At 37.4% G+C, this 72089-nt stretch overlaps 1 protein-coding gene and 3 non-coding genes across 4 annotated transcripts; 3 read left to right on the plus strand and 1 right to left on the minus strand.

The window, feature by feature from the left end:
• Positions 1–8076: 8076 nt before the first annotated feature.
• LOC112738884 (small nucleolar RNA R71) lies at positions 8077–8184 on the plus strand. Its single transcript, XR_003169836.1, has one exon. It is a non-coding gene; the product is annotated as a small nucleolar RNA R71 (small nucleolar RNA).
• Positions 8185–16874: 8690 nt separating this feature from the next.
• On the plus strand, positions 16875–16982 carry LOC112738521 (small nucleolar RNA R71). Its single transcript, XR_003169477.1, has one exon. It is a non-coding gene; the product is annotated as a small nucleolar RNA R71 (small nucleolar RNA).
• A 7913-nt stretch (positions 16983–24895) lies between these two features.
• LOC112732278 (uncharacterized) lies at positions 24896–28599 on the minus strand. The gene is made up of 4 exons (XM_025780937.3): positions 28289–28599; positions 26638–27216; positions 25707–25746; positions 24896–25579 (listed from the first exon to the last, which is right to left on the minus strand). The coding sequence occupies exons 1-4, from the start codon at positions 28344–28346 to the stop codon at positions 25321–25323; spliced, it is 936 nt and encodes a 311-aa protein (XP_025636722.1). The 5' UTR covers positions 28347–28599; the 3' UTR covers positions 24896–25320.
• A 14924-nt stretch (positions 28600–43523) lies between these two features.
• On the plus strand, positions 43524–43631 carry LOC112739137 (small nucleolar RNA R71). The gene has a single exon (XR_003170076.1). It is a non-coding gene; the product is annotated as a small nucleolar RNA R71 (small nucleolar RNA).
• The last annotated feature ends 28458 nt before the right edge of the window (positions 43632–72089 follow it).

The following is a 72089-nucleotide window of genomic DNA, read 5'->3' on the forward strand; positions in this document are numbered from 1 at the left end:
TTCAGGAATAAACCTCATGCCCCTCTCTGTAATAGAGAAACTGGGAATCTATGGGGTGCAAGCTGCTAAAATCTCATTAGAGATGGCAGACAGCTCTAGAAAACAGGCTTATGGACAAGTAGAGGACGTATTAGTAAAGGTTGAAGGCCTTTACATCCCTACTGATTTCATAGTCCTGGATACTGGAAAGGAAGAGGATGAATCCATCATCCTAGGAAGACCTTTCCTGGCCACAGCAAGAGCTGTGATTAATGTTGACAGAGGTGAAATAATCCTTCAATGGAATGAGGACTCCCTTGTGTTTAAAACTCAAGGATCTCCCTCTGCAACCATGGAGAGGAAGCAGAAAAAGCTTCTCTCAAGGCAGAGTCAACCAGAGCCCCCACAGTCAAACTCTAAGTTTGGTGTTGGGAGGCCACAACCAAACTCTAAGTTTGGTGTTGGAGAGTCTCAACAAAGCTCTGCACATCTGTGAGGCTCTATGACAGCCCACTGTCAAGCTATTGACATTAAAGAAGCGCTTGTTGGGAGGCAACCCAATGTTTATCTAACAGCAGAAGAAAAATCACACCCTGGAGGAGCATCTGTCTGGCGTTCAAACGCCAGAACAGAGCATAGTTCTGGCGCTGAACGCCCAGAATGGGAGCATCCTGGCGCTGAACGCCCAGAACAAGCATGGTTCTGGCGTTCAACGCCAGAAATGGCAGCAAAGGGGCGTTGAACGCCCAAAATGGGCACCAACCTGGCGCTGAACGCCCAGAGTTGTGTGCAAGGGCATTTTGCATGCCTAAATTGGTGCAGGGATGTAAATGCCTTGACACCTCAAGATCTGGGACCTCACAGGATCACCTCAGGATCTGTGGACCCCACAGGATCCCCACCTACCTCCACTCACTCTCTTCTCTCTTCTCAATCATCCTCTATTCCCAATAAACACTCTTCCTTATTAACCCTTTACCACTCACATCCAAACACCACTACCTTCAAAATTCAACATCTCTTTCCCACCCAATCCCACCCATATGGCCGAATACGCACCTCCATCCATCTCCTCCATATCCTCTTCTTCTTCTTCTATTCTTTCTTCTTTTGCTCGAGGGCGAGCAACATTCTAAGTTTGGTGTGGTAAAAGCATAGCTTTTTTGTTTTTTCCATAACCATTGATGGCACCTAAGGCCAGAGAAACCTCTAGAAAGAGGAAAGGGAAGACAAAAGCTTCCATCAAGGGTCTATAGCTCAGTGGTAGAACATTTGACTGCAAATCAAGAGATCCCTGAGATACCTCAGGGGATACATTTTCTTCCACACAATTATTGGAAGCAACTAAGGGTGGAACATCAAGAGCACTCCATCATCCTTCATGAAATCAGAGAAGATCTAAAAGCAATGAAGGAGGAGCAGCCAAGGCAAGGAAGAGACATAGAAGAGCTCAAGGACATCACTAAGGTGGACTCATTCCTTGTTCTTACTTTCTCTGTTTTTCGTTTTCTATGTTATGTGCTTATCTATGTTTGTGTCTTCATTACATGATCATTAGTAGTTAGTAACTTTGTCTTAAAGTTATGAATGTCCTATGAATCCATCACCTCTCTTAAAATAAAAATTGTTTTAATTCAAAAGAACAAGAAGTACATGAGTTTTGAATTTATCCTTGAACTTAGTTTAATTATATTGATGTGGTGATAATGCTTCTTGTTTTCTGAATGTATGCTTGAACAGTGCATATGTCTTTTGAAGTTGTTGTTTAAGAATGTTAAATATGTTGGCTCTTGAAAGAATGATGACTAGGAGACATGTTATTTGATAATCTGAAAAATCATAAAAAAATGATTCTTGAAGCAAGAAAAAGCAGCAAAGAACAAAGCTTGCAGAAAAAAAAAATAGGCGAAAAAAAAATAGAAAGAAAAAGCAAGCAGAAAAAGCCAAAAGCTCTTAAAACCAAGAGGCAAGAGCAAAAAGCCAATAACCCTTAAAACCAAAAGGCAAGGGCAAATAAAAAGGATCCCAAGGCTTTGAGCATCAGTGGATAGGAGGGCCTAAAGGAATAAAATCCTGGTCTAAGCGGCTAAACCAAGCTGTCCCTAACCATGTGCTTGTGGCGTGTAGGTGTCAAGTGAAAACTTGAGACTGAGCGGTTAAAGTCAAGGTCCAAAGCAAAAAAAAAAAAGAGTGTGCTTAAGAACCCTGGACACCTCTAATTGGGGACTTTAGCAAAGCTGAGTCACAATCTGAAAAGGTTCACCGAATTATGTGTCTGTGGCATTTATGTATCCGGTGGTAATACTGGAAAACAAAATGCTTAGGGCCACGGCCAAGACTCATAAAGAAGCTGTGTTCAAGAATCATCATACTGAACTAAGAGAGTCAATAACACTATTCGAAATCTGAAGTTCCTATAGATGCCAATCATTCTGAACCTCAATGGATAAAGTGAGATGCCAAAACTATTCAAGAGGCAAAAAGCTATAAGTCCCGCTCATATGATTGAAGCTCTGTTTCATTGATAGTTTGGAATTTATAGTATATTCTATTCTTTTTATCCTATTTTGATTTTCAGTTGCTTGGGGACAAGCAACAATTTAAGTTTGGTGTTGTGATGAGCGGATAATTTATACGCTTTTTGACATTGTTTTTAGTATGTTTTTAGTAGGATCTAGTTACTTTTAGGGATGTTTTTAATAGATTTTGTGTTAAATTCACATTTCTGGACTTTACTATGAGTTTGTGTGTTTTTCTGTGATTTCAGGTATTTTCTGGCTGAAATTGAGGGACTTGAGCAGAAATCAGATTCAGAGGTTGAAAAAGGACTGCTGATGCTGTTGGATTCTGACCTCCCTGCACTCAAAATGGATTTAACAGCATCAGCAGTCCTTCTTCAACCTCTGAATCTGATTTTTGCTCAAGTCCCTCAATTTCAGCCAGAAAATACCTGAAATCATAGAGAAATACACAAACTCATAGTAAAGTCCAGAAATGTAAATTTAACATAAAAACTAATGAAAACAACCCTAAAAGTAACCAGATTCTACTAAAAACATACTAAAAACAGTGCCAAAAAGCATATAAATTATCCGCTCATCACAACACCAAACTTAAATTGTTGCTTGTCCCCAAGTAACTGAAAATCAAATAGGATAAAAAGATGAGAATATACTATAAATTTCAAACTATCAATGAAACATAGCTCCAATTAAATGAGCGGGACTTGTAGCTTTTTGCCTCTTGAATAGTTTTGGCATCTCATTTTATCCATTGAAGTTCAGAATGATTGGCATCTATAGGAACTCAGAGTTCAGATAGTGTTATTGATTCTCCTAGTTTAGTATGATGATTCTTGAACACAGCTATTTTATGAGTCTTGGCTGTGGCCCTAAGCACTTTGTTTTCCAGTATTACCACCGGATACATAAATGCCACAGACACATAATTGGGTGAACCTTTTCAGATTATGACTCAGCTTTGCTAAAGTCCCCAATTAGAGGTGTCCAGGGTTCTTAAGCACACTCTTCTTTTGCTTTGGACCTTGACTTTAACCGCTTAGTCTCAAGTTTTCACTTGACACCTTCACGCCACAAGCACATGGTTAGGGACAGCTTGGTTTAGCCGCTTAGGCCAGGATTTTATTCCTTTAGGCCCTCCTATCCACTGATGCTCAAAGCCTTGGGATCCTTTTTATTTACCCTTGCCTTTTGGTTTTAAGGGTTATTGGCTTTTTGCTCTTGCCTCTTGGTTTTAAGAGCTTTTGGCTTTTTCTGCTTGCTTTTTCTTTTTATTTTTTTTTTTGCCTATATTTTTTTCCTTTTTTTTCTGCAAGCTTTGTTCTTTGCTGCTTTTTCTTGCTTCAAGAATCATTTTTATGATTTTTCAGATTATCAAATAACATGTCTCCTTATCATTATTCTTTCAAGAGCCAACATATTTAACATTCTTAAACAACAACTTCAAAAGACATATGCACTGTTCAAGCATTCATTCAGAAAACAAGAAGCATTGTCACCACATCAATATAATTAAACTAAGTTCAAGGATAAATTCGAAACTCATGTACTTCTTGTTCTTTTGAATTAAAACAGTTTTCATTTAAGAGAGGTGATGGATTCATAGGACATTCATAACTTTAAGACAAAGTTACTAAATACTAATGATCATGTAATGAAGACACAAACATGGATAAGCACTTAACATAGAGAAAACGAAAAACAGAGAATGTAAGAACAAGGAATGAGTCCACCTTAGTGATGGTGGCGTTTCCTTCTTGAGGAACCAATGATGTCCTTGAGCTCTTCTATGTCTCTTCCTTGTCTTTGTTGCTCCTCCCTCATTGCTTTTTGATCTTCTCTTATTTCATGAAGGATGATGGAGTGCTCTTGATGTTCCACCCTTAATTGTCCCATGTTGGAACTTAATTCTCCTAGGGAGGTGTTGATTTGCTCCCAATAGTTTTGTGGAGGAAAATGAATTTGAGGCATCTCCGGGATCTCATGGTGATGAGCTTCATGTGTCTCTTGAGATCCATGAATGGGCTCTCTTGCTTGCTCCATCCTTTTCTTAGTGATGGGCTTCTCTTCCTCAATAGGAATGTCTCATTCTATGGAAGCTCCAGCTGAGTAACATAGATGGCAAATAAGATGAGGAAAAGCTAGCCTTGCCCCAGGAGAGGGCTTTTCGGCTATTTTGTAGAATTCAAGGGAGATGACTTCATGAACTTCTACCTCCTCTCCAATCATGATGCTATGAATCATGATGGCCCGATCCACAGTAACTTCAGATCGGTTGCTAGTGGAGATGATGGAGCGTTGGATGAACTCCAACCATCCTCTAGCCACAGGCTGGAGGTCCAGTCTTCTTAACTGAACCGGCTTGCCTTTGGAGTCAATCTTCCATTGAGCTCCTTCCACACATATGTCCATGAGGACTTGGTCCAACCTTTGATTAAAGTTGACCCTTCTAGTGTAGAGGCGTGCATCTCCTTGCATGATAGGCAAGTTAAACGCCAACCTCATATTTTCTGGACTAAAATCTAAGTATTTCCCCCGAACCATTGTAATATAATTCTTTGGGTTTGGGTTCTTACTTTGATCATGGTTCCTAGTGATCCATGCATTGGCATAGAACTCTTGAACCATTAGGATGCCGACTTGTTGGATGGGGTTTGTTAGAACTTCCCAACCTCTTCTTTGGATTTCATGTCGGATCTCTGGATAATCATTCTTCTTGAGCTTGAAAGGGACCTCAGGGATCACCTTCTTCTTGACCACAACATCATAGAAGTGGTCTTGATGAGCTTTGGAGATGAATCTTTCCATCTCCCATGACTCAGAGGTAGAAGCTTTTGTCTTCCCTTTCCCTTTTCTAGAGGATTCTCCGGTCTTAGGTTCCATCAATAGTAATGGAAAAACAAAAAGCTTATGATTTTACCACACCAAACTTAGAATTTTGCTCGCCCTCGAGCAAGAGAAGAAAGAATAGATGAAGAAGAAGAAGAAATGGAGAAGAGGGAGAGAGAGATGTGTTTCGGCCAAGGAGGGGAAGAGAGGGTTGTTTTGTGTGAAAATGAAGAAGAATGGAGGGCTTTATATAGTGAAGGGATGGGGGTAAGGTTCGGCCATAAGGGTGGGTTTTGGGTGGGAAAGTGATTTTGAATTTTGAAGGTAGGTGGAGTTTATGAGGTAGGTTTATGGGGAAGAGTGGATGGATGTGAGTGGTGAAGTGGTGATTGGGAAGAGAGATTGAGGTGATTGGAGAAGAGTTTTGGGAAAGAGTGTTTATGGGATTGTGTGAAAGAGGGGTGAGAAGAAGTGAGTGGAGGTAGGTAGGGATCCTGTGGGGTCCACAGATCCTGAGGTGATCCTGTGGGGTCCACAGATCCTGAGGTGTTCAAGGATTTACAACCTTGCACCAAATTAGGCATGCAAAATGCCCTTGCACACAATTCTGGGCGTTCAGCGCCAGATTGGTGCTTGTTCTGGGCGTTGAACACCCATTTGTTGCATATTTCTGGCGTTGAACGCCAGAACCATGCTTGTTCTGGGCGTTCAGCGCCAGCTCTTCTCCAGGGTGCAATTCTGGCGTTCAAACGCCCAGATGCTGCCCATTTTGGGCGTTCAGCGCCAGAACCATGCTCTGTTCTGGCGTTGAACGCCAGCCAGATGCTTCTTACTGGCGTTTAAACGCCAGTAAGGTCTTCCTCCAGGGTGTGATTTTTCTTCTGCTGTTTTTGATTCCGTTTTCAATTTTTATATTTATTTTGTGACTCCACATGATCATGAACCTAATAAAACATGAAAGAACAAGAAAAATAAAATTAGATAAATAAAAATTGGGTTGCCTCCTAACAAGCGCTTCTTTAATGTCAATAGCTTGACAGTGGGCTCTCATGGAGCCTCACAGATGTTCAGAGCATTGTTGAGACTTCCCAACACCAAACTTAGAGTTTGGATATGGGAGTTTAACACCAAACTTAGAGTTTGGTTGTGGCCTCCCAACACCAAACTTAGAGTTTGACTGTGGGGGCTCTGGTTGACTCTGTTTTGAGAGAAGCTTACTGTGCCTCTTTTCCATGTTTACATAAGGGTAACCTTGAGTTGTAAACACAAGGGAGTCCTCATTCAATTGAAGGACTAATTCACCTCTGTCAACATTAATCACAGCTCTTGCTGTGGCTAGGAAAGGTCTTCCAAGGATGATGGATTCATCCTCATCCTTCCCAGTATCAAGGATTATGAAATCAGCAGGGATGTAAAGGCCTTCAACCTTTACTAACACATCCTCTACTTGTCCATAAACCTGTTTTCTTGAATTGTTTGCCATCTCTAATGAGATTTTAGCAGCTTGCACCCCATAGATTCCCAGTTTCTCTATTACAGAGAGGGGCATGAGGTTTATCCCTGAACCAAGGTCACACAGAGCCTTTTCAAAGATCATGTTGCCTTTGGTACAAGGTATTACGAACTTTCCAGGATCCTGTTTCTTCTGAGGCAATGTCAGTTGATCTAGATCACTTAGTTCATTGGTGAACAAGGGAGGTTCATCTTTCCAAGTCTAAATACCAAATAGTTTGGCATTCAGCTTCATGATTGCACCAAGGTACTTGGTAACTTGCTCTTCAGTAACATCCTCATTCTCTTCAAAAGAGGAATACTCATCAGAGCTCATGAATGGCATAAGGAGGTTCAATGGAATCTCTATGTTCTCTAGATGAGTCTCAGATTCCTTTGGTTCCTCAAAGGAAAACTCCTTATTGATCACTGGATGTCCCAAGAGGTCTTCCTCACTGGGATTTACGCCCTCCCCTTCCTCTCCAGGTTCGGCCATGGTGGTTATGGCAATGGCCTTGCACTCTCCTTTTGGATTTTCTTCTGTATTGCCTGGGAGAGTACTAGGAGGGATTTCAGTGATCCTTTTACTCAGCTGGCCCACTTGTGCCTCCAAATTTCTAATGGAGGACCTTGTTTCATTCATGAAACTTACAGTGGCCTTAGATAGATCAGAGACTAAGTTTGCTAACTTAGAGGTATTTTGTTCAGAGTTCTCTGTCTGTTGCTGAGTGGATGATGGAAAAGGTTTACTATTGTTGAACCTATTTCTTCCACCATTATTAAAGCCTTGTTGAGGCTTTTGTTGATCCTTCCATGAGAGATTTGGGTGATTTCTCCATGAGGGGTTATAGGTGTTTCCATAAGGTTCACCCATGTAATTCACCTCTGCTATTGCAGGGTTTTCAGGATCATAAGCTTCTTCTTCAGAAGATGCCTCTTGAGTACTGTTGGATGCAGCTTGCATTCCATTCAGACTCTGAGAAATCATATTGACTTGCTGAGTCAATATTTTATTCTGAGCCAATATGGCATTCAGAGTATCAGTTTCGAGAACTCCCTTCTTCATAGGTGTCCCATTACTCACAGGATTCCTCTCAGAAGTGTACATGAACTGGTTATTAGCAACCATGTCAATGAGTTCTTGAGCTTCTGCAGGCGTTTTCTTTAGGTGAATGGATCCACCTGCAGAAGTATCCAATGACATTTTAGCCAATTCAGATAGACCATCATAGAATATATCCAGGATGGTCCATTCTGAAAGCATGTCAGAAGGACACTTTTTGGTCAGTTCTTTGTATCTCTCCCAAGCTTCATAGAGGGATTCACCTTCTTTCTATCTGAAGGTCTGAACATCCACTCTAAGCTTACTCAGCTTTTGAGGAGGAAAGAACTTGGCTAAGAAAGCCTTGACCAGCTTATCCCAAGAGTTCAGGCTATCTTTGGATTGAGAGTCCAACCATATTCTAGCTCTATCTCTCACAGCAAAAGGGAAAAGCATGAGCCTGTAAACTTCAGGATCTACTCCATTAGTCTTAACAGTATCACATATCTGCAAGAATTCAGTTAAGAACTGAAAAGGATCTTCATATGGAAGTCCATGAAACTTGCAGTTCTGCTGCATCAGAGAAACTAATTGAGGTTTAAGCTCAAAATTGTTTGCTCCAATGGCAGGAATGGAGATGCTTCTTCCATGTAAATTGGAATTAGGTGCAGTAAAGTCACCAAGCATCCTCCTTGCATTATTATTATTTTCGGCTGCCATCTCCTCTTCCTGTTCGAAAATTTCTGAGAGGTGCTTGCTGGATTGTTGTAATTTAGCTTCTCTTAGTTTCCTCTTCAGAGTCTTTTCAGGTTCTGGATCTGCTTCAACAAGAATGTTCTTGTCCTTGCTCCTGCTCATATGAAAAAGAGGGACAGAAAAATAATAATAATAGGGATCCTTTTTACCACAGTATAGAGGTCCCTGTGTGAGTAGAAGAAAAGAAGAAAAAAAAAAATTCGAACACAGATGGAAGAGGGGGTTCGAATTTGGGTGAGATGAAGTGTTAGTAGATGAATAAATAAATAGAAGGAGATAAGAGAGGGAGAGAATTTTCGAAAATAATTTTTGAAAAAGAGTTAGTGATTTTCGAAAATAGTTTTTGAAAAAGGTTAGTAATTTTTCGAAAATTAAAATCAAAAAATTAAAATAATTAGTTAATTAAAAAGAAATTTTGAAAAAGAGGGAAGATATTTTCGAAAATTAAAGAGAGAGAGTTAGTTAGGTAGTTTTGAAAAAGATAAGAAACAAACAAAAAGTTAGTTAGTTAGTTGAAACAAATTTGAAAATCAATTTTGAAAAGATAAGAAGATAAGAAGTTAGAAAGGATATTTTAAAATCAAATTTTGAAAAAGATAAGATAAAGAGATATTTTTGAAAAGATATGATTGAAATTAGTTTTGAAAAAGATTTGATTTTTAAAATCACAATTAATGACTTAATTCACAAAAAATCACAAGATATGATTCTAGAACTCAAAGTTTGAATCTTTCTTAACAAGTAAGTAACAAACTTGAAATTTTTGAATCAAAACATTAATTGATGATGTTATTTTCGAAAATTAGGAGATAAAGATAAGAAAAATATTTTTGAAAAATATTTTTAAAATTTTCGAAAATAACTAAGAAAAATGAAAAAAATTTGATTTTTGAAAAAGATTTTGAAAAAGATAAGATTTTTAAATTGAAAATTTGATTTGACTCATAAGAAACAACTAGATCTTAAAAATTTTTGAAAAAGTCCAATCTAATTTTCGAATTTTTAAGAGAGAAAAAGGGGAAGACATTTTTTTGATTTTTGAAATTTTAATGATGAGAGAGAAAAACATGCAAAATGATGCAATGCATGAAAGTTATGGATCAAAGCAAGGAATGCATGCAAGAATGCTATGAATGTCAAGATGAACACCAAGAACACTTTGAAGATCATGATGAACATCAAGAACATATTTTTGAAAATTTTATATGCAAAGAAAACATGCAAGACGCCAAACTTAGAAATCTTTCATGTTTAGACACTATGAATGCAAAAATGCACATGAAAAACAAGAAAAGATGCAAAACAAGAAAACATCAAGATCAAACAAGAAGACTTACCAAGAACAACTTGAAGATCATGAAAAACACCATGAATGCATGAATTTTTCGAAAAATGCAAGATGAACATGCAATTGACACCAAACTTTAAATCTGACTCAAGACTCAAACAAGAAATACAAAATATTTTTTTGTTTTTATGATTTTATGATTTTTTTTGTATTTTTTTTAATTTTTTTCGAAAATCATTTTGAAAAAGAAAAATAAGGATTCCAAAATTTTTAATATGAATTCCAGGAATCTTATGCTCTTTAGTCTAAAGCTCCAATCAAAGGGTCAGGCATGGCTTAATAGCCAACCAAGCTTTAGTATGTAACTCAGACATGACACGCCTGACATTCCCTATCCAGAAGAATTAGACATGGCTTTACAGCCAGCCAGGCTTCAACATGCTTCATGAAACATGGTGTACGAAATTGTGATGTCCAGGCTCAAACAATCCCTGGCAACGTGAGCAACTTGGTGCGCTGATCTCATACATAATTGTCACAACTTCGATACAACTAACCAGCAAGTGCACTGGGTCGTCCAAGTAATACCTTACGTGAGTAAGGGTCGAATCCCACGGAGATTGTTGGTATGAAGCAAGCTATGGTCACCTTGTAGATCTCAGTCAGGCGGATATAAAGTGATAATGGTGTTTTCGAATATGATATAATAAAAGAGGGATAGAGATACTTATGTAATTCGTTGGAAGGAATTTCAGATAAGCGAATGGAGGTGCTTTCGTTCCTCTGGACCTCTGCTTTCCTGCTATCTTCATCCAATCAGTCTTACTCCTTTCCATGGCTGGCTTTATGCAAGGGCATCACCGTTGTCAGTGGCTACATCCCCTCCTCTCAGTGAAAGATATGCTCACATGCTCTGTCACAGCACGGCCATTCATCTGTCGGTTCTCGATCAGCTGGAATAGGATTCACCCTCCTTTTGCGTCTGTCACTAACGCCCAGCACTCGCGAGTTTGAAGCTCGTCACAGTCATTCAATCATTGAATCCTACTCGGAATACCACAGACAAGGTTTAGACTTTCCGGATTCTCTTGAATGCCGCCATCATTCTAGCTTACGCCACGAAGATTCTGGTTAGGAGATCTAAGAGATACTCATTCTAGCTTAATTCATGTAGAACAGAAGTGTTTGTCAGGCACGCGTTCATAAGGGAGAAGGATGATGAGCGTCACACATAATCATCACCTTCATCACGTTCTTCGGTACGAATGGATATCTTAGAAGCAATATAAGATGAATTGAATAGAAAACAGTAGTACTTTGCATTAATCTTTGAGGAACAGCAGAGCTCCACACCTTAATCTATGGAGTGTAGAAACTCTACCGTTGAAAATACATAAGTGAAAGGTCCAGGCATGGCCGAGATGGCCAGCCCCCTAAATGAGATCAATAGTCTCCTAAGATGAACAATGGAATAAAACTGAGACCAAAGATACCTAATACAATAGTAAGAGGTCCTATTTATAATAAACTAGCTACTAGGGTTTACATGAGTAAGTAATTGATGCATAAATCCACTTCCTGGGCCCACTTGGTGTGTGTTTGGGCTGAGCCTAAGTGTTGCACGTTCAGAGGCCATTTGTGGAGTTGAACGCCAGTTTCTGTGCCAGTTTGGGCGTTCAACTCTGGTTTTGGATCCTTTTCTGGCGCTGGATGCCAGATTTGGGCAGAAGGCTGGCGTTGAAAGCCAGTTTACGTCATCAATTCTTGGCCAAAGTATGGACTATTATATATTGCTGGAAAGCGCTGGATGTCTACTTTCCAACGCAATTGGAAGCGCGCCATTTCGAGTTATGTAGCTCCAGAAAATCCACTTTGAGTGCAGAAAGGTCAGAATCCAACAGCATCAGCAGTCCTTTTTCAACCTCTGAATCTGATTTCTGCTCAAGTCCCTCAATTTCAGCTAGAAAATACCTGAAATCACAGAAAAACACACAAACTCATAGTAAAGTCCAGAAATGTGAATTTAACACAAAATCTATTAAAAACATTCCTAAAAGTAACTAGATCCTACTAAAAACAATGTCAAAAAGCGTATAAATTATCCGCTCATCACAACACCAAACTTAAATTGTTGCTTGTCCCCAAGCAACTGAAAATCAAATAGGATAAAAAGAAGAGAATATACTATAAATTCCAAACTATCAATGAAACATAGCTCCAATCATATGAGCGGGACTTATAGCTTTTTGCCTCTTAAATAGTTTTGGCATCTCACTTTATCCATTGAGGTTCAGAATGATTGGCATCTATAGGAACTCAGAGTTCAGATAGTGTTATTGATTCTCCTAGTTCAGTATGATGATTCTTGAACACAGCTTCCTTATGAGTCTTGGCCGTGGCCCTAAGCACTTTGTTTTCCAGTATTACCACCGGATACATAAATGCCACAGACACATAATTGGGTGAACCTTTTCAGATTGTGACTCAGCTTTGCTAAAGTCCCCAATTAGAGGTGTCCAGGGTTCTTAAGCACACTCTTTTTTTTGCTTTGGACCTTGACTTTAACCGCTCAGTCTCAAGTTTTCACTTGACACCTACACGCCACAAGCACATGGTTAGGGACAGCTTGGTTTAGCCGCTTATACTAGGATTTTATTCCTTTAGGCCCTCCTATCCACTGATGCTCAAAGCCTTGGGATCCTTTTTATTTGCCCTTGCCTTTTGGTTTTAAGGGTTATTGGCTTTTTCTGCTTGCTTTTTCTTTTTCTTTCTATTTTTTTCGCCTATTTTTTTTCTCTTTTTTTTTTTTCTGCAAGCTTTGTTTTTTTGCTGCTTTTTCTTGCTTCAAGAATCATTTTTATGATTTTTCAGATTATCAAATAACATGTCTCCTAGTCATCATTCTTTCAAGAGCCAACATATTTAACATTCTTAAACAACAACTTCAAAAGACATATGCACTGTTCAAGCATACATTCAGAAAACAAGAAGCATTATCACCACATCAATATAATTAAGCTAAGTTCAAGGATAAATTCGAAACTCATGTACTTCTTGTTCTTTTGAATTAAAACATTTTTCATTTAAGAGAGGTGATGGATTCATAGGACATTCATATCTTTAAGACAAAGTTACTAACTACTAATGATCATGTAATGAAGACACAAACATAGATCAGCACATAACATAGAAAACGAAAAACAGAGGAAATAAGAACAAGGAATGAATCCACCTTAGTGATGGTGGCGTTTCCTTCTTGAGGAACCAATGATGTCCTTGAGTTCTTCTATGTCTCTTCCTTGTCTTTGTTGCTCCTCCCTCATTGCTTTTTGATCTTCTCTTATTTCATGGAGCATGATGGAGTGCTCTTGATGTTCCACCCTTAGTTGTCCCATATTGGAACTCAGTTCTTCTAGGGAGGTGTTGATGTGCTCCCAATAGTTTTGTGGAGGAAAGTGCATTTGAGGCATTTCCGGAATCTCATGGTGATGAGCTTCTTGCGCCTCTTGAGCTCCATGACTGGGCTCTCTTGCTTGCTCCATCTTTTTCTTAGTGATGGGCTTTTCCTCTTTAATGAGGATATCTCCCTCTATGTCAATCCCGGCTGAATTGCATAGGTGGCAAATGAGGTGAGGAAAGGCTAACTTTGCCATAGTGGAGGACTTGTCAGCCACCTTGTAGAGTTCTTGAGGTATAATTTCATGAACTTCCACCTCTTCTCCAATCATGATGCTATGGATCATGATGGCCCGGTCTATAGTAACTTCAGACCGGTTGCTAGTGGGAATGATTGAGCATTGAATAAACTCCAACCATCCTCTAGCTATAGGCTTGAGGTCCAATCTTCTTAGTTGAACCGGCTTGCCTTTGGAGTCAATCTTCCGTTGAGCTCCTTCTACACATATGTCCATAAGGACTTGGTCCAACCTTTGATCAAAGTTGACTCTCCTTGTGTAGGGGCGTGCGTTCTCTTCCATGTATGGCAAGTTGAACGCCAACCTCACATTCTCCGGACTAAAATCTAAGTATTTCCCCCGAACCATTGTAACATAGTTCTTTGGATCCGGGTTCATACTTTGATCATGGTTCTTGGTGATCCATGCATTGGCATAGAACTCTTGAACCATTAGGATGCCGACTTGTTGGATGGGATTTGTTAGAACTTCCCAACCTCTTCTTTGAATTTCATGTCGGATCTCCGGATACTCATTTCTTTTGAGTTTAAAAGGGACCTCAGGGATCACCTTCTTCTTGGCCATAACATCATAGAAGTGGTCTTGATGGGCTTTAGAGATGAACCTTTCCATCTCCCATGACTCGGATGTGGAAGCTTTTGTCTTCCCTTTCCCTCTTCTAGAGGATTCTCCGGTCTTAGATGCCATCAATGGTAATGGAAAAACAAAAAAGCTATGCTTTTACCATACCAAACTTAGAATATTGCTCGCCCTCGAGCAATAAACAAAAGAATAAAAGAAGAAGAAGAAGAAATATGGAGAGGGAGAGGGAGATGTGGTTTCGGCCAAGAGGAGTGTAGAGGGGTGTGTTGTGTGAATTTGGTGAAGAATGGAGGTCTTTATATAGGGAATGGAGGGGGGGATAAGGTTCGGCCATATGGGTGGGTTTGGGTGGGAAATTGGTTTTGAATTTTGAAGGTAGGTGGAGTTTATGAGGTAGGTTTATAGGGAAGAGGAGATGGATGTGAGTGGTGAAGGTTTAGTGGGGAAGAGAGATTGAGGTGATTGGTGAGGGGTTTGTAGGGAAGAGTGTTTATGGGGTTGTGTGAAAGAGAGTGGTGAGAAGAAGTGAGTAGAGGTAGGTGGGGATCCTGTGGGGTCCACAGATCCTGAGGTGTTCAAGGAATTACATCCCTGCACCCATTAGGCATGTAAAAATGCCTTTGTACCCAACTCTGGGCGTTCAGCGCCAGGTTGGTGGCCATTTTGGGCGTTCAACGCCCATTTGTATGCCATTTCTGGCGTTGAACGCCAGAACCATGCCTGTTCTGGTGTTCAGCGCCCAGAAGCTGCCCATTTTGGGCGTTCAGCGCCAGAACCATGCTCTGTTCTGGCGCTGAACGCCAGACAGATGCTCCTCCAGGGTGTGATTTTTCTTCTGCTGTTTTTGATTCCGTTTTCAATTTTTATATTTATTTTGTGACTCCACATGATCATGAACCTAAGAAAACATGAAAAATAATAAAACTAAGAATTAGATAAACATTGGGTTGCCTCCCAACAAGCGCTTCTTTAATGTCAATAGCTTGACAGTGGGCTCTCATGGAGCCTCACAGATGTGCAGAGCTTTGTTGAGACTCTCCAACACCAAACTTAGAGTTTGGATATGGGAGTTCAACACCAAACTTAGAGTTTGGTTGTGGCCTCCCAACACCAAACTTAGAGTTTGACTGTGGGGGCTCTGGTTGACTCTGCTTGGAGAGAAGCTTTTCCTGCTTCCTCTCCATGGTTGCAGAGGGAGATCCTTGAGTTTTAAACACAAGGGAGTTTTCATTCCATTGGAGGACTATTTCACCTCTGTCAACATCAATCACAGCTCTTGCTGTGGCCAGGAAAGGTCTTCCTAAGATGATGGATTCATCCTCTTCCTTTCCAGTATCCAGGACTATGAAATCAGCAGGGATGTAAAGGCCTTCAACCTTTACTAACACGTCCTGTACTTGTCCATAAGCCTGTTTTCTTGAGCTGTCTGCCATCTCTAATGAGATTTTAGCAGCTTGCACCCCATAGATTCCCAGTTTCTCTATTACAAAGAGGGGCATGAGGTTTATTCCTGAACCAAGGTCACACAGAGCCTTAAAGATCATGGTGCCTATGGTACAAGGGATTATGAACTTTCCAGGATCCTGTCTCTTCTGAGGCAATTTCAGTTGATCCAGAACACTTAGTTCATTGATGAACAAGGGAGGTTCAACTTCCCAAGCATCAATGCCAAATAATTTGGCATTCAGCTTCATGATTGCACCAAGAAACTTGGCAGTTTGCTCTTCAGTGACATCCTCATTCTCTTCAGAAGAGGAATACTCATCAGAGCTCATGAAGGGCATAAGGAGGTTCAATGGAATCTCTATGGTCTCTAGATGAGCCTCAGAGTCCTTTGGTTTCTCAGAGGGAAGCTCCTTATTGATCATTGGACGTCCCAGGAGGTCTTCCTCCTTGGGATTCACGTCCTCTCCTCTCCTTACAGGTTCGGCCATGGCGCTTATGTCAATGGCCTTGAACTCTCCTTTTGGGTTCTCTTCTGTATTGCTTGGGAGAGTACTAGGAGGGATTTCAGTGATCCTTTTACTCAGCTGGCCCACTTGTGCTTCCAAATTTCTAATGGAAGACCTTGTTTCATTCATGAAACTTACAGTGGCTTTAGATAGATCAGAGACTAGATTTGCTAAATTAGAAGCATTTTGTTCAGAGTTCTCTGTCTGTTGCTGAGTTGATGATGGAAAAGGTTTATTATTGTTAAACCTGTTTCTTCCACCATTATTAAAGCCTTGTTGGGGCTTTTGATCCTTCCATGAGAAATTTGGATGATTTCTCCATGTTGAGTTATAGGTGTTTCCATAAGGTTCACCTAAGTAATTTACCTTTGCTATTGCGGGGTTCTCAGGATCATAGGCTTCTTCTTCAGAAGATGCCTCTTGAGTACTGTTGGATGCAGCTTGCATTCCATGCAGACTCTGAGAGATCATATTGACTTGCTGAGTCAATATTTTGTTCTGAGCCAATATGGCATTCAGAGTGTCAACTTCAAGAACTCCCTTCTTCATAGGCGTCCCATTATTCACAGGATTCCTTTCAGAAGTGTACATGAACTGGTTATTAGCAACCATGTCAATGAGTTCTTGAGCTTCTGCAGGCGTTTTCTTTAGGTGAATGGATCCACCTGCAGAAGTGTCCAGTGACATCTTTGATAGCTCAGATAAACCATCATAGAATATATCCAGGATGGTCCATTCTGAAAGCATGTCAGAAGGACACTTTTTGGTCAACTGTTTGTATCTTTCCCAAGCTTCATAGAGGGATTCACCTTCTTTCTGTCTAAAGGTTTGAACATCAGCTCTAAGCTTGCTCATCTTTTGAGGAGGAAAGTACTTGGCTAAGAAAGCCGTGACCAGCTTATCCCAAGAGTTCAGGCTGTCTTTGGGTTGAGAATCCAACCATAATCTAGCTCTGTCTCTTACAGCAAAAGGAAAAAGCAGGAGCCTGTAGACTTTAGGATCTACTCCATTAGTCTTAACAGTATCACATATCTGCAAGAATTCAGTTAAGAACTGAAAAGGATCTTCAGATGGAAGTCCATGAAACTTGCAGTTCTGCTGCATCAGAGAAACTAACTGAGGTTTCAGCTCAAAGTTGTTTGCTCCAATGGCAGGAATGGAGATGCTTCTTCCATGTAAATTGGAATTAGGTGCAGTAAAGTCACCAAGCATTCTCCTTGCATTGTTGTTGGGTTCGGCTGCCATCTCCTTTACTTGTTGGAAATTTTCAATTAAGTTGTCTCTGGATTGTTGTATTTTAGCTTCTCTTAATTTTCTCTTCAGAGTCCTTTCAGGTTCTGGATCAGCTTCAATAAGAATGCCTTTTTCTCTGTCCCTGCTCATAAGAAAGAGGAGAGAAAAAGAGAAGAAGAGGAATCCTCTATGTCACAGTAAAGAGGATCCTTATTGTTAGTAGAAGAAAAGAGGAAGAAATTCGAACACAGATAGAAGAGGGGGGTTCGAATTTGGTGATGATGTGAGGAAGAGATGTTAGTTAATGAATGAATAAATAGAATAGGATGAGAGAGAGAGAGGGAATTTTCGAAAATTATTTTTGAAAAGGAGTTAGTGATTTTTGAAATTTGGTTTTTGAAAATGTGTTAGTAATTTTCGAAAATTAAGATTTAAAAAAATAAAATAATTAATAAATTAAAAAAGAAATTTTGAAAAAGGGGGAAGATATTTTCGAAAATGAGAGAGAGAGAGTTAGTTAGGTGGTTTTGAAAAAGTTAAGAAACAAACAAAAAGTTAGTTAGTTAGTTGAAACAAATTTTGAAAAGATAGGAAGTTAGGAAGTTAGAGAAGATATTTTGAAATCAAATTTTTGAAAAAGATAAGATAAGAAGATATTTTGGAAATTAATTTTGAAAAAGATTTGATTTTTAAAATCTCAATTAATGACTTGATTCATAAGAAATCACAAGATATGATTCTAGAACTTAAAGTTTGAATCTTTCTTAACAAGCAAGTAACAAACTTCAAATTTTTGAATCAAAACATTAATTGATTATGTTATTTTCGAAAATTTGGTATAAAAATAAGAAAAAGATTTTTGAAAATTATTTTTGGAATTTCCGAAAATAACTAAGAATTTTGAAAAAGATTTGATTTTTGAAAAAGATTTTGAAAAAGATAAGATTTTCAAATTGAAAATTTGATTTGACTCATAAGAAACAACTTGATTTTAAAAATTTTTGATAAAGTCAACTCAAATTTTCGAATTTGATGAGAGAAAAAGGGAAAGATATTTTTTTTATTTTTGAATTTTTATGATGCAAGAGAAAAACACTAAAAGGATGCAATGCATGAAATTTTTAGATCAAAACAATGAATGCATGCAAGAATGCTATGAATGTCAAGATGAACACCAAGAACACTATGAATGTCAAGATGAACATCATAGACACAATTTTGAAAAATTTTTAATGCAAAGAAAACATGCAAGACACCAAACTTAGAATTCTTTAATGCTTAGACACTAAGAATTCAAGAATGCATATGATAAACATGAAAAGACACAAAACAAAAAATCATCAAGATCAAACAAGAAGACTTACCAAGAACAACTTGAAGATCATGAAGAACACTATGAATGCATGATATTTTCGAAAAATGCAAGATGCATATGCAAGTGACACCAAACTTATGATACGACTCAAGACTCAAACAAGAAACAGAAAATATTTTTGATTTTTATGATTTTCTAATTTTTTTGGATTTTTCTTTTATATTTTTCGCATATTAACAGGAAAAATAAGGATTCCAAAAATTTTTAATATGAATTCCTGGAATCTTGCCATGTTAGTCTAAAGCTTCAGTCCAGGAATTAGACATGGCTCACTAGCCAGCCAAGCTTTCAAAGAAAGCTCCAGTCCAAAACACTAGACATGGCCAATGGCCAGCCAAGCTTCAGCAGGTGATCATGGATCAGCAGCAGGTGGATGAGCAACAACTAATTTGCTCTTGATAACAAATTGCAAGCCTCAGTCCAAATGAATTTAGACATGGCTTTACAGCCAGCCAGGCTTCACATGCTTCATGAAACACTAGAATTCATTCTTAAAAATTTTGAATAAATTTTTTTGAAAATATTTTTATTTTTTTCGAAAACAGATGAAAAAATTTTTTTGAAAATATTTTTTTTTGAAAAATTTTTGAAAACAAAACGAAAAGAAAATTACCTAATCTGAGCAACAAGATGAACCGTCAGTTGTCCAAACTCGAACAATCCCCGGCAACGGCGCCAAAAACTTGGTGCACGAAATTGTGATGTCCAGGCTCAAACAATCCCTGACAATGTGAGCAACTTGGTGCGCTGATCTCAATACATAATTGTCACAACTTCGATACAACTAACCAGCAAGTGCACTGGGTCGTCCAAGTAATACCTTACGTGAGTAAGGGTCGAATCCCACGGAGATTGTTGGTATGAAGCAAGCTATGGTCACCTTGTAGATCTCAGTCAGGCGGATATAAAGTGATAATAGTGTTTTCGAATATGATATAATAAAAGAGGGATAGAGATACTTATGTAATTCATTGGTAGGAATTTCAGATAAGCGAATGGAGGTGCTTTCGTTCCTCTGGACCTCTGCTTTCCTGCTATCTTCATCCAATCAGTCTTACTCCTTTCCATGGCTGGCTTTATGAAAGGGCATCACCGTTGTCAGTGGCTACATCCCCTCCTCTCAGTGAAAGATATGCTCACATGCTCTGTCACAGCACGGCCATTCATCTGTCGGTTCTCGATCATGCTGGAATAGGATTCACCCTCCTTTTGCGTCTGTCACTAACGCCCAGCACTCGCGAGTTTGAAGCTCGTCACAGTCATTCAATCATTGAATCCTACTCGGAATACCACGGACAAGGTTTAGACTTTCTGGATTCTCTTGAATGCCGCCATCATTCTAGCTTACGCCACGAAGATTCTGGTTAGGAGATCTAAGAGATACTCATTCTAGCTTAATTCATGTAGAACAGAAGTGTTTGTCAGGCACGCGTTCATAAGGGAGAAGGATGATGAGCGTCACACATAATCATCACCTTCATCACGTTCTTGGGTACGAATGGATATCTTAGAAGCGAAATAAGATGAATTGAATAGAAAACAGTAGTACTTTGCATTAATCTTTGAGGAACAGCAGAGCTCCACACCTTAATCTATGGAGTGTAGAAACTCTACCGTTGAAAATACATAAGTGAAAGGTCCAGGCATGGCCGAGATGGCCAGCCCCCTAAACGAGATCAATAGTCTCCTAAGATGAACAATGGAATAAAACTGAGACCAAAGATACCTAATACAATAGTAAGAGGTCCTATTTATAATAAACTAGCTACTAGGATTTACATGAGTAAGTAATTGATGCATAAATCCACTTCCTGGGCCCACTTGGTGTGTGTTTGGGCTGAGCCTGAGTGTTGCACATGCAAAGGCCATTTGTGGAGTTGAACGCCAGTTTCTGTGCCAGTTTGGGCGTTCAACTCTGGTTTTGGATCCTTTTCTGGTGCTGGACGCCAGATTTGGGCAGAAGGCTGGCGTTGAACGCCAGTTTACGTCGTCAATTCTTGGCCAAAGTATGGACTATTATATATTGCTGGAAAGCTCTGGATGTCTACTTTCCAACGCAATTGGAAGCGCGCCATTTCGAGTTCTGTAGCTCCAGAAAATCCACTTTGAGTGCAGGGAGGTCAGAATCCAACAGCATCAGCAGTCCTTTTTCAACCTCTGAATCTGATTTCTGCTCAAGTCCCTCAATTTCAGCCAGAAAATACCTGAGATCACAGAAAAATACACAAACTCATAGTAAAGTCCAGAAATGTGAATTTAACACAAAATCTATTAAAAACATCCCTAAAAGTAACTAGATCCTACTAAAAACATACTAAAAACAATGTCAAAAAGCGTATAAATTATCCGCTCATCAAAACAATAGAATTCATTCTTAAAAATTCAGAAGAAAAATATATTTTTGAAAACATTTTTATTTTAAAATTTTTTTTTCAAAAACAAAGGAGAAATTTTTGAAAGATTTTTGAAATTTTTTTTTTGAAAATAAAACAAAAAGAAAATTACCTAATCTGAGCAACAAGATGAACCGTCAGTTGTTCAAACTCGAACAATCCCCGACAACGGCGCCAAAAACTTGGTGCACGAAATTGTGATCTCAGGCAACGGCGCCAGAAACTCTGTACGCACGTCTTAATAAATCGTTTTTCATTCACAACTTCGATACAACTAACCAGCAAGTGCACTAGGTCGTCCAAGTAATAAACCTTATGTGAGTAAGGATCGATCCCACGGAGATTGTTGGTATGAAGCAAGCTATGGTCACCTTGTAAATCTCAGTCAGGCAGATATCAAAAGGTTATGGAGTTTTCGAAATTAAATAATAAGTAAACATAAAATAAGGATAGAAACACTTATGTATATCATTGGTGAGATTTTCAGATAAGCGAATAGAGATGCTTTCGTTCCTCTGAATCTCTGCTTTCCCGCTGTCTTCATCCAATCAGTCTTACTCCTTTCCATGGCTGGCTTTATATAAGGACATCACCGTTGTCAATGGCTACTTTTAATCCTCTCTGGAAAATGGTCCGATGCGCTGTCACTGCATGGCTAATCGTCTGGAGGCATCACCCTTGCCAATGGCTGCATCCTATCCTCTTGTGAAAATGGTCCAAATGCTCTATCACAGCACGGCTAATCATCTGAGGTTCTCGATCATACTGGAATAGGATTCACCCTCCTTTTGCGTCTGTCACTACGCCCAGCACTCGCGAGTTTGAAGTTCATCATAGTCATTCAATCCTAGAGTCCTACTCGGAATACCACAGACAAGGTTTAGACTTTCCGGACTCTCATGAATGCCGCCATCAATCTAGCTTATACCACAAAGATTCTGATTAAGAGATCCAAGAGATACTCATTCAATCTAAGGTAGAACGGAAGTGGTTGTCAGGCACGCGTTCATAGGGGATGATGATGATTGTCACGTTCATCACATTCAGGTTGAAGTGCGAATAAATATCTTAGAAGCGGAATAAGTTGAATTGAATAGAAAAACAGTAGTACTTTGCATTAATCTTTGAGGAATAGCAGAGCTCCACACCTTAATCTATGGAGTGTAGAAACTCTACCGTTGAAAATACATAAGTTAAAGGTTCAGGCATGGCCGAATGGCCAGCCTCCAAAACGTGATCAAAGATGATCTGAAGATCATAAGATGTCTAATACAATAGTAAAAAGTCTTATTTATACTAAACTAGTTACTAGGGTTTACAGAAGTAAGTAATTGATGCATAAATCCACTTTCGGGGCCCACTTGGTGTGTGCTTGGACTGAGCTTGAATGTTACACGTGTAGAGGTCATTCTTGGAGTTGAACGCCAGTTTGTAACATATTTCTGGCGTTCAACTCTAGCTTGTGACGTGTTTCTGGCGTTTAACTCCAGACAGCAGCGTAGAACTGGCGTTCAACGCCCTTTTATGTCATCTAAACTTGGCCAAAGTATGAACTATTATATATTTCTGGAAAGCCCTAGATGTCTACTTTCCAACGAAATTGGAAGCGCGCCATTTTGAGTTCTATATCTCCAAAAAATCCACTTTGAGTGCAGGGAGATCAGAATCCAACAGCATCAGTAGTCCTTCTTCAACCTCTGAATCTGATTTTTGCTCAAGTCCCTCAATTTCAGCCAGAAAATACCTGAAATCACAGAAAAACACACAAACTCATAGTAAAGTCCAGAAATATGAATTTAACATAAAAACTAATGAAAACAACCCTAAAAGTAACCAGATTCTACTAAAAACATACTAAAAACAGTGCCAAAAAGCGTATAAATTATCCGCTCATCATTTACTGTCGGAATTTTTTGACGAAAAATATGACGCTAATAAAATTAACTTTGACGCCTCTATTTACCGTCGGATTCAGGTGCAGAATTTTAAGTATGATGGTAACTTATTCAAGTTATAAATTTCGACTCGTAATCGTTAGAAAATCCATCGGTAATGTCTGTCGCTAAATTCAATGGTATTTAGCATTTTTGTAGTGGATATTTTTCTCTATTTTGCTTCTGCTTCGTTGGTCTTTGTTGTTCTTCTCTGTTGGGTTGTGTGGATTACTATGGTTATGTTGTGTTAAATCTGCTTTTGCTTGCTACTGTATTGATTATGGTAGAGGGAGATGGTGGCGGCTGAAGAACATGTGGGTAGCAATAGTTGGAGGAGAAGGAGACGATGCTGTCCAGAGAATGGTGGATGGTGGCTTTGGGAGTGGTATAATTGAAATTTAAAAAAGTTGAATAAGGGTGTTTTTAGAAAAAATGTTATTAAAGTTTTAGTCCCATCTCCAAAAACTTCAGTCCTTTGTGTTCTCACTTTTTGGCAGTACTGAAAGGACTGAAATTTTAGAAACAGAGAATAAAATTTTAGTTTCAGTCTCTGGCCACTAAATACAATACTGAGTTCTAATCCCCTAGTCTCAGTCTCAGTACTCATTGCTAAACGCTATTTTAATGGTTATTATTCAATGTGTCAAGCAGATATGTGTTAAGGATGTCAACTTAAAGACATTTAACACTCTCAATATCAATTGGTGCAATTTGACACTATCAACTTAAAGACTCTTGATACTCTTAATGTTAATTAACACTGTCAACTTAAAATCACTTGACACTATCAATTAAAATGTCAATTGACATTCATAATTCAATGTGTCAAAAGTTAAGATAAATATTAATTAACACCCTTAATTTGTCGAAGTTAAGATAAAAGTTAATTAGAGCATTCAATAAATAATTAAATTTTCAGACTTTCAATCTTTATATGTCTTCAAATGAAAAATCTTAGGGGTATCATGTTACACAAAAAATAATATTACTTAAGAAAAAATAGTTGTTTAAGCAAAAGAATATTAGATAATGTTATTTTCAGTTTATGTTGTATTATTTTTAAGAAGTTAGTTTCAATACATTAAGAAAATTTTCAATTGACACTAGCAAAAGAGTCGTTTGAATCAAAATTTGAACTATACTAGAATTATAGGTATGCTATGTTAAAGATGTAACTGTCAATAATAACAATAGAGCACCAAAATAGAAAATACGGGAACATTTATCAATAATAGTAATAGAGTGTCAAGAAGCAACAAGTGCGGGAGCAGTTATTAATTGAAGTTTGAAAACTGACGAAAATATTCTAGGAATAATTATCAATTGACATTAGGTTAGTCTGTAAATAAACTTTTGGGCAAACGGTATAATCAGTTCAGTTTTTCTTGAAAAACAATTAAAAACTCAAAAATATTGTCAACCCCTCTAGCATCACAAAATAAAAATAAAAATCTTAAATAATTTTTCTGAAGTTTGAATTTAAACTTGTACTTTATTTTCTATTCTTCATTAAAGTTCTTTAATTTTATTTATTCTTTCTTTCTCGTTTAATTTCTGCATTTTATTTTACTTTTAGCATCTTGTATTTTTTGACCTTTAAATATTACTTCCGAAACTATAATTGAGATGCTAAAACAGCCACAAAAAGAATCGCTTCTTAAACTAAGATTGTCAAACAAAACTGAAAAATTATTAATTTATTTGTTGTTAATAATGGAATAAAAAATCGAGTAAAAGCGTCTCAATTTGCATTCTTGATAATATTAATTTAAGGGTTTTGTACAGAAGACTCAATAATAATAATAATAATAATAATAATAATAATAATAATAATAATAATAATAATAATTTATTTTTCTGTGTGTAAAACCTGTCTACAACAACCTATAAACCTTTCCTATCTCTATCACCTCTCCTAGCCTTTATAATCAAACTATAAGGATGTGCAAAGATGCTAATATTACTAGCAAGTCTTTCAGATATTAGAGCACAGAGGCTGCTGGCTGGAAATGATCTTAAGTGAATTTCCACAGTTTTTTTCTCTTTTTTTTTTTTTTTTTTGGAATGAATTTCCACAGCTTTTTTTTTTTTTTTTTTTTTGGCCTTTAATTTCCACAGCTTATACCGTCATTCGCATGAAGAAGAAGATGATGAGCAATACTAATAGACCCCCTTGGTGTTTCTTTTTTTTTTTTTTGTTTTCTGCTCATTGAGCCTCTTGCTTTGAATCCAGCTAGGTGCATGAATAATCCCTACATGAGGTGAATAGCGCATTGGCTGCCATACACGGTAACAAAGAGAAGCATGAAGGATTGAGAAAGAGGTGTGGCTTTGTTTGGGCTTCCAGTTGGGCCATAAACCGACGCTCCATCAGGAATTGTCATGCTTGGTGTTGATGGGGTCATTGTGGTGCCTCCTGGTGCAGTTGGGGTCATGGTGCTTCCTCCTGCTGTTGTTGGACTCATCATTCCATTTGGTGGGCTTTCATATGTTGATGTTGGTGGACTCATGCTGCATGATTGCATAAGGTGAATTAGATTTAATTGTCGGATTGAATTGGATAAACTGTTTTTATGTTTTATATACCAAAAAAGTGATTGATTTAATAGTTAAATTTTCTGGAGGGAGGTTTTCCCACCTTGATGATTTGGACGACGAATAGTGGCAGTTCCCATTACCTGAAATCGTCTCAAATTTTTAGAGAAGCAAATAATCTAATATGCAAGTACATATTCATCATGGATTAGTACAAAGATCAAAGCCACAAATCTAATAATTTAGTACGTTCACATACTTAATACAGATAGACAGACGTATAAGCATAATATAAGTTTACAATTCTAATAAATAAATAAATAAATATGCACACACTAACACTTAATTGTGCCATTAGAAAATTGAGTCAAGTAAATGAAGTTCACAATCCCAAAAGGATTCATATTTCATAAAACTTGACATTGGTATGATATGGAAGAAAATCTGTGCCACTTTAGTTATTGACTGAGTTTTATTCTTTTGAATTTCATAAATAAATCCAATAAGTTTGTCCGTTTTAAAAATACTTGTTGCATACTGCAATAATATATTTAACGTATGTTGCCAACGTATTTATTATGATACTCCTTATTGCTTTTAACTATTCACTTTTAAAATTCAATTTGATATAAAAACTTTGTATTTAAAAAATTAGGTCATAATTAATTTTTTATTATTTTCTTCCCGTAAAAATTCTATTATATTTTTTTTAGTATTTATATAATAAGGTTTCTATAGGAAGAAAGTAATTAATTGTGACCCAAACAACTCTATTATATAAAAAAGAAAAAATAAGTGGAAATAATTTTGTATATATATATATATATATATATATATATATTATCTTAGACCGATAAAATATATTATATAATTTTTAAATTTTATTAATAAAAATAATGCGTTATAAATGTTCCGACTCTCGAAACAATAAAAAGTTGACATTTTCCACCATGGACTCAAACTGAATTGATGATGAGGGAATTAAGGAAGTAGTAATGCATACATAACATATAGTTAGTTAATGAGAGTCTTACTTGGATCCTTGTTTGTAAGTGTTGCTGTTCCTCCAAATGAACAACTAGTAGGTGCTGGATTCTTCTGGTAGTAGTCGTTGAAAGCATAAGAAGCATGATCTTTCAGTGTGTTTGGGTTATAACAACTTGCTCCGGGTTGAATTGCTGAACAATCAGCCCCATACCCACAAGCATAGTCAAGAGCCACTTTCAGAGCCTTGTCCTGTGCTGACGCACTTGCAATGCACCATTGACCTCCTGATATAGCAGGAGACGTTGGGGTTGTAGGATTTGTATTTGTATTTGGGCTTGTTTGCATTGTAGTTGGGGTTGTTGATGGGCTATTGTTTGGGTTTGTGTTTGGGGATGTGGTGGGGTTTGTAGGAGTCATGTAAGTGGGTGGGCTTGTAGTTGTTGGTATTGGTGGGCTTTGTCTTGTTGTGTAGGGTGATTGAGGAGTTGTTGGGTTTAATGTTGGGTATGGGCTTGCTGTGCCTGGTGTTGTAGGGTTAACTATGGGAACTGAATCCAATTGAGTATTAAATTGGTATGAGATTTCTTGGTGTCCTTCATCTCTTAATATTGTTGCCGTAGTTAGACCTGGAAAAGAAATTATAGTAAGGACCGAACTAGTGATCTGAATATACTAACTTATTAACCCAAGTTTAATTTTCTTTGATTTCTTCCAAGTTAGGTGGCAGAGCTTGTTGAAGAAATGTAGTCACAGGTTCGAGAAATTCACTAATGAATGAGTTCAGGTAAAATTGATGTGTAATCAGATTTATTTTCTCTAATGATTATTTAACGCATATTCGTCATAATGTTTTTGTAAATTATAATAGATCGTTTAATATTTTGTAAATATTATTACAGTTTACAAGTATATACAAATTAAATTCCAAATAAAAAGAATCAGGGCAGAAAAGGAGGACGAAAAAAATAAAAAAATAGTGTTTATATATATATATATATATATGCTTTTAGTTACGTATATCCAATTTCTTATATAGTTATTTATTTATAATAAATTCATTCTCATTGAAAATAAAATAAAATATTAGATGTTTATACATCAGTACACCACTTAAATATATTTACATCTAAAAATAAAAGAACAACTTTTAAAGATAGAAACTAATTATAACTTAAATATCAATTATGTTATGTTTAGATTAAAAATAAATTATCAAATTAATTATTCGTATAAAATACATATTTAAAATGAATTAAATAATATATATATTTATATACAAATATATAATGGTTAATTTTTAAAGTATATATAGCATTTTGACGTGCACCCACATATATATAGTTGTGTTGCAATGTGACATACACCCAACAATTTATCTCTGACCACTTTGCAATTGAATCTTGAAGGATGCATGACAAATTGACAATGATGGTGAAAAGAATAAAATATCCTCAATCATCCCTGAAGATTAACTTCCACCATTTGGCCATTGATGAATTCATTTCTAAAACTCATGGCATCAATATTATAAAAATAAAAATCCCACACCGTTAGTGCATTCCTGTCCTTTTGTCATACACGTTTTGCACTCTTAACTATATTAGGGTGTCACACTCAATCATCTATTCATCTATGACTATATCTATTAAATGAAACTTCTTTAAGAGCAAAGATCCAACCATATATATAAAGAATCACCTGAGGTGAAGAGAAGAGACAAGGAAAATAGCCCAAGGCGCCAAATTAGAGCCCCCATATCTGCACGTTTTTTCTAAGCTTGTCTTCTTACTTTTCCTTCTTAGCTATGAGCCTATATGAGAAATGCTTCAGTTGGAAGAGAGAGAAGCATCTCTATTGTGTTGATGTGAAAGAAAACTTTATCTTTCTAAAACCTCTTCTTTATATAATACATTAATACCACAAACCTGAGAATCATAGCTTTCTTGGATCAATGAGAGAAGGAAGAATATAATAAAACTTGAGCAAGGAGGCATCAGAGAAGTCGAAATTAGCAAGCAAGAGAGAAGTTTCTTTTTTAAAAAAAAAAAAAGAAAGAAAAGGAGAAAAAGGTGCATATAACGGTAAAAGGCAATAGGGTGATTCATCTGTTTATTATTCAAATCTGCCACTTAAGAGATGAAATATATAACAAAAAACATAATGAATTAGTCAACCGATATTTGGCATAACAAAAATGTTACGTCCGCACAAATTATGAGTCATATATATTTGTGTATAAATATATATTATTTAATTTATTTTTAATATATATTTTATATTTTAATATATATTCTATAAATAATAAATTTAATTTTTATTTTTTATGTACACCCAAGAAATATTTGTTTGCATCAAGGTTTTGAAAATCGGTGCGGACCGGACGGTCGAATTAGTCGAACCGTGAATCACTGAGGAAAACAACTCGAACCAATGCTAAAATTATAGATTTTAAAAATCGCAATTGAACTGGCAAACCGGTCAGGAATCGGTCGGTCAAATCGAACCGTGATCTAGCCGATTTTTTGAGTGGAGAACGAAATACCGCTGTTTCAGCTGCCAGATATGTACTTAGCCCTAATTCCATCCTCCCGTGTCAGATGCCCATATCCAGATTCCACTCATTCCAGAACGCTCTGCCTCTTTCACACTCAGTCCAGGGCAGGGCTCCTCTCAATCGAGCTCTTGGCTGTCCTTCACCTCCGTCCAGCCAGCGCCTCGTGCCGCCGCCGTCGTTCCTTCGAGCAGCCACTGTTTGCTCGCTCACTTTTCCTCCGTCGCGCAGCAGCCATTGATATCAACCTTCCCTTCCATCCCGCAGCCATCGCAACCTTCCTCCGTCGCGTAGCCACGCCACCGCCGAAGGTGCTCCTCCGCAACCACTGTCCCGTTTGAAGCTCGTTCGAAGGTGCTCCATCACTGTTCCTTGTCTTGGTCACTCGGTGTCTCTGTCTCCCTCTTGCATGCTCTGTTGAAGGATTCTTCTAGGTCAATTTTTTTATTAACTATGAAACTATGATTGAAGCATTGCTTGATTATGTGAAGCTTTGTGAACTGTGAAGTCACTGAAGTGTGAATTGATTTACTGATTTACTGAAGTCAGTGAAATGTAAAGCTCTGTGAATAATTTTTTATTAATTATGATTGAATAATTGTTTGATTCTTCTAGCTTCTAGTTCTAGGTAATTTTTTTATTAACTATGTGATTTACTGTTAGTGTGTGGGCTGTTGGTGTTTAGTATTATTTGTTTAGTCTCTTGTTGAACTGCCAGTGCTGCTACCTCTGTTGCTGTTTCTGTCATGCCTTGCTATCTTGTTACCATTGATTTCATCTTTCCTCATTCTTGTTCTACTTCAAAAGCATGCTAAATTTGTGAGTGTCCATCCTTTTTTAATATGTTTATAAATAATAAGATTAGACATTGATTTTTCTGATTATGGTTTTGGTCTGTATTTGATGATGTTCAAATTTCATAATTTTGTTACTGGCTCCTGAAAGTTGGATTTATTTTTCTAATATGCTTAACATCAGAAGATTTGGAAGAGTTTGTTACTCTTTATTAAGAATGTGCTGAAACTTTGTTAAAATTTGGCTAAAAATTTTGTTACAAGTTAGATAGATACTTAGATAGATGAGATATGCCAAACTGAAACTTGAAGGTGGAGAATGTTTCTTATGTCCAGTTGCTTATAGGCAGTGAAAATGGCATGTTACCTATAATAGGAATGTTGGCAGCCCCAAGAATGGCAAGCCTTAGGAGCTTGATGAGGCTTGTCATCCTTCATTGGCCCTTTTCATGGATGAGATCAAGATTAGATAAAATCAACAACAACAACATTAACAACAAGAGTTCTTTGCCTTCTGATTCAATGATAATTTGGTATCTTGCCCTTGAGATTGGAAATTTCTGGTTACATTATTGGCTGTTGCTGATTTATCATGCTATGATATTGAACTTAGCTTGGAGTAGATGATTGAATATTTGTTATTGATTTGGTTAATTCAATTTTTTTTTTTGGTTTTTTATGACTATCTTAACGATTTCAATGGTGATATATTGAATGATATTATTAATAATTATGAAATTAAATGTTAAATTAGATTTTGGTTGATGTAGTACTATATATTTGGAAGACATTAAAATTTATGTTATATTATAACTATGTTTTAGAGTATTTATTTATAATTTATTTATTATTTTATTATAAAACGATTTTTTTGGTTAGACCATAATTGAACCGGTTAGATCAATAAATCAGTAAATCAATAACTAAAACGATTCGATGACCGGTTCGATTTTCAGAACTTTGGTTGGCATAACTAATAAGGAAACTCGTCATTAAGATAACGGTGTGACAAACCTACTTAAACTTTTATTTATAAAAGAGAACGAATATATAATTAATTAGGTGGCCATATCTGCAGTATTCTCTTGCTCATTTCCGTGTTTACTTTTTCACTGTTTCATGGGACTAAACCAAAAGCTAAAGCACATAGTCGCAGGATACACTGGTTCTGTACTTTAGTTGTTGTTTGCTTTAAAGCTATGTACATGAAGAATGCTGTCCCCTTCTCTATGTTTTCTAGGCGAACACATGTCTCAACGCAGTTCATTTTCTTTTCGTTTGAATAAGTACTTGCTATGGAATACTTAGATATGACGGTTTCTTTTTGGGGAATCAGCTGGGATATCGCCTTTATATTGCTTCCTTATCCAGCAAGAATTTGGTTAAGATATGTCATTGTTAAGGAACTTGAATTCTTTAATATAATTAACCCATCTTTTTGCATAGATTTATCATCAATTTTACGTCTAAAACTTGAGGGGTGTTCCGAACCTGTGCAGCAAATATTTCGAAGTATATTAATCTCGTCTCTTGTGATTCTTCAATTAATCCTCCTTTCAATTAGGAGAGATATAACTCGTATCATCGAAAATATGAAATATGGGTTCTTCTAATTAGGGATGTAATTGATTCGGTTCGGTTTTAGACCAAAAATTTCGAATCGACTTATTCGGTTTTTTTTCACTATCAACTGTTCGGTTTGTTGTTTGTAGGACAACTGAATCGAACCGAACCGAACCAATAACGGTTTGATTCGGTTATTTTTTCGATTTTTTAAAAAGTTAATAATAAAAAATTTAATCACCATAAAATGAAATTTAAAATAATCAATAAACTAAAATAACAACAGTATATCACATCCAAATTTAATACAATTTCAACTTAGCCCAATAATTGAACATAAAAACAAAGACAATTAGAAATGTCTAACAAACAACAAAAATAAAACTTTAAAATTAAATAAAAATCGAAACAACCTCTTTAAAACTAAATAAAAACCAAAACAACCACCATGCTTAATCTGAATTCACACTAGATTCATCATCATCTTCTCCAGTTGGTGCAATTTCTACAAAAACAAAATAAAGAAATCAATATAGATTATAAATTATAAACAAAAACTATAAAAGGAACTTCAAATTTCATTTTTACATACCTAATTCAAGTTTCTCAAACTCCTCAATAAGTTCCTCAAAATCAGTTGTTATTAGAGAAGCACGAAGCCAATTTTGTGTGTAAATCAACGCCTCAACTGTCTTTGGAGTTAGAGAACTTCTGTAGTAGTTAAGCACTCGTCCACCAGTGCTAAAAGCCGATTTTGAAGCAACAGTCAAGACCAGCATTGCTAAAACATCTCTAGCTATTTGGGATAACATCTCTAGCTATTTGGGATAAGATAGGATACTTATTAGAATTCACCTTCCATTAATTCAATATATCAAAAGTATTTTGATCACGAGACTTCTCTAAACCATCCATCAAATACAAATCCACCTCATTCTTGTTGAAAGATAAGGATTATTTGACTAGGGTCACCCGAGTCCCTAGAAAATTTTTTACATTGATTCAACAAATGATATCGCATATTAGTTGTACCATTTCTATGAGAGTCACATGCATATGATGCACCACACCAATTACATTTAGCCCTAGGATGTGATGGCTTAGACTTAGGATCCCTTGTAAAGTATTTCCAAGTCCAAGATCTAGGTATAGAAGGTTTTCTGTTATCTTCATTGGGTTCATCCTTGTCATCCTCTTCATCAGTTTCCATATTGCTTGGAGCTGGATTTGTAGGAGTTGCACTCACATTAGTTAAATCAAACTTCCTCTTCTTTGACTTAGGATAGAGCGGGAGTTTGGTAAGCACACCGCTGTCTGTTGAAGAACGTACTATGGACTCAACATTTTCACCTGTAACTTCAGGCATTGGTTCACTGGGTTGTTCATTGCTTGTTAGCTGCATATATATAAACATAACAATGAACAACAAAATACAGTAATTTTATTAAAAAATATTTTTCAAACTCATCAACCTAATCAAGAACAGACCAGCAACAATAATTAGAGACAGTAATTTTATTCAAAAATTTTATTCAAACTCATCAACCTAATCAAGAACAGACCAGTAACAACAACAAAATTATAGCCATAATGAGTTTGAAGATTCTACCATTATCAACTTATAACATTAAAAAAAATTGAGAAATTTCCAACAGACCAGCAACAACAACAAAATTATAACCATAATAAAGTTGAAGATTCTATCATTATCAACTTATAACATTCAAAAAAATTGAGAGTTTCTAACAGACCAGCAACAACGACAAAATTATAGGGATAATAATGTCAAAGATTCTTCCATTATCAACTTATAACATTCAAAAAGTTGAGAAGTTTCCAACAGACTAGTAACAACAACAAATTTTATGCAAAAAATTGTGAACATACTAAGTTACTAACCACAGAAGAAGACACTGTAAGTTGCAGGAGAGGACTTGAACTGAGGCTGTTGCTCGGTGACGGAGAGGACTACTTGGCGATGAAGAGGAACTGCTCGGTGACAGCGAGTGCTACTTAGTGACGGAGAAGAACTGCTTAGTTTAGGGTTTGCTATGACGGCACGGACTGGATGACCGCACAAACTGGACGACGGCACGACTGGACGACAGTGTAGACTGGACCACGGCGTGAACTGGACAACGATACGAATTGGACGATGCCGCAGGCTAGACGAGGTGCTCTCCAGCTCTCTGCTACGCCTGTGACGGAGATGACGGTGCTGCAGTTGCGATGATGTCCTTGAGAGCGACGATGGATGACTTGCGACTGGAGGACGGCGGAACGACACTCTCTAGCTCTTTGGCTCTCTAGCTCTCTCAGGCTCTCATTCTCTCAAGCATGGAAGATGAAGATAAATGTGAGTTATGGGCTTGTGGGGTGGCTGTTTGAAAGCTGAAAGGGAGTTAGAGTTAGGAATTTGGGAATTTTTCTATTAGGTTAAAGGGTAATTTGGTAAAAAAAAGCATTACTGAACCACTTCTTTGGTTCGATTCGGTTCAATTTAGTTTTTGCCAAGACAACCGAAAACCGAACTGAATCGATCGATTTAATTCAAAAAAACAAAAAAATTGATTTTTTTTATTTTTATTTGGTTGTTATAAATTTCAGTTCGGTTTTACGAAAAATTTTGATCCACTTCAATAACTTACACCCTTAAAAAGTATTCTTTAATTAGTGATTCTTTTCTTAACTTTAAAAAAAGTATACCTTCTGCCTTCTTATAATTGTTTTTATAATTGAATAAGACGAATTCAACGTCTATATAGTCAGTTATTGGTGATCATTAAATCGTAATGATGTAAAATAGATGTTATATTTTAATATAATTTTATCTTTACGAATTCGAGTTTCTTGCAAACTAAAGCTGAGTTATAAGGAAAAAATTATAAAAAGTACCCATGAAATTTATGAACGCTAACAAAAGTACCTATAAACTAAGAAAATTAACAGTTCCCATGAAAGAAGGGTTCCATAAGACAAAAGTATCTAAACCCTAATTTTTTGTTGATTTTTTAATAAAATTTCTAAACTATCCCCACCCTCAACTCACTTTTCCAACCTTCCATAACTCAACCTGCACCTTTACAACCCATTGATGCACGCCAGATCGTCGATTAGGAATTTTCACCAATTGATGGAGTGGATCCATTGTGAGTATAGCTTCCAACTGACAAAACAGCGTGAATCAAAGTTTAAAAGAAGAGTGTCACAATTTAAATCAATAAAAACCAGGAGTTTTACTTTCCGGGTCATTTTTCCTTGGACTAGCAATCAAGTGTGCAACTTTGGTTGCGAATTCGGGCAGTTTTTCACGCATAGGACGGAAATTAAAGAAATTAGAAATTAAATGAACTAAAATAATGAAATGGTAAAGAGCTAGAATGAGCAAACAAGCAAGACAATAAACTAAGCAAGCATGAATAGGAACAAATACTAAGCTATTACCAGATTAAAAGACAATTAATGCAAACTAAGGAAGGTTAGAGCAATAAATCAATGAAGATGTAATTCAATTGTATAAAAGAATATTGACTTGGAGTTGATCAGTTGAGAGTTAAGGAATCCTATCCTTGTCATAACTACAACCATGGCAATTACAATGAGTTAATCTCATTTAGTTAACCCCTAAACAATAGAGAAAGTTAAGTAGGCATAATTGGCCTTAATCTACAAATCCTAGCTAACATACTAATTAAGCTTAGTAAAAAGCTAGCGTTAGTGGAAACAAGAGCAACTAACAACCCAAAATTACCACTTAATATTGGACATTAATGACTCTAGGATCCTAGTTACTAAAACCCCAAGCCAAGGAGTGAAAATCTACTCCATATTCATAATGGGCATTTCAACAAACACTTGGTGGGCACAATAATAAAACATAGTAATTTGCAAAAGATACTTGAAACTATAACCAATCAATGTAAACAATCAACAATAGTAACTTAATCAAACATATATAATCCTCAAAACATCAAATTCATTAACAAAAAAGTCAAGAATTCACAAGTAACTAAACCAACAAAGTAACTTTAATTATAAGAAAGTATGAATAAATATAGTGTAAATGAAGAGAAAATTAAGGACAACTTACAGTGGAAAAAGTTAGAATCTAAGATTGAAATGTAAATAGTAAACCCTAATAAAACCTTAATAAGAATTGAGAGTGTTTTCTAAGAGAAACTAACTAAAAACCTATTAAAACTTGCTAATATGATGTATGTATGTATTGCAATGTTGTCCCCTTTTGACAAAGCTTCAAAACTCATATTCGGGCCAAAGAGGCCCCTCAAAAACACGAGCCACGTGACTTTCTAAATGAGGCACACGCTCGTACCTGTGCGTACACACAACCATGTGTGCGTAAGCACGGATACATGTGCGTACGCATGTACCAAAATGCTCCACTTGTGCGTATGTATGGGGTAGGTGTGCGTACGCACGCACCAAACTCTTCTCCTTTATTTCTTCATGAAATCTTCCACTTTGCATACTTTTCTTCCACTTCTCCAAAGCCATCTGATGGAAGGTTTATCGTCGGTCTAGAATTTTTCAATAAAGATCACATTGTATGTATAGTCCTAAACCGACAACTAATCACTCTATCAAAGTTTAATATGGTTGTCACAAGTTCAACCCAATAAAACTAACCGAGAGTATTGCTCCCGGGTCGTCCTCAAGAGAATGGGCAAGTGTGTGAATTAAGGTTAGTTAGAATTTCAGGGTTGAGAGTCATAAACAAGAATTTAAGCTAGCAAACTTAACATATAAGAAACTTAAATTGCAAGAAATTTAAATCAAAACAGTTAAAGCAAGAACTAGGTAAATGGCAATCTAATAAGACACTATATAAATCTAATTATATTCTAGAGCTAACTAAACAACTAAAATTAACTAAGGCAAGAACTAAGTAATTAGAATTTTGGGTTTCCAAATATGAGATGCAAAAGAACTCTTGACTAAGGCATAGGAATTGAGATCACCATCCTTGTCTAACAACCATATATTGACAATTATGAGGAACCAAGCCCATCACGTCTACTTCTACAATTGAAATATGTCAAATAGGCTTGATCAACTTCAACTTATACGTCCCAATCTAACTACTAATTGACTTAGTAATAGACTAATATCCACGGGTATCAATTTGACCAACAAGGGTTCTCTAATCACCAATTTAATTATACCCAATGACTCAAGGTCACTCAATTCCCTTAGCCTAGGCCAAGAGTATAGAAATCTACTCCATAATCAATGAAAATATTTCATCAAACACATGGTAGGCACTAGCTAAAGACATATCTAATTTACAAAATTAACTAGAAATTAAAATTACCCACTAACAATTATCAATAGAAACTAACTTAAGCAACACTATAAATCATAGGAAACATCAATGTACTAATAAAAGTTCAAAATCAACAAGGTTCACGAAATGAGAAGAGAAAGGAAAAATAAAGAGAAGAACATAATTCTAACACAAGATCTATGCAAAATTATACTAGAGAAACTAAAATTAAGTAATTAAAACTAGAATCAACAAGATCCAATTCAGAAATTCAGACAAGAAAATGATCAAAATGCACTAAACCTAGAGAGAAGTTGGTGCACGAAATTGTAAATCACACTTTTTACAACTCGTACCACTAACCAGCAAGTGTACTGGGTCGTCCAAGTAATACCTTACGTGAGTAAGGGTCGAATCCCACGGAGATTGTCGGCTTGAAGCAAGCTATGGTTATCTTGTAACTCTTAGTCAGGATATCAATTATGATTATCAGTTTGAATTGCGAAGAATAAAAGAGCATGAAATAAATACTTGTTATGCAGTAATGGAGAATATGTTGGAGTTTTGGAGATGCTTTGTCTTCTGAATCTCTGCTTTCCTACTGTCATCTTCTTCACGAACGCAAGGCTCCTTCCATGGCAAGTTGTATGTTGGTGGATCACCGTTGTCAATGGCTACCATCCGTCCTCTCAGTGAAAAAGGTCCATGTACATGGCTAATCATCTGTCGGTTCTCACTTGTGATGGAATAGGATCCATTGATCCTTTTGCGTCTGTCACTACGCCCAGCACTCGCGAGTTTGAAGCTCGTTGCAGTCATCCCTTCCCAGATCTTACTCGGAATATCATAGACAAGGTTTAGACTTTCCGGATCTCAAGAATACTGCCAATGCATTCTAGCTTATACCACGAAGACTCTGGTCTCACGGATCTAAAAATTCTGTTGTCAGGAGAGGCGATCAGACTCATGAGCCAGGAACCCAAGAGATACTCATTCAATCTAAGGTAGAATGGAGGTGGTTGTTAGGCACGTGTTCATAGGTTGAGAATGGTGATGAGTGTCACGGATCATCACATTCAAAATATTGAAGTGCGAATGAATATCTTAGATAGAAACAAGCGTGTTTGAATAGAAAATAGAAATAGTTGCATTAATTCATCGAGACACAGCAAAGCTCCTCACCCCCAACGATGGAGTTTAGAGACTCATATCATCAAAGATACAAAGTTCAGATCTAAAAATGTCATGAGCTGCGAAAATAAATCTCTAAAAGTTGTTTAAATACTAAACTAGTAACCTAGGTTTACAGAAAATAAGTAACTAAGTGCAGATAGTGCAGAAATCCACTTTCGGGGCCCACTTGGTGTGTGCTTGGGCTGAGCATTGAGCTTTACACGTGTAGAGACTTCTCTTGGAGTTAAACGCCAGGTTGTAGCCTGTTTCTGGCTTTTAACTCTGGTTTGTAACCTATTTCTAGCGTTTAACGCCAGAATAGGGTAAAGACTTGGCGTTAAACGCCAATTTGCGTCATCAAAACTTAGGCAAAGTATGAACTATTATATATTACTGGAAAGCCCTGGATGTCTACTTTCCAACGCAATTGAGAGCGTGCAAATTGGTCTTCTGTAGCTCCAGAAAATCCATTTCGAGTGCAGGGAGGTCAGAATCCAACAGCATCTGCAGTCCTTTTTCAGCCTCTGAATCAGATTTTTGCTCAGGTCCCTCAATTTCAGCCAGAAAATACCTGAAATCATAGAAAAATACACAAACTCATAGTAAAGTCCAGAAATGTAAATTTTGAATAAAAACTAATAAAAATATACCAAAAATTAATTAAAATATGCTGAAAACTACTTAAAAACATTGCTATAAAAAGCGTATAAATCATCCGCTCATCACAACACCAAACTTAAATTGTTGCTTGTCCCCAAGCAACTGAAAATCAAATAGGATAAAAAGAAGAAAATATACTATAAATTCCAAAATATCAATGAAACTTTGTTCCAATTAAATGAGCGGGACTAGTAACTTTTTGCCTCTGAACAGTTTTGGCATCTCACTTTATCCTTTGAAGCTCAGGATGACTGGCATCTATAGGAACTCAGAATTTAGATAGTGTTATTGATTCTCCTAGTTCAGTATGTTGATTCTTAAACACAGCTACTTTATTGATTGTGACTCAGCTTTGCTAAAGTCCTCAATTAGAGGTGTCCAGAGTTCTTAAGCACACTCTTTTTGCTTTGGACCTCGACTTTAACCGCTCAGTCTCAAGCTTTTCACTTGACACCTTCACGCCACTAGCACATGGTTAGGGATAGCTTGGTTTAGCCGCTTAGGCCAGGATTTTATTCCTTTGGACCCTCCTATCCATTAATGCTCAAAGCCTTGGATCCTTTTTATTTTACCCTTGCCTTTTGGTTTAAAGGGTTACTGGCTTTTTGCTCTTGCCTTTTGGTTTAAAGAGCTCTTGGTTTTTTTCTGCTTACTTTTTCTTTTTCTTTTTTTTTTGCCATTTTTTTCGCAAGCTTTTGCTTTTCGCTGCTTTTTCTTGCTTCAAGAATCAATTTTATGATTTTTCAGATTATCAAATAACATTTCTCTTTTTTCATCATTCTTTCAAGAGCCAACAATTTTAACATTCATAAATAACAAATTCAAAAGACATATGCACTGTTCAATCATTCATTCAGAGAAACAAAAAGTATTGTCACCACATCAAAATAATTAAACTAATTTCAAGGATGAATTCGAAATCATGTACTTCTTGTTCTTTTGTGATTAAAAACATTTTTCATTTAAGAAAGGTGATGGATTCATAGGACATTCATAGCTTTAAGGCATAGACACTAGACACTAATGATCATGTAAGAAAGACACAAACATAAATAAACATAAAGCATAGAGAACGAAAACAGAAAAAATAAACAGACAAGGAGATTAAGGAACGGGTCCACCTTAGTAAGGGTGGCGTCTTCATCGTCTTGAAGAACCAATGGTGCTCTTGAGCTCCTCTATGTCTCTTCCTTGCCTTTGTTGCTCCTCCCTCATACCTCTTTGATCTTCTCTAATCTCATGGAAGGTGCCATATGGTTATGGAAAATTAAAAAGCAGAGTTTTCTCCACACCAAACTTAAAATGTTTGCTCGTCCTCGAGCAAAAGAAGAAAGAAAGGAGGAGATGGAGATGTGTGGTGGGTTCGGCCAAGGGAGGGTGATAGTGTGTATGAGGGGTTTATGATGGATGGATGTGAGTGGTGAAGATGGTATGGAAAAGAGGGTGGGGTAGGTGGGGATCCTGTGGGATCCACAGATCCTGAGGGGTTGATGATTGGATTTTTGTGTGGTTTAGAATTTCACAAATGAAGTCTCGTTGCAATATAGTTTCTAAACCAACAATAATCCTTTCATACAAAAATTTATTTGTCACAAGTACAAACTCCTAAATTTATAAACCGAAGTATTGAACCTCGGATTGTTCTCCCTAGGAATTACAATGAAGAGGCATGAAAAGTAAATGGCAATGAAAATAAACTAACAACTAGAAAGCTCTTGGTAAGGTTGTGAGAATTAGAAGTTCTATCCTAGTTATCCTCCTCAATTGTGACCACAATTACCCATTGCTACCACTTAGTTAACCTCTAACTATGGAGAAAAGTCAAGTGGATGAATCAACTTGATTCCACAAGTCCTAGCCAACTCCCAAGGGAAAGACTAGCTTTAGTGGTATCCAAATCAATTAGCAACTTCTAATTATCAATCAACAAAGGCATTAGATAACTCAAGCATCACTAATTACTCTACCAAAGCTAAGAGGAACAAAATCTACACTAAAGTCCAACCAAGCATTTCATCAAACACTTAGAAGGCACAAAACAAAAGCATAGTAAAATTGCATGGAAAGTAAATCTACACTACTCAATTGCAAAGAATTAAACAACAACAAATCAATAAAGGAACATAAATCATAAATTGCATTAAAGGAAAATAGAAGAACAAAAATGCATCAACATAAAAGTAGAGAATTACATGAATTAAATGCTAAACTAGAGAGAGGAAATGTAGAAGAAGAAGAAATTACAAAGGAAAAGTAAATCAAAGCATGAATTAAACCTATATCTAAGATTTCCTAATCTAGATCTAACCTTCTCCTAATCCTAGAGAGAAGTGAGAGCTTCTCTCTCTAGAAACTAACTAAAGCATGATAAAACTAAAATAAAATTAAACTAATGACTAGATGTCTCATCCCTCTTCAATCCTTGGGTATAGCATCAAATATAAGTTAGATTGGGCCCACAAGGCTTTAGAATTCGCTGGCCACTAATTGCTTTTAATGAATCTCGTCCAAATCGGTGCGTATGCATACATGCCGTGTGCGCGCCCTCTAAACATGATGCAACTATGGTAAATCTTATATAATTTTGAAGCTCCGGATGTTAGCTTTCCAACACAACTGGAACCGCATCATTTGGACCTCTGTAGCTCAAGTTATGGTCGATTAAATGCAAAGAGTTCGGCTTGACAGCTTTTGAGATTCCTTCATTTCTTTATGAGTTCTCTATTTTTACATGCTTTTCCTTCATTCCCTTGATCCAATCTTTGCCTCCTAAATCTGAAATTACTCAACAAACATATCAAGGCATATAATGGAATCAAGGTGAATTATTTTAGCTATTCTAAGTCCTAAAAAGCATGTGTTCACTCTTAAGCACAATTAAAGAAGAAGTTATAAAACCATGCTATTTCATTGGATAAATGTGGGTATAAAGTTATAAAATCCCCTAAATCAAGCACAAGATAAATCCTACAAATGGGGTTTATCAACCTCCCTACACTTAAACCAAGCATGTCCTCATGCTTAAACCAAGAGAAAGCAAAGGGTATCAACATTTACTCAATGAAATCTAATCTAAATGCAAACTACCTATATGCAAACTATCTAAATGAATGCAATTGCTTGGTCAAAATAAATCAATTCCCAAGAATATATATATAAGCACAAGGGCCAAAGGTATTAACAACCATGCCAAACTACAATTGAATTGAGCTATTAAATATTTTTACAAACTTGCATGAAGAATGATGATCATAGGTGAAAATACGTAATTGAGCATCAAACCCTCACCGGATGTGTTTGCACTCTATTTGCTCAAGTGTTTAGGGTTGATCCTCTCAATTCTCCCCTAATCATGCTTTCCAAGATTTGTTTTTCATCTAACAATCAACAATTATTTCATGCATGCATACAATTATCATGAGGTCTTTTCATCGGTTGTAATGGGGCTAGGGTCAAGGTAGGATGCATATTTGGTCAAGTGAGCTTGAAATTTGAATCTTTGATAAGCTTAAACTTCCCACCTAACCTATGACATCCTATACAATTTCAAAGCTAACCTAACTATCCATTTTTCTCACTTTTTCACATGCTCATGCATTCTCTTTTCATTGATCACAACACATATGCATTGATTATTATATTAGGCTTCACTTAGGGCATTTTGTCCCCTTTTTATTACTTTTCTTTTCTTTTTCTTTTCTTTCTTTTTTTTTCTTTTTCTTTTGATTTCTACATATATATATATATATATATATATTTTTTCTTCCTTTTTATTTTCACATATATTTTTTTTCTTTTTGCAATAAAGTATATACAAGAGTATCAATGCATATGGTTTTACATTTGATTAACACATGGTTCATCTCCCCAAGTCTCATTACCAAATAGATTGGCATTCAGCTTCATGATTGCACCAAGAAACTTGGCAACTTGCTCTTCAGTAACATCTTCATTCTCTTCAGAAGAAGAGTACTCTTCAGAGCTCGTGAATGGCATAAGGAGGTTCAATGGAATCTCTATGGTCTCTAGATGAGTCTCAGATTCCTTTGGTTCCTCAGAGGGAAACTCCTTATTGATCACAGTACATCCCAGGAGGTCTTCCTCCTTGGGATTCACGTCATCAACCTCCCTTACAGGTTCGGCCATGGTAATTAATTCAATGGCCTTGCACTCTCCTTTTGGATTCTCTTCTGTATTGCTTGGGAGAGCACTAGAAGGGGTTTCAGTGATTCTTTTACTTAGCTGGCCCACTTGTGCTTCCAAATTTCTAATGGAGGACCTTGTTTTGTTCATGAAACTCACAGTGGCCTTAGATAGATCAGAGACTAAGTTTGCTAAATTAGAGGTATTTTGTTCAGAGTTCTCTGTCTGTTGCTGAGTGGATGATGGAAAAGGCTTGCTATTGCTAAACCTATTTCTTCCACGATTATTAAAGCCTTGTTGAGGCTTTTGTTAATCCTTCCATGAGAGATTTGGGTGATTTCTCCATGAGGGATTATAGGTGTTTCCATATAGTTCACCCATGTAATTCACCTCTGTTATTGTAGGGTTCTCAGGATCATAAGCTTCTTCTTCAGAAGATGCCTCTTGAGTACTGTTGGATGCAGCTTGCATTCCATTCAGACTCTGAGAAATCATATTGACTTGCTGAGTCAATATTTTATTCTGAGCCAATATGGCATTCAGAGTATCAATTTCAAGAACTCCCTTCTTCTGAGGCGTCCCATTACTCACAGGATTCCTCTCAGAAGTGTACATGAACTGGTTATTAGCAACCATGTCAATGAGTTCTTGAGCTTCAGCAGGCATTTTCTTTAGGTGAATGGATCCACCTGCAAAAGTATCCAATGACATCTTAGCTAATTCAGACAGACCATCATAGAATATATCTAGGATGGTCCATTCTGAAAGCATGTCAGAAGGACACTTTTTGGTCAGTTCCTTGTATCTCTCCCAAGCTTCATAGAGGGATTCACCTTCTTTCTGTTTGAAGGTTTGAACATCCACTCTAAGCTTACTCAGCTTTTGAGGAGGAAAGAACTTGGCTAAGAAAGCCTTGACCAGCTTATCCCAAGAGTTCAGGCTATCTTTAGGTTGAGAATCCAACCATATTCTAGCTCTGTCTCTTATAGCAAAAGGGAAAAGCATGAGCCTGTAGACTTCAGGATCTACTCCATTAGTCTTAACAGTATCACATATCTGCAAGAATTCAGTTAAGAACTAAAAAGGATCTTCAGATGGAAGTCCATGAAACTTGCAATTTTGTTGCATTAGAGAAACTAGCTGAGGTTTCAGCTCAAAATTGTTTGCTCCAATGGTAGGGATAGAGATGCTTCTTCCATGTAAATTGGAATTTGGTGCAGTAAAGTCACCAAGCATCCTCCTTGCATTATTATTATTTTCGGCTTCCATCTCCTTTTCCTGTTCGAAAATTTCTGTAAGGTTATCTCTGGATTGTTGTATTTTAGCTTCTCTTAGTTTCCTCTTCAGAGTCCTTTCAGGTTCAAGGTCTGTTTCAACAAGAATGTTCTTGTCCTTGCTCCTGCTCATATGAAAAAGAGGGAACAGAAAAATAATAATAATAGGGATCCTTTTTGCCCAAGTATAGAGGTTCCCCTGTGTGAGTAGAAGAAGAAAAGAATGTAATGTAAAGAAGGGAAGAAGAGAAAATTCGAACACAGATGGAAGAGGGGGTCCGAATTTGGGCGAGATGAAGTGTTAGTAGATGAATAAATAAATAGAAGGAGATGAGAGAGAAGGAGGATTTTCGAAAATAAAATTTTGAAAAGGGGTTAGTAATTTTCGAAAATTAGGAATGAAATCAAATTTAAAATAAAAAATTGAAACAATTAGTTAATTAAAAAGAATTTTTGAAAAAGAGGGAGATATTTTCGAAAATTAGAGAGAGAGAGTTAGTTAGGTAGTTTTGAAAAAGATAAGAAACAAACAAAAAGTCAATTAGTTAGTTGAAAAAGATTTGAAAATCAATTTTGAAAAGATAAGAAGATAAAAAGTTAGGAAAGATATTTTAAAATCAAATTTTTGAAAAAGATAAGATTTTAAAAAAGATATGATAGAAAGATATGATTAGAATTAGTTTTGAAAAAGATTTGATTTTTAAAATCATAATTAATGACTTGATTCACAAGAAATCACAAAATATGATTCTAGAACTTAAAGTTTGAATCTTTCTTGACAAGCAAGTAACAAACTTGAAATTTTTGAATCAAAACATTAATTAATGAGAATATTTTCGAAAATTATAAGATAAAATTAAGAAAAGATTTTTGAAAAATATTTTTAAAATTTTCGAAAATAAATAAGAAAAATGAAAAAGATTTGATTTTTGAAAAAGATTTTGAAAAAGATAAGATTTTTAAATTGAAAATTTGATTTGACTCATAAGAACAACTAGATTTTAAAAATTTTTGAAAAAGTCAATCCAAATTTTTGAAATTTATGAGTGAAAAAGGGAAAGATATTTTTTTGATTTTTTGAATTTTTAATGATGAAAGAGAAAAACATGAAAAAGACTCAATGCATGAAAATTTTGGATCAAAACATGTGATGCATGCAAGAACACTATGAATGTCAAGATGAACACCAAGAACACTTTGAATGTCAAGATGAACACCAAAAACTTATTTTTGAAAAATTTTCAAGAAAAGAAAACATGCAAGACACCAAACTTAGAAATTTTTCATGTATAGACACTATGAATGCAAAAATGCACATGAAAAACAAGAAAAGACACAAAAACAAGAAAACATCAAGATCAAACAAGAAGACTGGCCAGGAACAACTTGAAGATCATGAACACTATGAATGCATGAATTTTCGAAAAATGCATAAATTTTTAAAAAAAATGCAATTGACACCAAACTTAAAATTGACTCAAGACTCAAACAAGAAACACAAAATATTTTTGATTTTTATGATTTTATGATTTTTTTTTGGATTTTTCGAAACTTATTTGAAAAAGAAAAATAAGGATTCCAAAATTTTTAATATGAATTCCAGGAATCTTTCAATATTAGCCCAAAGCTCCAATCAAAGGGTTGGACATGGCTTAATAGCCAGTCAAGCTTTAGCATGTAAATCAGGTGGATCAGGAACAGCAGCAGGTGGATTAGCAACAACTAGCTTGCTCTTGATAATGTTGGGTTGGAAGCCCCAGTCCAAATGAATTTAGACATGGCTTTACAGCCAGTCAGGCTTCAACATGCTTCATGAAACACTAGAATTCATTCTTAAAAAATTTTAGAATAATTTTCGAAAACAGATGAGAAATTTTTGAAATATTTTTTTGAAATTTTTTTTTGAAAATAAAACAAAAAGAAAATTACCTAATATGAGCAACATGATGAACCGTGAGTTGTCCAAACTCGAACAATCCCCGGCAACGGCGCCAAAAACTTGGTATGCGAAATTGTTACTCAGGTTGTAAAATTTGTTGTTCGTTCTCTCCCCGGCAACGGCGCCAAAAACTTGGTGCACGAAATTGTGATCCTAGGATGAAAAATACAATCCAGGATGTCTAATATAATAGTAAAAAGTTCTATTTATAATAAACTAGCTACTAGAGTTTACAGAAATAAGTAATTGATGCATAAATCCACTTCCGGGGCCCACTTGGTGTGTGCTTGGGCTGAGATTTAGCTTTCCACGTGCAGAGGCTTCTTTTGGAGTTGAACGCTAGGTTGTAACGTGTTTCTGGCGTTTAACTCCAGACTGCATCGTAGAACTGGCATTCAACGCCCTTTTGCGTCATCTAAACTCGGCTAAAGTATGGACTATTATATATTGCTGGAAAGCCCTGGATGTCTACTTTCCAACGCAATTGGAAGCGCGCCATTTTGAATTCTGTAGCTCCAGAAAATCTACTTTGAGTGCAGGGAGGTCAGAATCCAACAACATTAGCAGTCCTTCTTCAACCTCTGAATCTGATTTTTGCTCAAGTCCCTCAATTTCAGCCAAAAAATACCTGAAATCACAGAAAAATACACAAACTCATAGTAAAGTCCAGAAATGTGAATTTAACATAAAAACTAATAAAAACATCCCTAAAAGTAACTAGATCTTACTAAAAACATACTAAAAACAATGCCAAAAAGCGTATAAATTATCCGCTCATCAGACTCATAGGCATATGGTGGTGGTTCTTGAAAGTCACAAGGAGATTCACCATAGCCATTGGGTTGGTATGCATCATAGAATGGCTCTTCTTCATATTGCATTGGTGGAGGTTTTTGCCATGAAGATTGATCATATGCATATGGCTCCTCCCACCTTTGGTTATCCCATCCTTGATACACATTCTCATTATAGTCCTCATTTCCTACAACATAGTTAGAACCAAACTCATAGCCAAAGTGAGAATTCATGGTGAAAAAGCAAAATAAAACTAATAAAATCTAGTAAACAAGCAATTGACAAACTTATTCACAATATTCACATATATACAATAACTAATAACATAACACCTTTGCAATTCCCCGGCAACGGCACCATTTTGATGATTGGATTTTTGTGTGGTTTAGAATTTCACAAATGAAGTCTCGTTGCAATATAGTTTCTAAACCAACAATAATCCTTTCATACAAAAATTTGTTTGTCATAAGTACAAACCCCTAAATTTATAAATCGAAGTATTAAACCTCGGGTCGTTCTCCCTAGGAATTACAATGAAGTGTCTTGTTATTGGTTATGGAGTATGTTTTGGGGTTTTTGGGATAAGAGGCATGAAAAGTAAATGGCAATGAAAATAAACTAACAACTAGAAAGCTCTTGGCAAGGTTGTGAGAATTAGAAGTTCTATCCTAGTTATCCTCCTCAATTGTGACCACAATTACCCATTACTACCACTTAGTTAACCTCTAACTATGGAGGAAAGTCAAGTGGATGAATCAACTTGATTCCACAAGTCCTAGCCAACTCCTAAGAAAAAGACTAGCTTTAGTGGTATCCAAATCAATTAGCAATTTCTAATTATCAATCAACAAAGGCATTAGATAACTCAAGCGTCACTAATTACTCTATCAAAGTCAAGAGGAACAAAATCTACACTAAAGTCCAACCAAGCATTTCATGAAACACTTAGAAGGCACAAAAGGAAAGCATAGTAAAATTGCATGGAAAGTAAATCTACACTACTCAATTGCAAGGAATTAAACAACAACAAATCAAATCAACAATAAAGGAACATGAATCATAAATTGCATTAAAGGAAAATGGAAGAACAAAAATGCATCAACATAAAAGTAGAGAATTACATGAATTAAATGCTAAACTAGAGAGAGAAAATGTAGAAGAAGAATAAATTGCAAAGGAAAAGTAAATCAAAGCATGAATTAAACCTAGATCTAAGAATTCCTAATCTAGATCTAACCTACTCCTAATCCTAGAGAGAAGTGAGAGCTTCTCTCTCTAGAAACTAACTAAAGCACGATAAAACTAAAATAAAACTAAACTAATGACTAGATGTCTTATCCTTCTTCAATCCTTGGGTTAAATAGCATCATAAATGAGTTGGATTGGGCCCACAAGGCTTTAGAATTTGCTGGCCACTAATTGCTTTTAATGAATCTCGTCCAAATCGGCGCGTACGCATACATGCCGCGTGCGCGCCCCCTAAACATGATGCAACTATGGCAAATCTTATATCATTTTGAAGCCTCGGATGTTAGCTTTCCAACGCATATAGAACCACATCATTTGGACCTCTGTAGCTCAAGTTATGGTTGATTAAGTGCGAAGAGGTCGGCTTGACAGCTTTTGTGATTCCTTCATTTCTTCATGAGTTCTCCATTTTTACATGCTTTTTCTTCATTCCCTTGATCCAATCTTTGCCTCCTAAATCTGAAATCACTCAACAAATATATCAAGGCATCTAATGGAATCAAGGTGAATTAAATTTAGCTATTCTTAGTCCTAAAAAGTATGTGTTCACTCTTAAGCACAATTAAAGGAGAAGTTATAAAATCATGCTATTTCATTGGATAAATGTGGGTAAAAGGTTATAAAATCCCCTAAATCAAGCACAAGATAAACCCTACAAATGGGGTTTATCAGGGGTCAAGGACTTAGCATCCCTGCTCTATTTAGGCGTGTAAATGCCCTTAGAGTGCAATCCTGGCATTTAAACCCAGACTGCTGCTTGTTTCTGGCGTTAAACGCCAGCTTTTCTCCCTTTATTGGCGTTTAACGCCAAGTTGGTGCTTGTTTTTGGCGTTAAACGCCAGCTTGATGCTTCTTTCTGGCGTTAAACATTAGTCTGATGCTTCTTACTGGAGTTTAAATGCCAGTAAGCTCTTCCTCCAAGGTGAGCTGTTGTTAATGCTGTTTTTGATTTTGCTTTGATTTTTGTGACTCCACATGATTATCATCCTAAAGAAAACATAAAATAAAAAATGGAAAACAAAAAATTAACATAGATAAGTAAAAATTGGGTTGCCTCCCAATAAGCGCTTCTTTATGCTTGACTCTCTGTCCATTAACAATGAACTTCTTATTAGAATCAATGTCTTCAAGCTCCACATAGCCATATGGTGACACACTTGTAATCACATATGGTCCCCTCCACCGGGATTTTAGTTTCCCGAGAAATAATCTGAGCCTAGAGTTAAACAGCAGAACCTTCTATCCTGGTTCAAAGACTCTAGATGACAGCTTTTTGTCATGCCACCTTTTTGCTTTCTCTTTGTAAAGCTTGGCATTTTCGAAAGCAGTGAGTCTGAATTCCTCTAGCTCATTTAGCTGGAGCAATCTTTTTTCTCCAGCTAATTTGGCATCAAAGTTTAGGAATCTGGTTGCCTAGTAGGCCTTATGCTCCAGTTCCACGGGCAGATGATAGGCCTTACAATACACAAGCTGGTATGGAGAGGTCCCTATAGGAGTCTTGAATGCTGTTCTGTATGCCCACAGAGCGTCATCCAAGCTTCTTGCCCAATCCTTTCTACGGGTACTTACAGTCCGTTCCAGGATTATTTTTAGTTCTCTATTAGAGACTTCAGCTTACCCATTTGTCTGTGGATGATATGGAGTTGCCACCTGATGAGCGGATATTTTATACGCTTTTGGGGTTAATTTCATATAGTTTTTAGTGTGTTTTAGTTAGTTTTTAGTTTATTTTCAGTAGCTTTTAGGCAAAATTCATATTTCTGGACTTTACTATGAGTTTGTGTATTTTTCTGTGATTTCAGGTATTTTCTGGCTGAAATCGAGGGAGCTGAGCAAAAATCTGATTCAGGCTGAAAAAGGACTGCTGATGCTGCTGGATTCTGACCTCCCTGCACTCAAAGTAGATTTTCTGGAGCTACAAAACTCTAAATGGCACGCTTCCAATTGCGTTAGAAAGTAGACATCCAGGGCCTTCCAGCAATATATAATAGTCCATACTTTGCTCAAGGATAGACGACGTAAACTGGCGTTCAATGCCAGTTCCTTGCTGCTGTCTGGCGTCCAGCGCCAGAAACAAGTTAGGAGTTGGAGTTCAACGCCAGAATTGGATCCAAAGCTGGCGTTGAACGCCCAAAACAGCCCTATGCACGTGATTAGCTTAAGTCTCAGCCCCAGCACACACCAAGTGGGCCCCAGAAGTAGATTTCTGCACCATCCATCTCAGTTTACTCATTTTCTGTAAACCTAGTTTACTAGTCTAGTATTTAAACAACTTTTAGAGACTTTGTTTTGTACCTCATGACATTTTAGATCTGAACTTTGTATCTTTGGATGGCATGAGTCTCTAAACTCCATTGTTGGGGGTGAGGAGCTCTGCTGTGTCTCAATGAATTAATGCAAGTAATTCTGTTTTCCATTCAAACATGCGTGTTCCTATCTAAGATATCCATTCGCACTTCAATGTGAATATGATGAACGTGACAATCATCATCATCACCCCACGGACGCGTGCCTGACAACCACTTCTGTTCCACTATAGAATGAATGAATATCTCTTGGATCTCTTAATCAGAATCCTCGTGGTATAAGCTAGATTGATGGCAGCATTCAAGAGAATCTGGAAAGTCTAAACCTTGTCTGTGGTATTCTGAGTAGGATTCAAGGATTGAATGACTGTGACGAGCTTCAAACTCGAGAGTGCTGGGCGTAGTGACAGACGCAAAAGGATAGCAAATCCTATTCCGGTACGATTGAGAACCTGCAGATGATTAGCCGTGCGGTGACAGCGCATTTGGACCCTTTTCACTGGAAGGATGGATGGTAGCCATTGACAACGGTGATCCACCAACACACAGTTTGCCATAGGAGGACCTGCGTGCGTGAATCAGAAAACAGAGGAAAGCAGAATTCCAGAAGACAAAGCATCTCTAAAACTCCAACATATTCTCCATCAGTGCATACAAGTATAATTTGTGTTCTGCCCCTTTTATTCCTTGCAATCAAAATTGATAAGTGAATTATTTTATTGTTTTTCTGACTAAGAGTTACAAGATAACCATAGATTGCCTCAAGCCAACCATCTCCGTGGGATCGACCCTTACTCACGTAAGGTATTACTTGGACGACCCAGTGCACTTGCTGGTTAGTGGTTTGAGTTGTAAAAAGTGTGATTTACAATTCGTGCACCAAGTTTTTGGCGCCGTTACCGGGGATTGTTTGAGTTTGAACAACTGACGGTGAATCTTGTTGCTTAGATTAGGAAATTTTTGTCTTTTGGGTCAGAGTCTTTTATTTTCTTTTCAAAAATTTTTCAAAAATAATTTTTCTATTAAATCTCGTGCCAAACTTTAAGTTTGGTGTTTTCTTGTTGGTTTTCCTTGGTTTTTCAAAAATTTTATTTTGGTTTTCTAAAAAATTTTAAGTTTGGTGTTCTTTCTTCATGTTCTTGTGTTCTTGTGAGTCTTCAAAGTGTTCTTGAGTTTTCCTTGCGTCTTGATCTTAAAATTTTTAAGTTTGTTGTTCCTTGGTGTTTTCCCTCCAAAATTTTCGAAAACAAGGAGCATTAGATCTAAAAATTTTAAATCTTGGGCTATCTTACTGTTTCTCTCTTTCCTCTTTAAATTCAAAAATATCTTTTCTCTCTATTTTTAAAAAACAAATTTTCGAAAATTATTTTCAAAATTCAGATTTTTTTTAAAAATTTAAAATCTTTTTCAAATCATATCTTTTTCAAAACTTCCTGATCACTTTCTCTCTCCTCATTGTTTCGAAAAATCTTCACCTATTTTTATTTATTTTATTTTAATTTATTTTATTTTCGAAATAATTAAATAAATAAATAAATAAATAAAAATAAAATTTTTATTTTACATCATCTCCCTTTCTCCATCATGGATCTAAGTGGAAATGAACAGTCTAGGAGGACTCTGGGGTCATATGCTAACCCCTCTACTGCTTCATATGGGAGTAGTATCTGCATACCCTCCATTGGAGTCAGTAGCTTTGAGTTGAATCCTTAGCTCATTATCATGGTGCAGCAAAGCTGCCAGTATTCCGGTCTTCCACAGGAAGAACCTACAGAGTTTCTGGCACAGTTTTTACAAATTACTGACACAGTACATGATAAGGAGGTAGATCAGGATGTCTACAGATTATTACTGTTTCCATTTGCTGTAAAAGATCAAGCCAAGAGGTGGTTAAATAACCAACCTAAGGCTAGCATAAGGACATGGAAACAGCTGACAGAAAAATTCCTGAATCAATACTTTCCTCCAAAACGGATGACACAGCTAAGGCTGGACATCCAAGGCTTTAAACAAGGAGATAATGAATCTCTTTATGATGCCTGGGAGAGATACAGAGAGATGCTACGAAAATGCCCCTCTGAAATGTTTTCAGAGTGGGTTCAGTTAGACATCTTCTATTATGGGCTTACAGAAAGAGCTCAGATCTCTTTAGATTGCTCAGCTGGTGGATCTATCCACATGAGAAAGACAATTGAAGAAGCTCAAGAGCTCATTGATACAGTTGCTAGAAATCAGCATCTGTACTTAAGTAGTGACCCTTCAATGAAAGAAGAGGCTAAAACAGTAACTGCTGAACTCAGTCCTGCAGAGCAAGCTACTGAATTCAATCAGCAATTGGATTTTCTAACAAAGTAGTTAGCTGAATTCAAAGATAAACTACAAGAGACAAGGATGGCTAATATAAACATGGAAGTACAATTAAAGCAAACAAGGCAGCAGCTGTCAAAACAAATAACAGAAGAATGCCAAGCAGTTCAACTAAGAAGTGGGAAAGCACTAAATACCCCACTTCAAAGCAGCAGGAAATCAAGAAATGAGCAAACCACCCAAAATCCATCTAAGGACAGTAAGAGCCCATGGAAAAATAATTTTGGCGCTAAAACGCTAGAAGTTGGGTGGAAGGCTGGCGCTGAACGCCCAGACCATGCTCAGGACTGGCGTTCAACGCCAGAAACAAGCAAGGATCTAACGTTGAATGCCCAAGAGAAGCACAGTTCTGGCGTTCAAACGCCAGGAACAGATGAGGAGCTGGCGTCTAACGTCACTCCAGCTTCTAACTCTGGCACTCAATTGCCAGTGAGGGATCAGACACACACAAGTGCTGATAACAACCCATCTAAAAAGGCTTCTTCAACCACTTTTGTAGGAAATAAACTTACAGCAACTAAGGTTGAGGGATATAAAGCCAAGATACCTTATCCTCAAAAACTCCGCCAAGAGGAGCAGGATAAGCAATTTGCTCGCTTTGCAGATTATCTCAGGACTCTTGAAATAAAGATTCCATTTGCAGAGGCACTTGAGCAAATACCTTCTTATGCCAAGTTCATGAAAGAGATCTTGAGTCATAAGAAGGATTGGAGAGAAACTGAAAGAGTTCTCCTCACTGAAGAATGCAGTGCAGTCATTCTGAAAAGCATTCCTGAAAAGCTTAAAGACCCTGGGAGTTTTCTGATACCATGCACATTAGAAGGTAATTGCACCAAGACAGCTTTATGTGATCTTGGGGCAAGCATCAACTTAATACCTGCATCCACTATCAGAAAGCTTGGTTTAACTGAAGAAGTTAAACCAACCCGGATATGTCTCTAACTTGCTGATGGCTCCATTAAATACCCATCAGGCGTGATTGAAGACATGATTGTCAGAGTTGGGCCATTCGCCTTTCCCACTGACTTTGTAGTGCTGGAAATGGAAGAGCACAAGAGTGTCACTCTCATTCTAGGAAGACCCTTCCTAGCAACTGGACGAACTCTCATTGATGTCCAACAGGGGAAAATAACCCTGAGAGTCAATGATGATGAGTTTAAGTTGAACGCTATCAAAGCCATGCAGCATCCAGACACATCAAAAGACTGCATGAAAGTTGATCTTATTGACTCCTTGGTAGAAGAGATCAACATGGCTGAGAGTCTCGAATCAGAGTTGGAAAACATCTTTAAAGATGTTCAGCCTGATTTGGAGGATTCAGAGGAAATGAAAGAGCCTCTGAGATTTCCTCAGACAGAGGAAAAACCTCCTAAACCCGAGCTCAAACCATTACCACCATCCCTGAAATATGCATTTCTAGGAGAAGGTGACACTTTTCCGGTGATCATAAGCTCTGCTTTAAATCCACAGGAAGAGGAAGCACTTATTCAAGTGCTAAGGACACACAAGACAGCTCTTGGGTGGTCCATAGGTGACCTTAAGGGCATAAGCCCAGCTAGATGCATGCACAAAATCTTATTGGAGGATAATGCTAAACCAGTGGTTCAACCACAGAGGCGGCTAAATCCAGCCATGAAGGAAGTGGTGCAGAAAGAGGTCACCAAATTACTGGAGGCTGGGATTATTTATCCTATTTCTGATAGCCCCTGGGTGAGCCCTGTTCAAGTTGTCCCCAAAAAGGAAGGCATGATAGTGGTTCATAATGAAAAGAATGAACTGGTTCCTACAAGAACAGTTACAGGGTGGCGCATGTGTATTGACTACAGAATGCTCAATACAGCCACCAGAAAGGATCATTTTCCTTTACCATTCATAGACCAGATGCTAGAAAGACTGGCAGGTCATGATTATTACTGCTTTTTGGATGGCTACTCAGGCTATAACCAGATTGCAGTAGATCCCCAGGATCAAGAGAAAACAGCATTCACATGTCCATCTGGAGTGTTTGCTTATAGAAGGATGCCATTTGGGCTGTGTAATGCGCCTGCAACCTTCCAGAGATGCATGCTCTCTATCTTCTCTGATATGGTGGAAAAATTCCTGGAAGTCTTCATGGATGACTTCTCAGTATATGGAGACTCATTCAGCTCCTGTCTTGATCACCTAAAACTAGTTCTGAAAAGATGCCAAGAGACCAACCTGGTTTTAAACTGGGAAAAATGTCACTTTATGGTGACTGAAGGGATTATCCTTGGGCATAAAATTTAAAACAAGGGAATAGAGGTGGATCGAGCAAAAATAGAGGTAATTGAAAAATTACCACCACCTGCCAATGTTAAGGCAATCAGAAGCTTTCTGGGGCATGCAGGATTCTATAGGAGGTTTATAAAGGATTTTTCAAAAATTGCAAAACCTCTGAGCAATCTGCTAGCCGCTGACACGTCATTTGTGTTTGACACAGAGTGTCTGCAGGCGTTTGAGATGCTGAAAGCCAAGCTGGTCACAGCACCAGTTATTTCTGCACCAGACTGGACATTACCATTTGAGCTAATGTGTGATGCCAGTGCTCACGCCATTGGTGCAGTACTGGGACAGAGGCATGACAAGCTTCTGCACGTCATTTATTATGCTAGCCGCGTTTTAAATGATGCCCAGAAAAATTACACAACCACAGAAAAAGAATTGCTTGCAGTGGTTTATGCCATTGACAAGTTTAGATCATACTTAGTAGGATCAAAGGTGATTGTGTATACTGACCATGCTACTCTTAAATATCTACTCACAAAGCAGGATTCAAAACCCAGGCTCATAAGATGGGTGTTGCTTCTTCAAGAGTTTGATATAGAAATAAGAGACAGAAAAGGGATAGAAAACCAAGTGGCTGATCATCTGTCCCGGATAGAGCCAGTAGAAGGGACGTCCCTCCCCTTTCTTGAGATCTCTGAGACTTTTCCGGATGAGCATTTATTTGCCATTCAGGAAGCACCATGGTTTGCAGACATTGCAAACTATGAAGCCGCAAGGTTCATACCCAAAGAGTATAACAGGCAACAAAAGAAAAAACTAATTACTGATGCAAAGTACTACTTGTGGGATGAACCCTATCTCTTTAAGAGATGTGCAGACGGAATAATCTGGAGATGTGTGCCTAGAGAAGAAGCACAGAGGATCCTATGGCATTGCCATGGATCACAATATGGAGGCCATTTCGGAGGTGAGCGGACAACCACCAAGGTCCTCCAATGTGGTTTCTATTGACCAACACTCTATAGAGATTCCCGAGAGTTTGTACGTAACTGTGACAGTTGCCAAAGAGCTGGTAATCTGCCCCATGGTTACGCCATGCCTCAACAAGGAATCTTGGAGATTGAGTTGTTTGACGTATGGGGAATTGACTTCATGGGACCTTTCCCACCATCATACTCAAACACTTACATTCTGGTGGCAGTTGACTATGTATCAAAATGGGTAGAGGTCGTTGCCACACCCACCAATGATACTAAAACAGTGCTGAAGTTCCTCCAGAAATATATCTTCAGCAGGTTTGGGGTCCCTAGAGTACTAATCAGTGATGGGGGCACTCACTTCTGCAACAAACAGCTTTACTCTGCCATGGTCCGGTATGGGATTCGCCACAAGGTGGCGACTCCATATCATCCACAGACTAATGGGCAAGCTGAAGTCTCTAACAGAGAGCTAAAAAGAATCCTAGAACGGACTGTAAGTACCCGTAGAAAGGATTGGGCAAGAAGCTTGGATGATGCTCTGTGGGCATACAGAACAGCATTCAAGACTCCTATAGGGACCTCTCCATACCAACTTGTGTATGGTAAGGCATGTCACCTGCCCGTGGAATTGGAACATAAAGCCTACTGGGCAACCAGATTCCTAAACTTTGATGCCAAATTAGCTAGAGAAAAAAGATTGCTCCAGCTAAATGAGCTAGAGGAATTCAGATTCACTGCTTTCGAAAATGCCATGCTTTATAAGGAAAAATAGAAAAAGTGGCATGACAGAAAGCTGTCATCTAGAATCTTTGAACCAGGACAAAAGGTTCTGTTGTTTAACTCTAGGCTCAGGCTATTCCCCGGGAAACTGAAGTCCCAGTGGAGGGGACCATATGTGATTACAGGTGTATCACCATATGGTTATGTGGAGCTTCAAGATATTGATTCTGATAAGAAGTTCATTGTTAATGGACAGAGAATCAAGCACTATCTTGAAGGCAATGTTGAGCAAGAGTGCTCAAGGCTGAAGCTAGATTAAAAGCTCAGCAAGGTCCAGCTAAAGACAATAAAGAAGCACTTGCTGGGAGGGAACCCAGCCATGGGGCATCACTTCCTCTAAACATTTTGCCCTATTCTTTATTTTTTGTTTATATAAAGTTCACTGATACTAAGGTAAAGAGTCAATTGTATAAATTTACAGGGTTACAGAAGGATCCTGTACACAAAACAGAGAAAAAGAGCTCACTGGCAAGAAAACGCCAGTAAGGATAGCCATCTGGGCGTTAAACGCCAGAAAGAAGCATCTTCTGGGCGTTGAACGCCAGAAAGAAGCTCCTTCTAGGCGTTTAACGCAAGATTTACAGCGTCCTGGGCGTTCAGAAAAACGCCCAGTGATAAAGGGGTTCCTGGCATTCAACGTCAGAAAGAAGCAACAGCTGGGCGTTGAATGCCCAGAAGAGGCAGCATTTGGGCGTTGAACGCCCAAAACATGCAGCGTTTGGGCGTTCAAACGCCAGGATGGTGGGGAGGAGGTAAATTCGTTTTTTCTTCATATTTTTCATTTTAATCCTAATTTTCATGTTTCAATTCATGATTTCTTGCATAAACATGTTAAGAACCCTGATTTCTAAAATCCCTAATTTCTAAAAACCCTTTTTTAAAAATATTAAATGTATCTTAATCCATAAGCACAAATCCTTTTTTTCAATCCAACTCAACTCTTTTTCAAAATTTTCAAAACAAATCTCTCTCTTTTCATTCAAAAATCTTTTCAACTAAGCAATATCTTTTTCAAATCTCCATACTATCTTTTTCAAAAATCCAAATCTATCTTTTTCAAATATCTTTCATATCTTTTCAATTTTAAATCATATCTTTTCTTATCATATTTTTTTCTAAAAATCATATCTTCTATCTTATCTTTCTCCCTATTTTCGAAAACCCACCCCCTCTCCCTTTAAATATGGGTTCGGCCTCCCTCCCTTCCCATCCACCATTGCACCTAGCTCTCCTTCTCTCCCTCTCCTTTCTTTTCTTTTTGCTTGAGGACAAGCAAATCTCTAAGTTTGGTGTCCTTATCCGTGATCACTAAGATCATGGCTCCTAAAGGAAAACAACCCACTCCAAGAGGCAAGAAAGAAAGCGTTGCAAAACCACTTTGGAATCAAGGGAAGTTCTTAACTAAAGAACATTCAGACCATTATTACAAAATAATGGGTCTAAGATCAGTGATCCCAAAAGTTAGATTCGATCTGAAAGAAGACGAATATCCGGAGATCCAGGAGCAAATTCGAATCAGGAACTGGGAGATCCTAGCTAATCCTGAAACGAAAGTGGGAAGGAATATGGTCCAGGAGTTCTATGCTAATATGTGGCATACAGACAGGCAAAGACTATCTGGATCTGCTATCTATGACTATCGGACCTTGGTCAGAGGAAAGATTGTTCATACCCATCCTGACAAGATCAGGGAGATCTTAAAGCTGCCTCAGCTGAAAGACGACCCAGACTCCTTCAATAGGAGAATGACGAGAACAGACAAGGGCCTGGATAAGATTCTAGAGGATATATGTATCCCTGGAGCCAGGTGGACCACCAGCACGAAGGGTGTCCCAATTCAACTCAAAAGAGAAGATCTCAAACCAGTCGCCAGAGGATGGCTGGACTTCATTGGGCATTCTCTGCTGCCCACTAGCAACCGTTCTGAAGTCACTATTAGAAGAGCAGTGATGATCCATTGCATCATGATGGGAAAGGAAGTGGAAGTTCATCAACTGATTTCAACTGAATTCTACAAAATTGCAAACAAAAATTCCAAAGATGCCAGGTTGGCTTATCCAAGTGTGATCTCTATGCTCTGCAAAGACGCTGGAGTAAGGATGGGAATAACTGAGTATATCTCAGTTGAGCGGCCAATCACCAAAGCATCAATGGAAAAACAACAAGCACAGGATGACCCCATCAAGAAGAGAACACAGGAAATTCTCCCAGAAATCCCTCAATCTGAATACTGGGAGTATCTGGAAACATCTATTACCAAGATGCAAGAAGTTATGGAACAAATACAGAAAGAACAGAAGGAACAAAGTTGCATTCTTTGCTATTTGCTTAAAGAACAGGAGGAGCAAGGGCGTGATCTAAGGGAATTGAAGCGCCAGAAATTATCTCTTGAAGGACCAAGCACCCCGCAGATTAGAGGAACATCCACCTCCGAGAACAAAGGTTGTTAAATTCCAATCTTAGCCTTAACTCTGTGATAACTGTTTTTATTAGTTTTACCTTAGGAGTTATATAGTAGTAATTAGTATCTATATTTTTGATTTTATCCCCAATTAAGCTATAATTTAATTTTATCATCATCATTAAACATGAATAAAATAGAAGAATTTCTTTAGAATAAGAGGCAATATTTTTCGAGTTTTTAAGATAAATTCTAATTATTTACATGTGGTGGCAATGCTTTCTGTCTTCTGAATGAATGCTTGAACAGTGCATATGTCTTTTGAATTTGATGTTTAAGACTGTTAAATATGTTGGCTCTTGAAAGAATGATGAACATGAGACATGTTATTGATAATCTGAAAAATCATAAAAATGATTCTTGAAGCAAGAAAAAGAAGCAAAGAACAAAGCTTGCAGAAAAAAAAAAGAAAAAAAAAGCAAGCAGAAAAATCCAATAACCCTTAAAACCAAAAGGCAAGGGTAAATAAAAAGGATCCCAAGGCTTTGAGCATCAGAGGATAGGAGGGCCTAAAGGAATAAAATCCTGACCTAAGCGGCTAAACCAAGCTATCCCTAACCATGTGCTTGTGGCGTGAAGGTGTCAAGTGAAAACTTGAGACTGAGCGGTTAAAGTCAAGGTCCAAAGCAAAAAGAAGAGTGTGCTTAAGAACCCTGGACACCTCTAATTGGGGACTTTAGCAAAGCTGAGTCACAATCTGAAAAGGTTCACCCAATTATGTGTCGGTCGCATTTATGTATCCGGTGGTAATACTGGAAAACAAAGTGCTTAGAGCCACGGCAAAGACTCATAAAGTAGCTGTGTTCAAGAATCAACATACTGAACTAGGAGAATCAACATCACTATCTGAATTCTGAGTTCCTATAGATGCCAATCACTCTGAGCTTCAATGGATAAAGCGAGGTGCCAAAACTGTTCAGAAGCAAAAAGCTACTAGTCCCGCTCATCTAATTAGAATCTGAGCTTCACTCCAAAAAAAAAAAATTCTGAGATATTGTTGCTTCTTAAAATTATTTGTATTCGATTTTATTTATCTAGTTGCTTGAGGACAAGCAACAGTTTAAGTTTGGTGTTGTGATGAGCGAATATTTTATACGCTTTTTGGGGTTAATTTCATATAGTTTTTAGTGTGTTTTAGTTAGTTTTTAGTTTATTTTCAGTAGATTTTAGGCAAAATTCATATTTCTGGACTTTACTATGAGTTTGTGTGTTTTTCTGTGATTTCAGGTATTTTTTGGCTGAAATCGAGGGAGCTGAGCAAAAATCTGATTCAGGCTGAAAAAGGACTGCTGATGTTGTTGGATTCTGACCTCCTTGCACTCAAAGTGGATTTTATGGAGCTACAAAACTCCAAATGGCGCGCTTCCAATTGCGTTGGAACGTAGACATCCAGGGCTTTTTAGCAATATATAATAGTCCATACTTTGCTCAAGGATAGACGACGTAAACGGTCATTCAACGCCAGTTCCATGCTGCTCTCTGGCGTCCAGCGCCAGAAACAAGTTAGGAGTTGGAGTTCAACGCCAGAATTGGATCCAAAGCTGGCGTTGAACGCCCAAAACAGCCCTATGCACGTGATTAGCTTAAGTCTCAGCCCCAGCACACACCAAGTGGGCCCCAGAAGTGGATTTCTGCACCATCCATCTCAGTTTACTCATTTTCTGTAAACCTAGTTTACTAGTCTAGTATTTAAACAACTTTTAGAGACTTGTTTTGTACCTCATGACATTTTAGATCTGAACTTTGTACCTTTGGACAGCATGAGTCTCTAAACTCCATTGTTGGGGGTGAGGAGCTCTGATGTGTCTCAATGAATTAATGCAAGTAATTCTGTTTTCCATTCAAACATGCGTGTTCCTATCTAAGATATCCATTCGCACTTCAATGTGAATATGATGAACGTGACAATCATCATCATTCCCCCACGAACGCGTGCCTGACAACCACTTCTGTTCCACTATAGAATGAATGAATATCTCTTGGATCTCTTAATCAGAATCCTCGTGGTATAAGCTAGATTGATGGCAGCATTCAAGAGAATCTGGAAAGTCTAAACCTTGTCTGTGGTATTCCGAGTAGGATTCAGGGATTGAATGACTGTGACGAGCTTCAAACTCGAGAGTGCTGGGCGTAGTGACAGACGCAAAAGGATAGTAAATCCTATTCCGGTACGATTGAGAACCTGCAGATGATTAGCCGTGCGGTGACAGCGCATTTGGACCCTTTTCACTGGAAGGATGGATGGTAGCCATTGACAACGGTGATCCACCAACACACAGTTTGCCATAGGAGGACCTGCGTGCGTGAATCAGAAAACAGAGAAAAGCAGAATTCTAGAAGACAAAGCATCTCTAAAACTCCAACATATTCTCCATCAGTGCATACAAGTATAATTTGTGTTCTGCCCCTTTTATTCCTTGCAATCAAAATTGATAAGTAAATTATTTTATTGTTTTCCTGACTAAGAGTTACAAGATAAAAATAGATTGCTTCAAGCCAACAATCTCCGTGGGATCGACCCTTACTCACGTAAGGTATTACTTGGACGACCCAGTGCACTTGCTGGTTAGTGGTACGAGTTGTAAAAAGTGTGATTTACAATTCGTGCACCACCACCTTGTGGCTAATTCCATATCGGACCATAGCAGAGTAAAGCTGTTTTTTGCAGAAGTGAGTGCCCCCATCACTGATTAGTGCTCTAGGGACACCAAATCTGCTGAAGATATGTTTCTGGAGGAACTTCAGCACTGTCTTAGTATCATTGGTGGGTGTTGCAATGGCCTCTACCCATTTGGATACATAGTCGACTGCCACCAGAATATAAGTGTTTGAGTATGATGGTGGGAAAGGCCCTATGAAATCAATACCCCATACGTCAAACAACTCAATCTCTAAGATCCCTTGCTGAGGCATGGCATAACTATGAGGCAGATTACTAGCTCTCTGGCAGCTGTCACAGTTATGCACAAACTCTCGGGAGTCTTTATAGAGAGTGGGCCAGTAGAAGCCACATTGGAGGACTTTTGTGGCTGTTCGCTCACCTCCGAAATGTCCACCATATTGTAATCCATGACAATGCTATAGGATCTTCTGTGCTTCTTCTCTAGGCACACACCTACGGATTATTCCATCTGCACATCTCTTAAAAAGATATGGTTCATCCCACAGGTAGTACTTTGCATCATTAATTAATTTTTTTCTTTGTTGCCTGCTGTACTCCTTGGGTATGAATCTTGCAGCTTTATAGTTTGTAATGTCTGCAAACCATGGTGTTTCCTGAATGGCAAATAATTGCTCAGCCGGAAAGGTCTCAGAGATCTCAATAGAGGGAAAGGACGCCCCTTCTACTGGTTTTATCCGGGACAGATGATCAGGCACTTGGTTCTCTGTCTCTTTTCTGTCTCTTATTTCTCTATCAAACTCTTGCAGAAGCAACACCCATCTTATGAGCCTGGGTTTTGAATCCTGCTTTGTAAGTAGAAATTTAAGAGCAACATGGTCAGTGTACACAATCACTTTTGATCCTACTAAGTATGATCTAAACTTGTCAATGGCATAAACCACTGCAAGCAATTCTTTTTCTGTGGTTGTGTAATTTTTCTGGGCATCATTTAAAACACGGATAGCATACTAAATGACATGCAGAAGCTTGTTATGCCTCTGTTCCAATACTGCACCAATGGCATGGTCACTGGCATCACACATTAGTTCGAATAGTAATGTCCAGTCTGGTGCAGAAATAACTGGTGCTGTGACCAGCTTAGCTTTCAGAGTTTCAAACGCCTGCAGACACTTTGTGTCAAACACAAATGGCGTGTCAGCAGCTAGCAGATTGCTCAGAGGTTTTGCAATTTTTGAAAAATCCTTTATAAACCTCCTATAGAATCCTGCATGCCCCAGAAAGCTTCTGATTGCCTTAACATTGGCAGGTGGTGGTAATTTTTCAATTACTTCAACTTTAGCTTGATCCACCTCTATTCCCTTGTTTGAAATTTTATGCCTAAGGACAATCCCTTTAGTCACCATAAAGTGACATTTTTCCCAGTTTAAAACTAGGTTGGTCTCTTGGCATCTTTTCAGAACAAGTGCTAAATGGTTAAGGCAGGAGCTAAATGAGTCTCCAAAGACTGAAAAGTCATCCATGAAGACTTCCAGAAATTTTCCTACCATATCAGAGAAGATAGAGAGCATGCACCTCTGAAAGGTTGTAGGTGCATTGCACAGACCAAAAGGCATCCTTCTGTAGGCAAACACTCCAGAAGGACATGTGAATGTTGTTTTCTCTTGGTCTTGAGGATCTACTGCAATTTGGTTGTAACCTGAATAGCCATCCAAAAAGCAGTAGTATTCATGACCTGCTAGTCTTTCTAGCATCTGGTCTATGAATCGTAAAGGAAAGTGATCCTTCCTGGTGGCTGTATTGAGCCTTCTGTAATCAATACACATACGCCACCCCTGTAACTGTTCTTGTAGAAACTAGTTCATTTCTTTCATTATGAACCACTGTCATGCCTCCCTTCTTGGGGACAACTTGGACAGGACTCACCCAGGGGCTATCAGAAATAAGATAAATAATCCCAGCCTCCAGTAACTTGGTGACCTCTTTCTGCACCACCTCCTTCATGGCTGGATTTAGCCGCCTCTGTGGTTGAACCACTGGCTTAGCATCGTCTTCCAATAGGATCTTGTGCATGAATCTTGCTGGGCTGATGCCCTTAAGATCACTTATGGACCACCCAAGAACTGCCTTGTGTGTCCTTAGCACTTGAAGTAGTGTTTTCTCTTCCTGTGGATTTAAAGCAAAGCTTATGATCACTGGAAAAGTGTCACCTTCTCCCAGAAATGCATATTTCAGGGATGGTGGTAGTGGTTTGAGCTCGGGTTTAGGAGGTTTCTCCTCTTCTTGAGGAATTTTCAGAGGCTCTTTTATTTCCTCTGATTCCTCCAGATTAGGCTGAACATCTTTAAAGATGTCTTCTAGCTCTGATTTGAGACTCTCAACCATGTTGTTCTCCTCTATCAGGGAGTCAATAATATCAACATGCATACAGTCTTTTGATGTGTCTGGATGCTTCATTGCCTCAATAGCATTCAGCCTGAACTCATCCTCATTGACTCTTAAGGTCACTTCCCCTTTTTGGACATCAATGAGAGTTCTTCCAGTTGCTAGGAAGGGTCTTCCTAGAATGAGAGTTGCACTCTTGTGCTCCTGCATCTCCAGCATTACAAAGTCAGTGGGAAAGAAAAATGGCCCAACCTTGACAATCATGTCCTCAATTATGCCTGATGGATATTTAATGGTGCCATCAACAAGTTGAAGACATATCCGGGTTGGTTGGACCTCTTCAGTCAAGCCAAGCTTCCTGATAATGGATGCAGGGATTAGATTGATACTTGCCCCAAGGTTGCATAGAGCTGTCTTGGTACAAGTACCCTCTAGTGTGCATGGTATCATAAAGCTTCTGGGATCCTTAAGCTTCTCTGGTAAGCTTGTTAGGATGACTGCACTGCACTCTTCAGTGAGAAAAACTTTTTTCTGTTTCTCTCCAATCCTTCTTATGACTTAAGATCTCTTTCATGAACTTAGCATAAGAGGGTATTTGCTCAAGTGCCTCTGCAAATGGAATCTTTATTTCAAGAGTCCTAAGATAGTCTGCAAAGTGAGAAAATTGTTTATCCTATTCCGCTTGACGGAGTTTCTGAGGATAAGGTATTTTGGCTTTATATTCTTTGATGAGCGGATAATTTATACGCTTTTTGGCATTGTTTTTACATAGTTTTCAGTATAATTTAGTTAATTTTTAGTATATTTTTATTAGTTTTTAATTAAAATTCACATTTCTGGACTTTACTATGAGTTTGTGTGTTTTTCTGTGATTTCAGGTATTTTCTGGCTGAAATTGAGGGACTTGAGCAAAAATCAGATTCAGAGGTTAAAGAAGGACTGCAGATGCTGTTGGATTCTGACCTCCCTGCACTCAAAGTGGATTTCTGGAACTACAAAACTCCAAATGGCGCGTTCTCAATTGCGTTGGAAAGTAGACATCCAGGTCTTTCCAGCAATATATAATAGTCCATACTTTGATTAAGGATAGATGATGAAAACTGGCGTTGAACGCTAGTTCCATGCTGCATTCTGGAGTCAAACGCCAGAAACAGGTTGCAAAGTGGAGTTAAACGCCAGAAACAGGTTACAAACTGGCGTTCAACTCAAGAGAAGCCTCTACACGTGTAAAGCTCAATGCTCAGCCCAAGCACACACCAAGTAGGCCCCAGAAGTGGATTTCTGCATCAATTACTCATTCTGTAAACCCTAGTAACTAGTTTAGTATAAATAGGACTTTTTATTATTGTATTTACATCTTCGGATCAGATCTATGATTAGTTTTATGCTATCTTAGACTTTTGGGAGGGCTGGCCATTCAGCCATGCCTGGACCTTATTACTTATGTATTTTTCACAGTAGAGTTTCTACACTCCATAGATTAAGGTGTAGAGCTTTGCTGTTCCTCATAAATTAATACAAAGTACTACTGTTTTTCTATTCAATTCAAGCTTATTCCTTCTTTAAGATATCCATTCGCACCCAAGAACATGATGAATGTGATGATTATGTGACGCTTATCATCATTCTCACACATGAACGCGTACCTGACAAACACTTCCGTTCTACATGTAAACAAGCTTGAATGAGTATCTCTTAGATATCTAATACAGAGGACCGAGTCCGAGATATTAGAATCTCCGTGGTATAAGTTAGAACCCATGGATGGCCATTCTTGAGATCCGGAAAGTCTAAACCTTGTCTGTGGTATTCCGAGTAGGATCTGGGAAGGGATGGCTGTGACGAGCTTCAAACTCGCGAGTGCTAGGCGTAGTGACAGACGCAAAAGGATCAAAGGATCCTATTCCAGTATGATTGAGAACCGACAGATGATTAGCCATGCAGTGACAGTGCAATGGACCATTTTCACTGAGAGGACAGGTGGCCATTGACAACAGTGATGCCTAACATACAGCTTGCCATGGAAAGGAGTAGGAAGGATTGGATGAAGACAGCAGGAAAGCAGAGGTTCAGAGGAACGATAGCATCTCTATACGCTTATCTGAAATTCTCAACAATGATTTACATAAGTATCTCTATCCTATTTTAATTATCTTTAAGTACACTATAATCTCTTAATACATTTGAATCCGCCTGACTGAGATTTACAAGGTGACCATAGCTTGCTTCAAGCCGACAATCTCTGTGGGATCGACCCTTACTCACGTATGGTTTATTACTTGGACGACCCAGTGCACTTGCTGGTTAGTTGTACAAAGTTGTGAAACAGAATTAAGAACATGAACGTGCGTATTGAGTTTTTAGCGCCGTTACCAAGGAAGGAATGATCACGATTTCGCACACCAAGTTTTTGGCGCCGTTGCCGGGGATTGTTCGAGTTTGGACAACTTACGGTTCATCTTGTTGCTCAGATTAGATAATTTTATTTTAATTTTAAGCTTCTTACTTTTATTATTTTTATTTTGATTTTTGAAAAATTTTCAAAAAATAAAAATTTATTTTCAAAAATATATTTTTCTTCAGAATTTTTAAGAATGAATTCTAGTGTTTTATGATGATTTGTTGAATCCTGGCTGGCTGTAAAGCCATGTCTAAATTCTTTTAGACTGAGGCTTCAACTAATCACTTCAATGCATGTAATGTCCTGCTGAAGCTTGGCTGGCCATTGGCCATGTCTAGTGTTTTAGACCGGAGCTTTCACTGAAAGCTTGGCTGGCTAGTAAGCCATCTCTAATTCATGGACTGGAGCTTTAGACTAACAATGCAAGATTCCTAGAATTCTTATTAAAAATTTTGAAATCCTTATTTTCTTTTTCAAAATTTATTTTCGAAAAATACAAAAATTTAATAAAATCATAAAACCAAAAATATTTGATGTTTCTTGTTTGAGTCTTGTGTCAATTCTTAAGTTTGGTGTCAATTGCATGTTTTTATAATTTTCTTGCATTTTTTGAAAACTCATGCATATGTTCTTCATGATCTTCAAGTTGTTCTTGGTAAGTCTTCTTGTTTGATCTTTAAAATTTATTGTTTTGTGTCTTTTCTTGTTTTCAATATGCATTTTTAATTTGTTAGTGTCTCAACTTTAAAAATTTTTAAGTTTGGTGTCTTGCATGTTTTTCTTTTCTTAAAAATTTTCAAAAATAAGTTTTTGATGTTCATCATGATCTTCAAAGTGTTCTTGGTGTTCATCTTGACATTCATAGTGTTCTTGCATGCATTATGTGTTTTAATCCAAAATTTTCATGCATTGAGTCTTTTTTATGTTTTTCTCTTTTTACATTAAAAATTCAAAAATCAAAAAATATCTTTCCCTTATTTCACTCATAATTTTCGAAAATTTGATTTGATTTAGTCAAAAGTTTTAAAAATTTAGTTGCTTCTTATGAGTCAAATCAAATTTTCAATTTAAAACTTCTATCTTTTTCAAATCTTTTTCAAAAATAAAATCTTTTTCATTTTCCTTTATGATTTTTGAAAATTTCAAAAATTATTTTCAAAATCTTTTTCTTATTTTTTATTCCATATTTTCGAATTCAATGCTAACAATTAATGTGATTGATTCAAAAATATTAAGTTTGTTACTTGCCTAGTAAGAAAGGTTCAATCTTTAAACTCTAGAATCATATCTTTTTAGCTTCTTGTTAGTCAAGTAATCAACTTTAATTTTCAAAATCAAATCTTTTTAAATTTCTCTTTCAAATCTTTTTCAAAATAAGTTTCAATCACATCTTTTTCAAAATCAATTTCAAAATCTTTTCTAACTTCTTATTTTTTCAAAAATTGACTTTCAAATCTTTTTCAATTAACTACTTGACTTTTTGTTTGATTTTAAAAGTTTACTATTTCAATCATATCTTTTTCAAAACTATCTAACTAACTCTCTCTTTCTAATTTTCGAAAATCCCTTCCCTCTTTTTCAAAATTCCTTTTTAATTAACTAATTGTTTTAACTTTTAATTTAATTTTATTTTTTTTTAATTTTCGAATTTTAATTTTAATTTTAAATTAAAAACAAAAATATTTTTCTTTTCTTTTCAATTATTTTCGAAAATTCCCTCTCTCATCTCCTTCTAATTATTTACTTATCTACTAACACTTCTCTTCTTCTTAAAAAATTCGAACCCTCTCCCTCTTTCTGTGTTCGAATTTCTTTTCTTCTTCTACTCACATAAAGGAATCTCTATACTGTGACATAGAGGATTCCATATTTTTTTTGTTATTTCCTTCTTTGTCATATGAGCGGGAACAAGGATAAGAACATTCTTGTTGAAGCTGATCCTGAACCTGAAAGGACTCTAAAGAGGAAGCTAAGGGAAGCTGAAGCACAACTCTCTCGAGAAAATCTAACAGAAATTTTTGAAAAAGAAGGAGGAATGGCCGAAAATAATAACAATGCAAGGAAGATGCTTGGTGACTTTACTGTACCTAATTCCAATTTACATGGAAGAAGCATCTCAATCCCTGCCATTGGAGCAAACAATTTTGAGCTTAAACCTCAATTAGTTTCTCTGATGCAACAGAACTGCAAGTTTCATGGACTTCCATCTGAAGATCCTTTTCAGTTCTTGACTGAATTCTTGTAAATCTGTAATACTGTTAAGACCAATGGGGTTGATCCCGAGGTCTACAGGCTTATGCTTTTCCCGTTTGCTATAAGAGACAGAGCTAGAGTATGGTTAGACTCTCAACCTAAAGATAGCCTGAACTCTTGGGATAAGCTGGTCAAGGCTTTCTTAGCCAAGTTCTTTCCTCCTCAAAAGCTTAGTAAGCTTAGAGTGGATGTCCAAACCTTCAGACAGAAGGAAGGTGAATCCCTCTATGAAGCTTGGGAAGGATATAAGCAACTGACCAAAAAGTATCCTTCTGACATGCTTTCAGAATGGGCCATTCTGGATATATTCTATGATGGTCTATCTGAACTATCAAAGATATCATTGGACCATTCTGCAGGTGGATCCATTCACCTAAAGAAAACGCCTGCAGAAGCTCAAGAACTCATTGACATGGTTGCTAATAACCAGTTCATGTACACTTCTGAGAGGAATCCTGTAAGTAATGGGACACCTCAGGAGAAGGGAGTTCTTGAAATTGATACTCTGAATGCCATATTGGCTCAGAATAAAATATTGACTCAGCAAGTCAATATGATTTCTCAGAGTCTGAATGGAATGCAAGCTGCATCCAACAGTACTCAAGAGGCATCTTCTGAGGAAGAAGCTTATGATCCTGAGAACCCTGCAATAGCAGAGGTGAATTACATGGGTGAACCCTATGGAAACACCTATAATCCTCATGGAGGAATCATCCAAATTTCTCATGGAAGGATCAACAAAAGCCTCAACAAGGCTTTAATAATGGTGGAAGAAACAGGTTTAGCAATAGCAAACCTTTTCCATCATCCACTCAGCAACAGACAGAGAATTCTGAGCAGAATCCATCTAGCTTAGCAAATAAAGTCTCTGATCTATCTAAGACCACTGTGAATTTTATGAATGAAACAAGGTCCTCCATTATAAATTTGGAGGCACAAGTAGGCCAGCTGAGTAAAAAGATCACTGAAACCCCTCCTAGTACTCTCCCAAGCAATACAGAGGAAAACCCAAAAGGAGAGTGCAAGGCCATTGAATTGATCATCATGGCCGAACCTACAAGGGAGGGAGAGGACGTGAATCTCAGTGAGGAAGACCTCCTGGGACGTCCATAGATCAATAAGGAGTTTCCCTCTGAGGAACCAAAGGACTCTAAGGCTCATCTGGAGACCATAGAGATTCCATTAAACCTCCTTATGCCATTCATGAGCTCTGATGAATATTCTTCTTCTGAAGAGAATAAGGATGTTACTAAAGAGCAGGTTGCCAAGTACCTTGGTGCAATCATGAAGCTGAATGCCAAATTATTTGGTAATGAGACTTGGGAAGATGAACCTCCCTTGCTCACCAATGAACTGAGTGAACAGGATCCTAGAAAGTTCTTAATACCTTGTACCATAGGCACCATGACCTTTGAAAAGGCTCTATGTGACCTTGGGTCAGGGATAAACCTCATGCCACTCTCTGTAATGGAGAAACTGAGAATCTTTGTGGTGCAAGCTGCCAGAATCTCATTAGAGATGGCAGACAACTCAAGAAAACAGGCTTATGGACAAGTAGAGGATGTGTTAGTAAAGGTTGAAGGCCTTTACATCCCTACTGATTTTATAATCCTAGACACTGGGAAGGATGAGGATGAATCCATCATCCTTGGAAGACCCTTCCTAGCCACAGTAAGAGCTGTGATTGATGTGGATAGAGGAGAGTTGGTCCTTCAACTGAATGAGGACTACCTTGTGTTTAAAACTCAAGGATCTCCTTCTGTAACCATGGAGAGGAAGCATGAAAAACTTCTCTCACTGCAGAGTCAATCAAAGCCCCCACAGTCAAACTCTAAGTTTGGTGTTGGGAGGCCATAACCAAACTCTAAGTTTGGTGTTGAACCCCCACATCCAAACTCTAAGTTTGGTGTTGGGAGGTTCCAACCTTGCTATGATTATCTGTGAGGCTCTATGAGAGCTCACTGTCAAGCTATTGACATTAAAGAAGCGCTTGTTGGGAGGCAATCCAATGTTATCTAATTATATTTATTTATTTTCTATTGTTATTTCATGTTTTATTAGGATGATGATCATGTGGAGTCACAAAAACTACTGAAAAATTGAAAACAGAATGAAAAATAGCATTGAAAACAGAACACCCTGGAGGAAGGGCTTACTGGCGTTTAAACACCAGTAAGGAGCATCTGGCTGGCGTTTAACGCCAAAACAGAGCATGAAACTGGCATTAAACGCCAAAAACAAGTAGCAGTCTGGCATTTAAATGCCAGGATTGCACCCAGAGGAAAGCTGGCGTTAAACGCTAGAAACAAGCATCAGACTGGCGTTTAACGCCAGAAACATGCTGCAGTCTGGCGTTAAACGCTAGGATTGCATATATAGGGCGTTTTACACGTCTAATTGGAGCAGGGATGCTAAGTCCTTGACCCCATTGGATCTGTGGACCCCACAGGATCCCTACCACTTCTTCTCTTATCTTCACACCTTTTCATAACAATCTTCCTCAATTAACCTCTACCAATCACCTCCATTACTCCTCCAAAACCATCATACAACCCACCTACACCCACCCACTTAAATTCAAACCATCACTCCTTCCTTATCACACATCATAACCACCTAAAACCCCCTTGACCGAACCATTCACACACCTCCATCTCTTCCATTTTCTTCTTCTACTCACTTCTTTCTTCTTTTACTCGAGGACGAGCAAACATTTTAAGTTTGGTGTGGAAAAAGCATTGCTTTTTTTTTGTTTTTTTTCCATAACCACTAATGCCTCAAGGGATGCACTTTCCTCCACAGAATTTTTGGGAGCAAATCAACACCTCCCTAGGAGAATTAAGTTCCAACATGGGACAACTAAGGGTGGAACATCAAGAGCACTCCATCATCCTCCATAAAATTAGAAAAGATCAAAGAGCAATGAGGGAGGAGCAACAAAGATAAGGAAGAGACATAGAAGAGCTCAAGGACATCATTGGTTCCACAAGAAGGAAACGCCACCATCACTAAGGTGGACTCATTCCTTGTTCTTAAATTTTCTGTTTTTCGTTTTCTTATGTTAAATGTTTATCTATGTTTGTGTCTTTATTACATGATCATTAGTGTCTAAGTGTCTATGCCTTAAAGTAGTGAATATGAATCCATCACATCTCTTAAATGAAAAATATTTTAAAAACAAAAGAACAAGAAGTACATTGTTTCGAATTCATCCTTGAAACTAGTTTAATTATTTTGATGTGGTGACAATACTTTTTGTTTTCTGAATGAATGCT

Source organism: Arachis hypogaea, chromosome 13 (genome assembly GCF_003086295.3).
Source record: "Arachis hypogaea cultivar Tifrunner chromosome 13, arahy.Tifrunner.gnm2.J5K5, whole genome shotgun sequence".
NCBI lineage: Eukaryota > Viridiplantae > Streptophyta > Magnoliopsida > Fabales > Fabaceae > Arachis > Arachis hypogaea.

What these genes read in the sequence shown, in the direction of transcription:
- LOC112732278 (XM_025780937.3), bottom strand. Translation starts at nt 28,346, where the DNA reads ATGGGGGCTCTAATTTGGCGCCTTGGGCTATTTTCCTTGTCTCTTCTC. An exon ending in GTCTCTTCTCTTCACCTCAG is followed by an intron (nt 27,217 to 28,288) that starts GTGATTCTTTAT and finishes TTTCTTTTCCAG; the next exon opens with GTCTAACTACGGCAACAATA. An exon ending in ACTTACAAACAAGGATCCAA is followed by an intron (nt 25,747 to 26,637) that starts GTAAGACTCTCA and finishes AGACGATTTCAG; the next exon opens with GTAATGGGAACTGCCACTAT.